Consider the following 71,126-nt stretch of genomic DNA (forward strand, 5'->3'; position numbering starts at 1 on the left):
ATTAAATGTTGATTCTGACATTGAATATAGATAGATAGATAGATAGATAGATAGATAGATAGATAGATAGATAGATAGATAGATAGATAGATAGATAGATAGATAGATAGATAGATAGATAGATAGATAGATACTTTATTTATCCCGAAGGAAATTTAGGCATCCAGCAGCAACAACACAATACAATAAGAAACAGATTCAAACATAAATTAAAACAGAAGAATAGAGAAAAAGAAGAAGAAAAGAAAAAAAAAAAAAAATATATATATATATATATAAGGCTATACAAAAACGTACTATACAAGGTAAGATACATATCTGTAAACAGAGCAGTGCAGTTGTTGCTGATGTTCATTAAATAATTAACAGAGCAAAGTGCAGTGTGCAATGACGTTGATTATGAAAGTGGCTGATGTGACATAGAAATATAATATAAATATGCAACTGTAACAAATATAGTTCTAAAAGGAGATTGTGAATATGTGAATACCCAATCATGAGTAAAGTGTACTTGAACGTAAGTGAGGTGGGGGAAGTGTTAATGTAAATAATTAAGTGGTGGAGTAATAAAGTCCATGTGGTGTGACTGAGTTAAACTCAGTCAGTAGCAGCATCCCGTCCCCGATGGGAGGAGTTAAAGAGTCTGATGGCTCTCGGAATGAAGGATTTTCTGAGTCTGTCTGTTGTGCAGCTCTGTGACAGCAGTCTGCCACTGAACACACTCCTCTGCTTCATGATGGTGGTGTGAAGTGGGTGACTATCATTGTTCATGATAGAAAGCAGTTTGTCCAAAGTCCTTCTCTCAGCTATTGTAACCAGAGAGTCCAGCTCCATTCCAACCACTGCCCCGCCCTCCTGACAGTGGTTGGAATGGAGCTGGACTCTCTGGTTACAATAGCTGAGAGAAGGACTTTGGATAAACTGCTTTCTATCATGAACAATGATAGTCACCCACTTCACATCTGACGTCCTAAAGCACAAGGACATGTTTGAAAGTTACAGATGGAATAAATGAACAAATAAAGGAATTAATGTTACATGTGGAACTGTCACGGGGGTGGTATCCCTCAAGGTTATGTCTTCAGTCCCTTTATTTTTGGACATTTATATTTATTTGCAGTTCTTTTTTTTCCCTTTCTTAAACTTCTGCAATTAGAATAGTAGAACACTTTTCTAATACTGTGGATTAGTTGTGTGGGAGGGTAAGAAGATAAACAGAGATAGAGAGATAGATAGATAGAGAAAAAGAGAGAGAGAGAGTATGCATGCCTTAAGGTTAGGTATGATTAGAATGTAGTTTTGCTGGCTCTCTTGCTTTTCTAAACCTGAGGAACAAACACCTCTTTATACTCTTAAGTTCCAACTACCTATTTGTACCAACAATCCAATTATAACCTGTTAAATCCAGTATAATATAATTATTACATGGAGTTTTAATGATTTAATAGTCCCATTTCAGGTTCTGTACATCTATAGATGTATATACAGCATATAACCTCTGACTATGCGTACAAAGGTGAGCTTCTGCAGGTGTAAACAGGTGAGCATTTGAGATATGAGTTATAAGGATTGAGATATAAATGCAATTTCCACCCCCTTGTGGATATTATTAGCAGTTGCAGGCTCTAGCACTAAAACTGCACATTCAGTATTTAAAATTAACATTTAAAATTAAAACAAATCAGAAAGCTTCTTATCTGGTCAGATCTCTGATCCCGTAAAAATATAAAATGCTATTTTCTGTCTGTAATGTACAAAAAAAGAATGGGCAGTAAAGGATATCACACTTTTTAAAATTGTATTAAACTATTGACTTTTTACCTTGACTTTAATTAAAATAATCATTTTGTAAAGAATTAGGCTTGGTGTTTAAAAAAATCAGAAGTTTTCTCTGAAGTAGAATCACAGTGTTTGGGCAGAGGGCGAAACCAAAAAGGGAAGAAGCTCTGAACACGATTGTTTCATTTACCAGATGAATAGGTACTGAAACTGCTCTTGTCCGACAGACTGTCCAACCACAAGCTTGGTGTTTTACATATTTCCCTTTTAACTTTAATAGTTTTGTTTTGTTTTCATTATAGTTCAATTTTATTCATTTTCACGTTTTCTCCTCCAGTTCAGTTAGTTTTGATTAGTTTGTACAGTGGGGTTTGCTATTTCTTTTATAAGTTTAGTTTAGCTTAGTTTTTGTAATTTTTTCTTAATTCTAGTTTTAGTTTTAGTCCTTTCATATGTAAGGGCTCACCCAGAAAGGGAATCAAACCTATTAAGGTTATTTGATCACAACACAACCACCTCACTGGGTGAGCTACCTAGTAAAGGCAGTTAATAGGACCCAAGGGCAGAGTAGACAAGACTGAGAGCAGATTAAGTTGGAGTAAAAAAATAAACCAAAGTTTAATTGGTAGAGGAGTGCGCTACCACTCTTTTAGCCAAAGCAGCTGTGGTGAGAAATGGTAGGGATTGTTTTAGAGGAGGTGGGTCCAAAAAGGAGGTAGAAAACCAAAGAACAACCCGCACCCAATGTGGGGATTTTGGCGGGAAAAAGAGAACAAAGGATGCCAGGAGGAAGCTGGCTTTCCCAGGAGTAGGGAAAAATAGTTAAACAAAACTAAATGGCTCCTCCAACAAAAGGAAAACTGAAAAACTGAGAAAAGGAAGGCACAGCCTGATTGCTACCTGAGGCTGCCCGTTGCCCCCCTCTGGTGGTCGGAGGGCGCCTAGCCCTGGAGCCAGCCCTTACATCATACCTTTGGATTATTTGAGAGATGAATTAAAAAAAAGGTGTTATGTGATAAAACCCAACAAAAGAAACCATTAAAAATAATTAGTTACTCTGAAATAACCAACAGTCCACAAAAACTGTAACAGCCCACAAGCTGCAGCCTTAAGTGCAAAATATATGTAACACTGCTGCTTAAAACAGCCAATAAAACTCAAATATACATGAAACATACATCAAATCAGAGAGCTCAACCTCAACCGAACTCAGAAACCCAATAAACTCTACAGGTTTCACTAATTTTCACCAAAATTATCAACTCAGCACTAGATACAGATACAGCTTTTTATTGTATCAGTGCAGAACTAAATATACTGTAACTATACAGAGAGAGAGAGAGAGAGAGAGATTTATCAGTTCCTCCTCCCATGTGGGGTGTTCTAGTTCTCACAGTTAGCGAAAATGTTTTTTCACTTTCATTTTAGTTATTTTGTTCATTTTTTCATTAACAATAATAAGCTCTGTGTTGGTATATTGATTAGACACATTATGGTTTATTGTTATGGTATTTTCTCTTAGATACAAAGGTGTAAATCTGACATTTTCATCAATGAATTCCATTTACCCATCACAGAATCCATGACAGAATTATTCCCTAGAACTGATGTGATTTGTACACTCCCTTAAAGAAGTATTCATACCCATTAAACGTTTCCACATTTGTCCACATTACACCTACAAAGCTAAATGTATTTTATTTGGATGTTATGTGTAAATTTATAAGTAAACCCCCTAAATAAAATCCAGTGGAGTCAATCGCCTTCATACGTATTAACTTAATGATTTAATAGAGTTAATCCAGCTGTGTGTTTAGTAATTTAGTCTCAGTAGAAATACAGCTGTTCTGTGAAGAAAACCTCACTAGTGAACAAACAGCATCATGAAGACCAAGAAGAAACTCTCCAGACAGGTCAGAGATAAAGTTGTGGAGAAGAAGTTTAAAACAGACTTTGATCATCCAAAAATGAATCTCAAAAAGTATTCCACAACTGTTTCAACAAACCTACCAATACATGGCACTGGTTCACCCAAACTGATCCAGCAAGGAGAGCACTAATCAGAGAAGCAGCCAAGAGACCAATGGTCACTCTGGAGGAGCTGCAGAGATCCACAGTTCAGGTAGATCAGGAGAATCTGTCCACAGGATAACTATAAGTCAGGCTCTCCAAAAATCTGGCCTTAATGGAAGAGTGACTAGAAGAAAACCATTGTTGAAAGAAAGATTAAAAAAGGGCTGTTTGTACAGCATGTGGAAGAAGCTGTTGTGGTCAGATGAGACCACCCTGAACACACCATCCCCACTGTGAAGCATGGTGGTGGCAGCATCATGCTGTGGGGATAAGCTTTTTTCTTTAGCAGGTACAGATTTAGAAAGCTGGTCAGAGTTGATGGATGGAAGATGGATGGAGAAAAATAAATACAGAACAATCCTGGAAGAATAAAAGCTGTTGTAATCTGAAAAAGACTTGAGGCCTTCCGACAAGACGATGACCCTCAACATAATACAGCCAGAGCTACAGTGGAGCTATAATGACTTAGATCAGAGAATATTCTATATGTGTTAGAATGATCCAGTCTTAAATCCCATTGATCTTCTGTGGAGAGACATGAAAACTGCTGTTCACAGACCAACACTCTCCATCCAACCTGACTGATCTTCAGCTGTTTTATAAAAAAGAATGGAGGAAAAATCTCTCTAAAAAATTCTAGATGATCAAAGCTGGTAGAGACAAACCCCCAAAACCAAAAGACCTGCAGCTGTAATTGCAGTGAAAGATGGCTCAACTAAGCAGTGATATGGGGGATGAATACTTATGTATGTCACACTTTTCAGATGTTTATGTATGTGGTCTATCATATTAAATCGTAATACAATACATTTAAGGTGGTGGGTATATCATGGAAAATGTGAAATAAAAATAGTAATATGTTTTTATAAACACATTATGTGTTTTCCCCTCCCAAGCTCAGCTTTTTGTTTCAGTTAATCAGGTCAGAGTTTGTAAATGAAAGTTCACAGTAAAACGCTGACTGCTGTATATGAACATTTTCATAGTCACATGTTAATGTTGATTGGCAAGATCAGGACTTTCGGTTCTGGTTTTTGAAAGACTACTGCGACTGCACGACACTTCCCTAAACCTGTTTATTTGTTCAGTCGTTTCTGACAGACAGACAGTTTACAGGTAAATTAATGTTTTAATATTCTCTACATCTTTACATTTGGATTCTGGATTTTCGCATTTCGCAGTAATTTTAATAATGAACGTTAATACTGTATGCATTTCTGCTTCTTTCAGTTTCAGTTCTGTGTTTTTTTTAATTGGACAGAAGCTTGGAGAATCAATGGCGTTCTCTCTCTCACCGCTACACCAGGACCTCTCGTGTCCCATTTGTTACGAGGTTTATAACGACCCAGTGGTTCCGTCCTGTGGTCACAGTTTCTGCAGGACGTGTCTACAGAGGAGTTGGACATTAAGTTCAGAAAGAGAATGCCCCATCTGCAGAAGATGCTCATCTAGAGAAGATCCTCCCCCTGATCTAGCTCTGAGAAAAGCCTGTGAATCTTATCTACAGCAGAAGAAAGAGGAAGGTTCTAGATCACAGGATGTTCTGTGTTTTCTTCACTCTGAGAAGCTCAGTATGTTCTGTGTGGACGATGAGAAGCTGGTCTGTGGGAAATGCGTAACCCAATATCATCAGAACCACAGTTTCTGCTCTATCAACAAAGCTGCTAAACCACACAAGGTAGGACAAAGAAATGAAACAATGGTATATAAAGTATCCCATGTCAATCCATGTCAATATTGAGTTTTCACTCATTCTTCTGAGACAGAATGAGTTGCTACTTACATCTTAAATGCCGTGGACACAAATGTTAGAGTTGTATTGGTTTCTATAAAGTTGCAGTGGAGCAAGTGGTTGATATGGTACCCAAGAAGGTTGGTGTGATGTTGCTAAGTCATTGCGATGGTACCCTATAGGTTCCAGTGTGGGCAAAGGTGGGTGCTACAGTATGGCAAGTTGATTACTAATTAACATTATTTCAGGCAGTTGATTGTGTGGCCATGTGATCACTAGGCAGTTGCTATGGTGTCCCAAATAGTTTCTATGAACAGCTTGATTCTGAGTAACATTCTGAATGAACAGAATGAATGGACACTTTTCATGAATTGATGGACCAAACAAGTTATTAGGGCCATTTCTGTCCCAAGGAAATTACATGCATAAATGTGCACACTTCATTTTATTATTAAGCATAGTGTCTTTTACATTGACCTAATTGTTAAAGTAAGATATGTAATTAAAAACATTAATAAAAAGTACTTAGCACACTGAAATAAATCTGAATAAATCCATAATATTTCAGTTAAAACACATTTTTAGTTGTATCTCAGTGCTAGTGCCAGTAACAGGAGTGAGTTCTAGTAACAGGAGTGAATGCCAGTAACAGGAGTGAGTTCCAGTAAAAGGAATTATTTCCGGTAACAGGAATAATTTTCAGCAACAGGAGTGAGTTCCAGTAACAGGAGTGAGTTCCAGTAACAGGAGTGAGTTCCAGTAACAGGAGTGAGTTCCAGTAACAGGAATAATTTTCTGTAACAGGAGTAAGTTTCAGTAACAGGAGTGAGTTCCAGTAACAGGAGTGAGTGCCAGAAACAGGAGTGAATGCCAGTAACAGGAGTGAGTTCCAGTAACAGGAGTGAGTGCCAGAAACAGGAGTGAATGCCAGTAACAGGAGTGAGTTCCAGTAAAAGGAATTCATTCCGGTAACAGGAATAATTTTCAGTAACAGGAATAAGTTCCAGTAACAGGAGTGAGTTCCAGTGACAGGAGTGAGTTCCAGTAACAGGAGTGAGTTCCAGTAACAGGAGTGAGTTCCAGTAACAGGGATGAGTTCCAGTAACAGGAGTGAGTTCCAGTAACAGGGATAAGTTCCAGTAACAGGAGTGAGTTCCATTAACAGGAGTGAGTTCCAGTAACAGGGGAAATGACATGTACAAATGTGCACACTTTGTTTTATTACTAAGCATAGTGTCTTGTACATTGACCTAATTGCTAAAGTAAGATATGTAATTAAAAAAATTAATTAAAAGTACTGAATAAATGCATTATATTTAAGTTAAAACACACATTTTAGTTGTCTCCCTGTGCCAGTAACAGGAGTGAGTTCCAGTAACAGGAAGGAGTGCCAGTAACAGGAGTGAATTTCAGTAACAAGAGTGAATTTCAGTAACAGGAGTGAGTTCCAGTAACAGGAGTGAGTTCCAGTATCAGGAATAAGTTCCAGTAACAGGAGTGAATTTCAGTAACAAGAGTGAATTTCAGTAACAGGAGTGAGTTCCAGTAACAGGAGTGAGTTCCAGTATCAGGAATAAGTTCCAGTAACAGGAATAAGTTCCAGTAACAGGAATAAGTTCCAGTAACAGGAATAAGTTCCAGTGACAGGAGTGAGTTCCAGTAACAGGAGTGAGTTCCAGTAACAGGGGAAATGACATGTACAAATGTGCACACTTTGTTTTATTACTAAGCATAGTGTCTTATTATTATTATTACTAATTGCTAAAGTAAGATATGTAATTAAAAACATGAATTAAAAGTACTGAATAAATCCATAATATTTAAGTTAAAACACACATTTTAGTTGTCTCCTCGTGCCAGTAACAGGAGTGAGTTCCAGTAACAGGAGTGAGTTTCAGTAACAGGAGTGAGTTCCAGTAACAGGAATGAGTTTCAGTAACAGGAGTGAGTTCCAGTAACAGGAATGAGTTTCAGTAACAGGAATGATTTCCACACATTTTGCTCAGATTTGCCTAAATATTCAAATGGATTTACCAAAGATGGGAGTCTCAAAATGAACTCAACCGTTTATCATTCAGGTCTAAAATACTCTTTCAGTTCTTGTTTGTGTGATTATCATCTTTTCTCCCTGCAAAACATTTCTAGTTCTGTCCTGATGCACTGTTCTTTTGATTTTTTTCTTTACCAAACTTAAACAACACTTGTCATTTTATTAGGAAACAATTCAGGCCAATCTGAGAAGTCTGGTGGAGAAACTTAAAATGTTCAAAAACGCTAAAAATATCAGAGATAAGGCAGCAGCGCATATTAAGGTGAGTTATTGAAATTTTTGTGTAAAACCAGCTGAGGACCCTTTAGAATGTATTATGTTTCTGCGTAGATTTGTCGTAAAACCTTATCACAACATGCTTCTAATTTACACCAAAAAAAAATACTTCTTATCCGTCCGATATTTAGCAAACTGTAGACGAGCACTTTCTCTTTACAACTCAGCCATGTACACCATTGTAGTTCAGTGTTCTCCTGATGGTGAACTCATGAACTCATGAATATTAACATTAGCCAGTGTGAGAGAGGCCTTCAGTTGCTTAGAAGTTACCCTGGGGTCCTTTGTGCCTTGCTCTTGGAGTGATTTTTATTCCTTATTGGTGGACCAAACCTGGGGAGAGTAAGTCATATCCGATTGTCATCCCATCGACAAATTTATGCATAAATATAGAAGGTCCTAAACAGTTTAAACACACGTTTAAGCACCATTGTATATAAAATATAAAATATACAATATCTGCTTGCTGCACTCTTTTCAGTCTCAGTTCCAGCAGACAGAGAAACAGATACAGGAGGAGTTTAAGAAGCTCCACCAGTTCCTGAAAACAGAGGAGAAGGTCAGACTCTTTGATCTGAGGCAGGAAGAAGAGGAGATGAGCCAGAACATTAAGATGGCAATTGATAAACTGGACAATCAGATAAAGGACATCAGTATTAGAATCACAGAAACACAGAATAAGCTGAATAATGATGCCTTGTTAATGCAGGTAAGGTATATTGTGACATATCTATTCTCAGTGTCAAGTTACACAGACCATGTAACTAGTATGTGATCATTTGATTTATAGGACTTTAAGATCACAAGGACAAGGTAAGACATTTTCTATATTCTTTATTCTAATCATGTTATGTAAATATTTGTATTAAATGTTTCTTTTATGTATTAAAAGTGTTGAAGATTAAAAGTGATGTAAATATACTGTATATATGTGTCTTCAGATCTCAGTACACCTTCCCCGTCCCTCAACCTAATTCAGGAGCTCTGATTGATGTGGCCAAACATTTGGGGAACCTGAGCTACAGAGTGGGGGAGATGATGAAGAACTTTTTTCCTATCTGTGAGTATTGCAGTCATGTCTGGATGGGTTAGCTACAGTCCTGTAGCCAAAGCCAGTTTATTTATATAGCACCTTTTATAAACGTCGGTCGTTCAAAGTGCTTCACAAATTAGAAAATGCAAAGAGAAAAACAAGTAAGAAAATAAGAATAAAGCATGAATGAATCATGATTCAAACATGATTAAAACAATATCTTTAACAGGAGGAAAAGTCACTAAATGAATTAGAATAAAAGTGCCGTTACAGAATAAAAGTGTGCGGAGCTGCGGTGTTTTAAACTCAAGCATGAATGTTTTCAGTCTGGATTTAATATGTCTTTTCTGGGATAAAATAACTTTTTGTCCAGGACTTTTGTTTCTATAGTTAATTTTTTAATTATTCTGTTGAACCATAATTCAAAAGCAGTGTCTGATTTTTGTCAATTAATTGTCAGATTTTTTTATTTATTTATTTATCAGTTTCAGGTTATTTCAGTGACTATTGTGGGTTTTTCATGCACAAACATGCCTCTTCAACTGTTATTTTAATATGCAGATCCGGTGGTTTTGGATCCGAACACTGCAAACTCCTCCCTCAGTATCTCAGCAGATCTGAGCAGTGTCTCAACCTCTACTGAAAACCTTCAAATTCCAGATAATCCAGGGAGGTTCAGTGTTTATAAAGGAGTTCTGGGTTCTGAAGGGTTCTCCTCAGGAACCCACAGCTGGGTGGTGGAGGTTGGAGACAGTGAGGACTGGGTTGTAGGAGTAGCTGAAGAGTCCGTCAACAGGAAAGAAGAAATTGGAGCAGTCCCAGAGAACGGGTTCTACTGTATATGGAGGAAGGACAATAACATTTTTGCTGGAATGGGAAAGATTATCATACCACTGACTGCCAAGAGGTTTTGTGTAACATTAGACTGGGGGAAAGGACGGGTGATTTTCTCAAATTATGATACCAACAAAGCTTTACACACTTTTAAATGCACATTTAAAAAGAAAATGTACCCGTACTTCTACAATACCAGCAAAAAACCATTGAAAATCCTGCCTCTCCAGGTATCAAATAGAGCTAAAATCTAAAGCTACGTTCACATTACCAGGCTGAAGTGACTCAAATCTGATTTTTAGCTCAATATGGCTCAAATCAGATTTTTTATGGCTGTGTGAACGTGCCAAATACTTTTTTTATTTTTATTTTTTATTTTTTTGTTCAAATCAGATTCGACTCACTTTCATATGTGGTCCTAAACCAAATACGTATATCTGATCCATGGACATGCAACATGAATGTAAACATTTAAATCTGAATTCATACATTTTTGCTTTTACGCATTAGCATTAGCATTAATGCTACATGCTTCTCTCTCTCGTACCCCCAACACATCTCTTGCTGCATCTGTGCAGCTATAGCTGCAAAAAAACAGCAAAAGCAAACCGCCTGTCCTTTTTTCACCTCCTGGACCTGAGCATGAACTTCAGAGCATCTGTTTCCTGTTTCTCCACTCCAGCAAAAGATGCTCCACATATGAGCTGCTAACAAACTCATCCATTTCCCTTTATAAAGCTACGAGTCTCTCCTCTCTCTAATATGAGGGTTTTTGTTGATGGTGAAGAAGGAGGCGTTTATACAGGTATCAATGTGCAGCATGTGAGACGGTGTTTCAGGAACAGATTCTGTGTTCACATTACACACAGATACAGATCACTTACATTTACAGTGAATGTGAACCATCAATATGATATGAATCTGATCTGAGCAAAAAATCTAATTTGAGCAAAGTGGTTTATAATGTGAACGTAGCCTAAAAAACAGCGAACATATACTAAAGGATTAAAATGTAAGGATTAGACAAAAGTTACCAGTTGTTAGAATGCATGCATGTCTGATATAATATGCAGATACATTTACATAAACGTACAAAAATGCAAATATCAAATGCCACTCAAAGTAAATGAAGATATGCTGAATCCTTTACAAATGCAATTAATTTTATTGGTATATTGAGCTATATACCTAAAAATCACATTTATAATAGGATCGGGGTTTTAAAATCATTAAAAATAATGTCAAACTAATTTCGATTTATTAATAAATAATCTAAGTACATTTGAAAAGATAAATGTTTAATTGAGATTCACTTGATTTTAGTGTTTAAAACGTATCTTTATTATAATGGGTAAAATCTGGTTAAAATTAATTAAGTGGGGTTTTAATATGATAACTAATGATAATAAATTGTGATTCTATAGATTTTAGTGTTTATAATTAATCTTAACAATTAATTGTAATACAGTAATTAAATATAATACAATGATATTGTTTAGATTTTTATGTCTAAAGGAGTTTAATAAGATAATAAGTGATATTTTTGTTTGAAAAATGTTTTTGTTTTAGTGTTTAAATCTTTACAGTAGGTATCATGGTAAAATAGTAATAGTCAAAGAGAGTTTGATCAGATAGTTATTGAGAAATTGATTGATTTGATTATAGTGTGTAACAATCATCTTTACGTTAGGTACAGTAGATACAGTCTTATTAAAATCAATATAATTAAACCATTTTATGTTGTAAAATAACAAATAACTGTGGAAGAGCGTCTTTAAAAAAATAGAAAGCAAAATACATAAAAGCAAACATTCAATAAAAATTTAATTACCATAGTACAATGTTTTACTTTATCTTTTTATCTGTTATGATTCTGATTATGAGCTGCAAATCATTACATTACATTACATTACATTACATTACATTTGGCAGACGCTTTTGTCCAAAGCGACTTACAATAGTCAAGTACAATGTAAAATAAGTTTAAAGGTAAAAACATCTTTGGATAGGGATAAAAGGAGGTCAAAGGGGAATAATAGGATAGAGGGGTGAAGGAGAGGAAGAAGGAAATGAGGTTAGAAGTAGTTAGTGTGTTAGAGGTGTTAGGAGAGTAAGTGCTCTTTGAAGAGCTCTGTCTTCAGGAGTTTATTAAAGATAGTGAGAGATTCTCCTGATCTGGTAGTAGAAGGTAGTTAGTTAGAGGTGTTAGGAGAGTAAGAGCTCTTTGAAGAGCTCAGTCTTCAGGAGTTTCTTAAAGATAGTGAGAGATTCTCCTGATCTGGTAGTAGAAGGTAGTGTGTTAGAGGTGTTAGGAGAGTAAGGGCTCTTTGAAGAGCTCTGTCTTCAGGAGTTTATTAAAGATAGTGAGAGATTCTCCTGATCTGGTAGTAGAAGGTAGTTAGTTAGAGGTGTTAGGAGAGTAAGAGCTCTTTGAAGAGCTCTGTCTTCAGGAGTTTATTAAAGATAGTGAGAGATTCTCCTGATCTGGTAGTAGAAGGTAGTTAGTTAGAGGTGTTAGGAGAGTAGGAGCTCTTTGAAGAGCTCTGTTTTCAGGAGTTTATTAAAGATAGCGAGAGATTCTCCTGATCTGGTAGTAGAAGGTAGTTAGTTAGAGGTGTTAGGAGAGTAAGTGCTCTTTGAAGAGCTCTGTCTTCAGGAGTTTCTTAAAGATAGTGAGAGATTCTCCTGATCTGGTAGTAGAAGGTAGTTAGTTAGAGGTGTTAGGAGAGTAAGAGCTCTTTGAAGAGCTCTGTCTTCAGGAGTTTATTAAAGATAGTGAGAGATTCTCCTGATCTGGTAGTAGAAGGTAGTTAGTTAGAGGTGTTAGGAGAGTAGGAGCTCTTTGAAGAGCTCTGTCTTCAGGAGTTTATTAAAGATAGTGAGAGACGCTCCTGATCTGGTAGTAGAAGGTAGTTAGTTAGAGGTGTTAGGAGAGTAGGAGCTCTTTGAAGAGCTCTGTCTTCAGGAGTTTATTAAAGATAGTGAGAGACGCTCCTGATCTGGTAGTAGAAGGTAGTTAGTTAGAGGTGTTAGGAGAGTAAGTGCTCTTTGAAGAGCTCTGTCTTCAGGAGTTTATTAAAGATAGTGAGAGATTCTCCTGATCTGGTAGTAGAAGGTAGTTAGTTAGAGGTGTTAGGAGAGTAGGAGCTCTTTGAAGAGCTCTGTCTTCAGGAGTTTATTAAAGATAGTGAGAGACGCTCCTGATCTGGTAGTAGAAGGTAGTTAGTTAGAGGTGTTAGGAGAGTAAGTGCTCTTTGAAGAGCTCTGTCTTCAGGAGTTTATTAAAGATAGTGAGAGATTCTCCTGATCTGGTAGTAGAAGGTAGTTAGTTAGAGGTGTTAGGAGAGTAAGAGCTCTTTGAAGAGCTCTGTCTTCAGGAGTTTATTAAAGATAGTGAGAGATTCTCCTGATCTGGTAGTAGAAGGTAGTTAGTTAGAGGTGTTAGGAGAGTAGGAGCTCTTTGAAGAGCTCTGTTTTCAGGAGTTTATTAAAGATAGCGAGAGATTCTCCTGATCTGGTAGTAGAAGGTAGTTAGTTAGAGGTGTTAGGAGAGTAAGTGCTCTTTGAAGAGCTCTGTCTTCAGGAGTTTCTTAAAGATAGTGAGAGATTCTCCTGATCTGGTAGTAGAAGGTAGTTAGTTAGAGGTGTTAGGAGAGTAAGAGCTCTTTGAAGAGCTCTGTCTTCAGGAGTTTATTAAAGATAGTGAGAGATTCTCCTGATCTGGTAGTAGAAGGTAGTTAGTTAGAGGTGTTAGGAGAGTAGGAGCTCTTTGAAGAGCTCTGTCTTCAGGAGTTTATTAAAGATAGCGAGAGATTCTCCTGATCTGGTAGTAGAAGGTAGTTAGTTAGAGGTGTTAGGAGAGTAAGTGCTCTTTGAAGAGCTCTGTTTTCAGGAGTTTATTAAAGATAGTGAGAGATTCTCCTGATCTGGTAGTAGAAGGTAGTTAGTTAGAGGTGTTAGGAGAGTAAGTGCTCTTTGAAGAGCTCTGTCTTCAGGAGTTTATTAAAGATAGCGAGAGATTCTCCTGATCTGGTAGTAGAAGGTAGTTAGTTAGAGGTGTTAGGAGAGTAAGTGCTCTTTGAAGAGCTCTGTCTTCAGGAGTTTATTAAAGATAGTGAGAGATTCTCCTGATCTGGTAGTAGAAGGTAGTTAGTTAGAGGTGTTAGGAGAGTAAGAGCTCTTTGAAGAGCTCAGTCTTCAGGAGTTTATTAAAGATAGTGAGAGATTCTCCTGATCTGGTAGTGGAAGGTAGTTAGTTAGAGGTGTTAGGAGAGTAAGTGCTCTTTGAAGAGCTCTGTCTTCAGGAGTTTATTAAAGATACTGAGAGATTCTCCTGATCTGGTAGTAGAAGGTAGTTAGTTAGAGGTGTTAGGAGAGTAAGTGCTCTTTGAAGAGCTCTGTCTTCAGGAGTTTCTTAAAGATAGTGAGAGATTCTCCTGATCTGGTAGTAGAAGGTAGTTAGAGGTGTTAGGAGAGTAAGTGTTCTTTGAAGAGCTCTGTCTTCAGGAGTTTATTAAAGATAGTGAGAGATTCTCCTGATCTGGTAGTAGAAGGTAGTTAGTTAGAGGTGTTAGGAGAGTAAGAGCTGTTTGAAGAGCTCTGTCTTCAGGAGTTTATTAAAGATAGTGAGAGATTCTCCTGATCTGGTAGTAGAAGGTAGTTAGTTAGAGGTGTTAGGAGAGTAAGTGCTCTTTGAAGAGCTCTGTCTTCAGGAGTTTATTAAAGATAGCGAGAGATTCTCCTGATCTGGTAGTAGAAGGTAGTTAGTTAGAGGTGTTAGGAGAGTAAGTGCTCTTTGAAGAGCTCAGTCTTCAGGAGTTTATTAAAGATAGCGAGAGATTCTCCTGATCTGGTAGTAGAAGGTAGTTTGTTCCACCATTGGGGAACTCTGTATGAGAACAGTCTGTATTGTTTTGTGTGAATGTTTGTTTGGTAAAGCGAGGCGACGTTCATTGGAGGAGCGCAGCGGCCGGGAGGTAGCGTAAGCCTTCAGGAGCGAGTGCAGGTAGGAAGGAGCTGTTCTGTCATCACCTTGTAGGCGATTGTAAGAGCTTTGAATTTGATGCGAGCATCAACTGGTAGCCAGTGGAGCTCAATGAGCAGCGGGGTGACATGTGCCCGTTGGTTTTGGCTGGTTGAAGACCAGACGTGCTGCTGCATTCTGGATCATCTGGAGTGGTTTTCCTACGCAGGCCGGGAGGCCAGTTAGCAGGGCATTGCAGTAGTCGAGGCGTGAGATGACGACCGCTTGCACCAGGAGTTGGGTGGCCTGTTGCGTCAGAAACGGTCTAATTTTTCAGATGTTGTAAAGCGCAAAGCGGCAGGATCGAGCAACTGAGGCCACATGGTGCGTGAAGGAGAGTTGGTCATCAACCATAACACCCAGGTTCCTAGCAACCTTTGTCGGTGAGAGAGAGAGAGAGTCGATACTTATAGAGAATTTGTGTTGAATAGAAGGTTTTGCTGGTATAACCAGAAGTTCAGTCTTTGAGAGATTTAATTGAAGGTGATGCTCCTTCATCCATGTGGATATGTCAGAGAGACACTGCGATATCCGTGCAGAGATTGAAACAGGTTAATTGTTTTTTTGATATTATTGAACTGTAGCCTGTTTCCATTTGTTTTAAATGTGTTCTTTTTTCTGTGCTTTTGCTAAAAATTGAATGTAACCAACTTTGTTCTGATGTTCACATTCTTTATAAACATGAACTTTTTTCATTTTTTCTTTGAAATAAAAATAATCAAGCTTTTTACAGGAGAACTGCCCACTATATGTATTTAAGCTAAAGATGGGACAAATAAGTCTATTCTACTTTAAAGCAGCAGTCCTTAAGATTTTTGAAAATCGTTTAAAATGCCCATCCATGCTAGCTAGTGGTTGTGATACATTGCATAGCTAAAGTAAGCTCTGTAATTTGCTGCTGTCTTGTAGTCCTTCTGGGATCTAAGCTGCCTCCATCAGCCACCAGTGTTTTCCTTATCTTCACTCATGTAGCATTTTAAAAGGATGCTGATTCTTCCATACTTGGCAACCCAGGGTGTGGAAATAGGACTGGGGAATGGGCATGATCAGAAAACCTAAACAGATTTCTGTCTAGTAACAGACACTGCAAAGAACAACACAACAGATGAAGCTCTCTGAAGGAGTTAATTGACTTTTTCATGTTATTGAACTGTAGCCTGTTTTCCTTTGTTTTAACTTTATTCTGTTTTTTTTTCTCTGCCCTTTGTTAATAAATGAATTTAACCAACTTTGTCCTGATATTCACATTCTTTATAAACATGAACCTCACATCAACTTTTTAAATAAGTTAAGGTTAAATTGTTTATTTATTTATTTATTTATTTATTTATTTTTCTACATGAGAACAGCCCACTATTAGTATGCATGCTACAGACCAAACTCTAATAAAGCTAATCTGTAATATTTTAAGTTAAAACACACATATTTTAATATACTAAAAAGAATGTATTACATGCCATTCATGTGTTGAGACAGTGAGACTTGGTCTGTTTACAAAATAAATCTTTGAGATTATGTAAATATTTGAATGTGTGTTTTAACTAAAAATATATATAAATGTCAGAAATTATAATATATGTATATATATATGTATCATACTTTTATAAAAAAAATAAATTAAGTAAAGTTTACTAAAAGAAAGGATTGATTCAGTAAAAATAAATGAAGTAAAGTTTACTAAAAGAAAGGATTGATTCAGTAAAAATAAATTGAGTAAAGTTTACTAAAAGAAAAGATTGATTCAGTAAAAAGTAAAGTTACTAAAAGAAAGGATTGATTCAGTAAAAATAAATGAAGTAAAGTTTACTAAAAGAAAAGATTGATTCAGTAAAAAGTAAAGTTACTAAAAGAAAGGATTGATTCAGTAAAATAAATGAAGTAAAGTTTACTAAAAGAAAAGATTGATTCAGTAAAAAGTAAAGTTACTAAAAGAAAGGATTGATTCAGTAAAAATAAATGAAGTAAAGTTTACTAAAAGAAAGGATTGATTCAGTAAAAATAAATGAAGTAAAGTTTACTAAAAGAAAGGATTGATTCAGTAAAAATAAATGAAGTAAAGTTTACTAAAAGAAAGGATTGATTCAGTAAAAAATAAATGAAGTAAAGTTTACTAAAAGAAAGGATTGATTCAGTAAAAATAAATGAAGTAAAGTTTACTAAAAGAAAGGATTGATTCAGTAAAAATAAATGAAGTAAAGTTTACTAAAAGAAAGGATTGATTCAGTAAAAATAAATGAAGTAAAGTTTACTAAAAGAAAGGATTGATTCAGTAAAAATAAATAAAGTAAAGTTTACTAAAAGAAAGGAGTGACTGAAGCTCAGTTCACTTATTTACTCTGTGTAACTTTATTTAAGTCTTGAAATTGAGTTGAAGTTACTTAAATTTATCTGAAATTAAATGTACTAAAAAAAGCAAATGCAGAAAGTTGCAAAAAAAGTACATTTTACTCATCATTTTTGTTCAGTGTAGTTAAAGATCCCTCTCTCAGATGAAGTCTGCTGGCTGATTCTTCTATGTACTCTGGTGGCTTTGGTGGTGGTTGACAGGTATGGGGTGGGGTGCCATGGTGATTAGTGCCATTAGTGGCGACACAATGGCTATAGTACAGGGACCAGACAAGCTTTTTTAGTGCGTACATATATATATATATATATATATATATATATATATATATATATATATATATATATATATATATGCACTTGTAGTTAATTTGCCTCCTCTGTCTGCTGTGCTGTGTGTTTAATACACGGTGTGATCAGAAGATAATCCAGGTCACTAGTTAATGTTTAGTTTGGGTTATTGTTTTATTTCGATGCTCTTTGATCAAAGGTTTCTTCCGCATGATACTGTGCTGTAGTGTGATACCTGTGCAGATATCACCGTGCAAGATTTACAATCGTTTAACAGGTAATTTAACATTTTAACTGTGATTTTATATCATTTTCATTGGTAAATAGGAAATAATATTAATAAGATGTTCTGTTTTTGCACAGATTATTTTTTTTTATTGAGATTTCGTTGGATTTCCGTTGGGTTGAACCACCAGCAACACGTTCCATGGCGGCGTCTCGCCAATCGCTACGCGAGGACCTCTCATGTCCCGTCTGTTACGATGTTTTTAACGACCCGGTGGTTCTGTCCTGCGGTCACAGCTTCTGTAAGACCTGTATAAAGAAGTGCTGGACTCAGAGTCCAGGTAGAGAATGTCCAGTATGTAGAAGACGCTCATCAAAAGAAGAACCTGCACCTGATCTGGCTCTGAGGAACACCTGTGAATCTTATCTACAGCAGAAGAAGAAAGAGGAAGGTTCTAGATCACAGGGTGCTCTGTGTTCTCTACACTCTGAGAACCTTAATCTGTTCTGTGTGGACGACGAGAAGCTGGTTTGTGGGAAATGCATCGCTGAAGATCATCAGAATCACAGTTTCTGCTCCATCGGTAAAGCTGCAGACTCTCGAAAGGTAGGACATTAAAATATATTCATCAAGTGTGGAAAGTGTGAAAAATAACAAGTGTGGAAAATCAGTACTCAGGTGAGAAAGAGCATCTCTGAGTGGCTTGCTAAAGGGGCATTTGATTGTAATATTGTAAATTGCATATGCGTGAAGTCCTCCCCTGTGAAAAATATATACTTAATTATACTTAAAACATATTGAGAAATGTCTAAGTATGCTGTAAATATACATAAACAGATTTATGTACTTACTTAAAATATATAAAATATAAAAGTACATTAATATTATGCTTTCATCAAATGTTTGAAAGTAAACTTTGTATTAAAAAATACAATATAATGTATTTTAAGTAAATAAACTACTATAAAGTACACTTTTAAGTTAACGTAATTCAATATACTTCTAAAGTACTTATTTCCAAATATATATATTTGTACATTTTTAACCAAGTGTGTTAAAAACAACTGTTACAGTAGTTCACTTAAAGTACAATGTATCATGTAACGTTTTAGAAAGTGAATTAATTTTTAATTCATTTTAACATTGATAAAATGTTTTAAAAAATACATTTACGTTTTACTGGTTATAACATTTGAAATGTATTTCAGTGCTCTGTAATTATAATTAGGAAAATGTAAATATAAGTAAATTATAGGATACAGTGTTAAATAAAACATTTAAATGTCAAATTTAAGTAACATGCTTAAAATTGTAGTTCAGTATATTAAAATATATTTTTATACCCAGCAAAGTATACTAGAAGTGTGCTTCTTACAAAAGACAGGAACAAGAAGCATGTTTGTACTCTAATGTACAGTAAATATATCACATATATTTAGCATCAATTCTTAGTACACTTCTTAGTAATATACCTGGTGTATTATAAATAGTGATACTCTATAATATTAAATGTATTATAATTTTATTGTAAGCATATTTAAAATATGAGGTTACATACATTAAGTAGTTTAAATGATTAAATGTTACTTAAGTATATTTAAAGTAGTTCCCTTTTATCACTCTTTAAATATACTGATAAATAATAATGTGGCTACAAGAACACTTTAGTGCACTATAGCATAATAATGATTAATATACTTTAATTTACTTTTATTCATTAGGGCTGGGTATTAAACTCCTGAACTTTGGGGCACATTCACCTCCCAGCACTGGGGTCTTGGGTTCAAGTCCCTATCTGGGTCGTGTTCGCATTCGTTTCCTCCAGGGATTTTTGAGAAAATTAGCAGCTTAGCATGCGTCTTGTAGTCCTTCTGGGATCTAAGCTGTCTCTATCTGTTACATAAATTCCAGTATCTACCCATTTTTTTCTATTTTTTATTTATTAAAAATAAAAATGTTGTTTTTCTTTCTTAGGAAACACTTCAGACCCATCTAACCGCTTTGGAGAAGAAGCTTCAAATGTTCAAAAATGTTCGAGAAATTAACGATGAGGTGGCTGCCCATATTAAGGTGGGTAATTGAAGTTTTAAAGTAAAACCAGATTTACAATCACTGTGCAAATATATAGACTGGGAATGACCACAATTGTGTACGTTGTGAGGTGTTATCTTGTGTGAGGTGAGGTTGAATACTGGCCAGCAACAGTGCTCATGGCTAAAAAGTTTATAAGCCAATGAAGCAATAGCTTTGCCCCGCCCACTGCCCTGGAAAAGAAAAAAAACAGCACTAGAGAGCCAAAGACGCAAGCTAAAATTTTGCAAGTATTTTTTACTAATTGTATGTGACTTTTTAATCACACTTTTAGTTTTTTATATGTTTATTTTAGTGTTTAGAGATGGATTGTGAACAAAAAGGTTAATATCAAATCTAAAATACAAGGTACCACTTTAAAATAAGACTACCTTTATAAAGGGTTTATTAATGGTTTACAATTAGTTTATTAATGGTTACTAATTAGGTTGTAAATGCCTTAAAATCATTAATAATCAGTTATAACACATATATAGAAAGGGCAACAATGACCTGTTGTTTGCCAAATAGTGAACCCACAGCCATCTATATTGTTGCCCTTTCTACGTATGTGTTATAACTGATTATTAATGATTTATAAGGCATTTACAACCTAATTAGTAACCATTAATAAACTAATTGTAAACCATTTATAAACCCTTTATAAAGGTAGTCTTATTTTAAAGTGGTACCAAATACAAAATATTAAGCACAGGTTTCCAATCCCAATTTATTAAAAAAAAAAAAAAAACAGTTACTTATTTTAGTTCATTGTATTTAATGCTATATACTGTAGATTTTATATTAGAATATTGGAGTCTTCCTTTGTGTGCATTACAGACAGAAAATAGCTTAATTATTATTTATATATTTTTCCATCACTGGCACATAATTCAGGTCTGAAAGGGTTAAATATATTTCATCCACTGCTGGAATCAATGCTACTGTTACAGTGGAGTACAGAGTTAGATTTATATATATATATATATATATATATATATAAATCTAACTCTGTACTCCACTATATATATATATATATATATATATATATATATATATATATATATATATATATATATATATATATATATATTGTTATTTTTGCACTGTGTTTAGGTGGTGCCCAAGGTGGGATTTGAACTCCCAAACTTGGGGTCTAACAAACAATATCAAAAAGCAACATTTTCCTTTTATTGAAATATTTTTTTTCTTTTATGTTGCTTTCTTTTGAGATCTTTCTCTTTTTTATATTTTCTTTTCTTCTATGTGGCTTTCTTTTTAGATCTTTTCTTCTTCTTTCTTTCTTTTTGTTCCTCTTTTCTTGTTACGCATTGTTACCGGTCACTTCTCTACAAAGGTGCGACAGAGAACTGTTGCTTGAGGGGGGTTTTAATGCTGTGTCTCACAGCTGATTCTGGTCAGTGCTGATAACCGCTGGGGATTATGGGACATGGAGTTTTTTGGGCCACATCCACCAGCTTTTCTACTACAGCAACCATGCCCTCTGCTGGTGGTTGGCAGTATAAGACTTCTTTTTACAGCAGCGTCAAGTTAATAGACTTTCCTGGGCTAGAGGGGTCCTTTGGGTTCCTACCACATTATATATTTTTTGCATTTCTGTATTTATTTATATATTTATTTATCTTCTACTCTCAGTCCCAGTACCTGCAGACAGAGGAACAGATAAAGGAGGAGTTTGAGAAGCTCCACCAGTTCCTCAGAACAGAGGAGGAGGTCCGAATCTCCGCTCTGAGAGACGAAGAAGAGGAGAAGAGCCAGAGGATGAAGAGGAGCCTCGATGAGCTGGATAAACAGATAAAAGAGATAAGAATGAGAATTAAAGAAACAGAGAATAAACTGAAGGATGATGCCTCTTTTCTGAAGGTAAAATATAATCTCAATCTACAATATATACAGTATCTAACTAGATACATGGAATTGATTTGAATTAAATAATAAATATTTTACTTATTGTTCTATATATTTATATATTTATGTATATTGATTTACAGGACTTCAAGACAACAGCTGAAAGGTACATCTCAAATCTCACATACAGATTTGATTAGTGATTAATTCTGATTTGATAAAAAATGCTAAAAACTGAATATAATTGTTTCTGTTCTGATCTTTAGAGCTCAGTACACAGCGCCAGATCCAAAACCTGATTCAGGAGCTTTAATAGATGTGGCCAAACATCTGCAGAACCTGAGATACAGAGTGTGGGAGAGAATGAAGAGCTACTGTCCATACTGTGAGTCAATACAGCTCTTACACCACACTAATATCATGAACAGTTCAGTAAAATGATTTTATTACTAGAAAAACAGAAGTTTGATCTCTTGAGATCTTCAGTCGTCTATAGATAAGCTTCCAGAACCCCTTTTACATGTAATAGATCTAGTGATTAGTGTTCTCCTGCAAGCATGTTGAGCTACAATGACTCAGTGTTAGCAAAAGCTTAAAAAGATGCAGTTGAGCTTCACTTGTATCTTCCTAGCTATCAATTTTGGTTAGTAGTATATTTTCTAAGTGTTAAAATTAACATTATTTTTATTATATTTGTTCAAATCAAAAATATTAGAATGTTGAATCATGTATATTCCCAGATATTAATTTTTGGTTAGTAGTATATTGTCTAATTTTATAAAATTAACATTCTTAGAATGCTGAATCATTTACCTTCCCAGCTATTCATTTTTGGTTTGTAAAATGTTTTGTAAGTGTTAAAATTAATATTATTTTTATTATAAAAGTGTTAAAATTAACATTCTTAGAAAGTTGAATCATGTATCTTCCCAGCTTTCAATTTTTGGTTAGTAAAATGTTTTCTAAGTTAAAATTAACGTTATTTTTTATTATAATAAGGGTTACAATTAACATTCTTAGAATATTGAATCGTGTATCTTCCCAGCTATCAATTTTTGGTTAATAGTATATTTTCTTAGTGTTAAAATTAATTTTATTTTTATTATAAGTGTTAAAATTAACATTCTTAGAATGTTGAATCATTTACCTTCTCAACAATCAATTTTTGTGTTGTAAAATGTTTTCTAAGTGTTAAAATTAACATTATTTTTATTATAATAAGTGTTAAAATTAACATTCCTAGAACGTTGAATCATGTATCTTCCCAGCTATCAATTTTTGGTTAGTAAAATGTTTTCTAAGTGTTAAAATTAATATTATTTTTATTATAAGTGTTACAATTAACATTCTTAGAATATTGAATCATGTATCTTCCCAGCTATACATTTTTGGTTAATAGTATATTTTCTAAGTGTTAAAATTTACATTATTTTTATTATATGTGTTAAAATCAAAATTATTAGAACGCTAAATCATTTACCTTACCAGCTATCAATTTTTGGTTAGTAAAATGTTTTGTAAGTGTTAAAATTAATATTATTTTTATTATAAAAGTGTTAAAATTAACATTCTTAGAACGTTGAATCATGTATCTTCCCAGCTATACATTTTTGGTTAGTAGAAGGTTTTCTAAGTGTTAAAATTAATGTTCTCAGAATGTTGAATCTGTTAAGATGTTTTTATTTCTTTATAAAACAAGAATTTTGGCACGCCACCACCCCACCCTCTTGGGAGGACTATTTAAGACTTTATTTTTATTGGTTATTCATTGAGGAAGGGTGGAGACATACAAACATAGAACAAATATGGAACTCACAAAAGAAAAAGAAAAAAATAAGGAGGAAGAAAAACAATTAAAGAAAAAGATAAAAGCAAGGGCAAAATACTAGAAATTAAAATTGTTAAGGTTAGAAAAGAAGATTAAATGTTGGTAGAGAGTGATTTTGAAAAAAAATTGACAATAAATAATCGATGAAGGAAAAAAAAATAAGATGTTCTTAAGTTCTTAAAACGTTTTAATTTTACGTTTTGGTCATACCTCAGCAACATCACTTGTTTTAACGTATCAATGTTTTAATTTTTAGTTTTGGGAATGTTACTACTTTTTATTTTGTTGAGATTTTTATTATTATTATTTTTTTTTTTTTTAACCCACTGTTACCGGTCACTTCTCTACAAAGGTGCGACAGAGAACTGTTGCTTGAGGGGGGGTTTAATGCTGTGTGTCACAGCTGATCCTGGTCAGTGCTAATTACCACTGAGGATTCTGGGACTTGGAGTTTTTTGAGCCAGATCCACCAGCTTTCCTACTGCAGCATTCACGCCCTCTGCTGGTGGTTGGTGGTATAGTCCGTCTTCTTACAACTTTGTGAAGTTGAGGGACTTGCCTGGGCTAGAGGGGTCCTTTGAGTTCCTACCATATTTTAAAAAAATATTTTCATAATGTTACTACTCATTTAGCTGGAAACATTATGTGAGAAACATTTTAATAATGTTTATTCCTGTAATGTTGCTAAATTACTATACATTCTTATATCGTTCTTCGTTAGCTGGGTTTACTGTAACCAAAAAATTAAATATATTTAAACTGACATTTTAAGCATATTTGAGTGCATTTCTACTATATATTTTTTTATTTATTAGTAAACTGTGCTTAATAGTTAATGTTGCTTAGGTATGTGTAATAAATTGTAGGTCCATATTTGTCCAATCAAATAAATATGACCCTCCAATCGTTGTTTTTTTCTCTGCAGATCCGGTGGTTTTGGATCCGAACACAGCAAACCCCTCCCTCAGTATCTCAGCAAACCTGACTAGTGTCTCAACTTCTACTGAAGAACATCAACTTCCAGATAATCCAGAGAGGATGAGCGGTTATAAAGGAGTTCTGGGTTCTGAAGGGTTCTCCTCAGGAACCCACAGCTGGGTGGTGGATGTTGGAGGAAGTGAGAACTGGATTCTAGGCGTGGCTGAAGAGTCCGTCAGCAGGAAGGAAAGTTGTCAAGCCGTCCCGGAGAACGGGTTCTACACTATATGGAGGCGGGAAAATGAAATCGTAGCTGGAATGAGTGATTCTGGAGAAAAAATCGCAACATCTCCGAATATCAGGAGAATCTGTGTGACGTTTAATTGGGATAAACGTCAGATCACGTTCTCCAACGCTGAGAATAACAGAGCTTTATACACCTTCAAACATAAATTCAAAAAGAAAATGTACCCGTACTTCTACAACAACAGCAAAAACCCACTGAAATTACAGCCTATCCAGATCTCAATCACTGCCAGAATCTAAAAAAACTCAGCAGCCAGAGTCAGAGAGAGAGAGAGAGAGAGAGAGAGAGAGAGAGAGAGAGAGAGTACAGTAGATCATGCTGCTTCTCCATCAGCAGCCGGAGTCTGAGAGAGAGAGAGAGAGAGAGAGAGAGAGAGAGAGAGTACAGTAGATCATGCTGCTTCTCCATCAGCAGCTGGAGTCTGAGAGAGAGAGAGAGAGAGAGAGAGAGAGAGAGTACAGTAGGTCATGCTGCTTCTCCATCAGCAGCCGGAGTCTGAGAGAGAGAGAGAGAGAGAGAGAGAGTACAGTAGGTCATGCTGCTTCTCCATCAGCAGCTGGAGTCTGAGAGAGAGAGAGAGAGAGAGAGAGAGAGAGAGAGAGAGTACAGTAGGTCATGCTGCTTCTCCATCAGCAGCCGGAGTCTGAGAGAGAGAGAGAGAGAGAGAGAGAGAGAGAGAGAGAGAGAGAGAGAGAGAGTACAGTAGGTCATGCTGCTTCTCCATCAGCAGCCGGAGTCTGAGAGAGAGAGAGAGAGAGAGAGAGAGAGAGAGAGAGAGAGAGAGAGTACAGTAGGTCATGCTGCTTCTCCATCAGCAGCCGGAGTCTGAGAGAGAGAGAGAGAGAGAGTACAGTAGTGAAGATTATATTACAGTTAGATTTAATTGCAAACACTAACGATATAAATAGGAATATTCAGAGTGATTAAAGTTTATGTGGGAGGGATGTTTAGATATTTTGATGTTTTAAACTGAGAGTTTTTGTGAAAATAAATAAAATGCTGGATTTCATCACATGATGTTTGTGTTTAAGAGTGTTTTGTCTGTGTACAGTACAAATGTATGTACCATATTTAATTTAACTGTGTGACAAAAGTTTTACACAAAAATATATAATCTGCAATCAAAATTGCGAACTAAATACTAAATACATGCAAAAGACTTTAGCATCAAAATCCTCAAATCAATAGAAATCCACAAAAACACAAATACAAAAGCAAAGACTGCCAAAATCCAAGCTAAAATAATTTTAATGTTACTGAACAGAATGGTGAAATAACCGAATATATTTAAAAACATATATTTGACAAATGGTTTAACACAAAAATATGAAATCTAAAATAATAAAAATTGCAGATTATATAAATACAGAAACGCGAGATTCCAGAAGCAGAAAAATGTTTAAAGTCAGTTTTTCTAATTTTGCCATTTATAGGTTTATATTTGAGTAAAATGAACATTGTTGTTTTATTCTATAAACTACAGAAAACATTAAATATAATATAAAAACATTTCTCCAAAATTCCAAATAAAAATATTTTAGTCATTTAGAGCTTTTATTTGCAGAAAATTAAAAAAGCAGAGCTTTCAGACCTCAACAGTTTTCATGCATCGTGGCATCATGTTCTCCTCCACCAGTCTTACACACTGCTTTTGGATAACTTTATGCTGCTTTACTCCTGGTGTAAAAATTCAAGCAGTTCAGTTTGGTGGTTTGATGGTTTGTGATCATCCATCTTCCTCTTGATCATATTCCAGAGGTTTATAGTTTGGTAAAATCAGAGAAAATCATAATTTTTAAGTGCTCTCTTATTTTTTTTTTACAGAGCTGTATATAAATATATATATATATATATATGCAGATTTTCTTTTCTTTTTTTTATAACCTCTTGATGACCCCTTACGTAGAAAAACCCTAAATCCATCACTTGGCTTTGATTGGTTGATTCATTGCATGGTTTATTTTAAGATATATTGACTTTAGTCTGTTAGTCTTTTGCTGAACCTGATTCTTCTATCATTGGTTTAATTCCTCTGAACTTGTTTGTGTGACAGCGTCACTGATCTGAAGCCGTTCTTGTATTAAATCAGTGGTTTGTGTGAAATGAAAGGTGAGATCTGTCAGCAGGAGAGCGTTAACGCCTGTAGGTGAGTTCAGGTAATGAGTTCTGCTGAAATGAAAGCCTGATCTTTGGATTGACGCCGTTTGGCTTCATTTCTTTTCCAGACGCCACCCTGAACAGGTTGCTCCTGCTCGGTCGCTGCTGCTGGACACAGTTCCAGAGATTTAGAGAGCAGTATCTGACTGTTTAACAGGTAATCTAATGATTTAGAGTCATGCATGTTGAGTAAATGCATCTGAGTGAATGATATTAATACTGTATGACGTTCTAATTCTTTCAGTTTTGTTTTATTGGAGGTTTTCGTTGGGAAGAAGCTGGAAGCACCAATGGCATCGCCTTTCTTGCCTCTACACCAGAACCTCCCGTGTTCTATCTGCTACTCGTTCAATGATCCAGAGAAGCTGTCCTGTGGTTGCAGTGTCTGCAGGACGTGCAGGACTAAATATCCGGGAGGAGAGTGTCCTTCCTGCAGAAGATGGGCATCTAAAGAACATCCTCTAGTGGACATGGGTCTGAGGAATCCTCGTGAATCTCTTTTAAGGCCGATGAATCAGGTGGGTTTTAGATTCTAGGTTCTCCACACTCTGAGAACCTTAATCTGCTTTTTCTAAATGATGAGTAGATGATCTGTAGGAATTGCATTAAAGCCTAGTTGCTTCGTTTTTTAGCAACCAGGGTTCATACACAGTTTAATCCAATGAATTTCCAAGATTTTTTTAATGACGTTTTCATGCCTTCAAGGCAAATTTTCACGGCCATACGATAAAAAAAAAAAAAAAATCAGAGCAGATATGGACATTAAAACCAAAAATCAAAAACTAAAACTAAAATTAAAATTGATTATAGTAGGTTTAGAACAAATCAGATCTTTAAAAATAAAAATGTGGGTCAGATCATTAGAGCTCTACTGTGTAGAGATAAATTACTGAATTAATACTGAGCTAAATCATTTGTTAGATCAAAGATTTGAAGACCAAATTTCCATGACTTTTTCAAACCTTTCCAGGTATTTTTTTCACAAAACTTGGATTTTTCCCCTGGAAATTGCTATTTTTAAATCATATGACTTTTCCAGGTTTCTCATGACCGTACTAACCCTGGCAACGATGCAGTTGTTTTGTGAAAACTATAAACTACAGCTCTGTTAGAAAATTAGAGAGCACTTAAAAATGATGAGTTTCTTTGATTTTACCAAATTAAAAACCTCTGGAATATAATCAAGAGGAAGATGGATGATCACAAACCATCAAACCACCAAACTGAACTGCTTGAATTTTTACACCAGGAGTAAAGCAGCATAAAGTTATCCAAAAGCAGTGTGTAAGACTGGTGGAGGAGAACATGATGCCAAGATGCATTAAACCTTAAAACTTTATTATATAAATTACATTTATAATTTACAATATTTTTATATTTTTATTTGGAATTTGGGAGAAATGGTGCCTGTAGTTTATAGAATAAAACAAGCATAAATATATAAATAGCAAAATCAGAGAAACTCATTCAGAAACTGAAGTGTTTCTTCATTTTTTTAGAGCTGTATATATGCAATATATATATATATATATATATATATATATATATTATCCCATATATTAGTCAGTCAGACTTACTGTTCAGGCCGTAATAATTATTGAAATAAGTTTTTCATAAATTTTATAAGCAACTGTGCTGGTTGACAACAACGTTTTCTTGGTGGCATGTTGACTCATTTGTTTTTATAATGTAAAAGTGAAAACCTGTTTTAGTTGAGACGTGACACACAGGTTTGTGGTGCAACCGGATTTTGTGAAAGGAGAGTTACTAGGAACTCATTAGTGTAACAAAGGACTTGGTAGAGGCTTAACACACAGACTTAAAGCAGAAGAGTTCATTTAGTGACAAACGTTTTACACAAAATAATAACATCTGCAATCAAGAATGCAAAGTAAATACATATAGAAGCAAAAAACGTTAGCATCAATCCTCAAAAATCCATAGAAAATCCCCAAAAACACAAATATTAAAGGAAAGACTGGCAAAATCCAAACTAATTCTTTTTTTGAATTACTGCAAAAAATAACGACATAACCAAGTAAATGTAAACATATATATTGCAACATGCAAGAGAGGGTGCGCATTTCTAGCACAGAAAAACGGGCCAAAGAGTCTAAAAGCAGAGAGGGTGCGCATTTCTAGCACAGAAAAACAAGCCAAAGAGTCTAAAAGCGGAGAGAGTGCGCAGTTGTAGTGAAGAAAAACGGGCCAAAGAGTCTAAAAGCAGAGAGGGTGCGCATTTCTAGCACAGAAAAACGGGCCAAAGAGTCTAAAAGCAGAGAGGGTGCGCATTTCTAGCACAGAAAAACAAGCCAAAGAGTCTAAAAGCGGAGAGAGTGCGCAGTTGTAGTGAAGAAAAACGGGCCAAAGAGTCTAAAAGCAGAGAGGGTGCGCATTTCTAGCACAGAAAAACGGGCCAAAGAGTCTAAAAGCAGAGAGGGTGCGCATTTCTAGCACAGAAAAACAAGCCAAAGAGTCTAAAAGCGGAGAGAGTGCGCAGTTGTAGTGAAGAAAAACGGGCCAAAGAGTCTAAAAGCAGAGAGGGTGCGCATTTCTAGCACAGAAAAACGGGCCAAAGAGTCTAAAAGCAGAGAGGGTGCGCATTTCTAGCACAGAAAAACAAGCCAAAGAGTCTAAAAGCGGAGAGAGTGCGCAGTTGTAGTGAAGAAAAACAGGCCAAAGAGTCTAAAAGCGGAGAGAGTGCGCAGTTGTAGTGAAGAAAAACGGGCCAAAGAGTCTAAAAGCAGAGAGGGTGCGCATTTCTAGCACAGAAAAACGGGCCAAAGAGTCTAAAAGCGGAGAGAGTGCGCATTTCTAGCGCAGAAAAACAGGCCAAAGAGTCTAAAAGCGGAGAGAGTGCGCATTTCTAGCGCAGAAAAACGGGGCAAAAAGTCTACAAGCGGAGAGAGTGCGCATTTCAATTTGAAAAATCTTAGTTTACACAACACTGTCAAAGATAAAGATAGTTAGTCAAGTAAAATGGTGTGTAAATGAAATAATCAGGAAAATTAGTAGTTGTAAAGACTTGATTGTTTGGTGGAACAATTTTCTTAACATGTCGGCGTTTCTTCCCCCGGGGTCATGCCTGGTTTTACATTATCATTTGACTCAATGCCTTCTTCAACAGAGTGAGGTCAGAATCTCTGCTCTGAGAAAGGAGGAGGAGGAGAGGATCCAGAGGATGAAGAGTGATTTTGAAGAGATGGACAGACAGATGAAGGAGGTGAGCACTAGTGTTAAACAGTCAGAGGAAAAGTCTAATTGTATGGAGCTGATTTTAACTAAATATTAAATATTTAATAAATTCTCTTACAGGGCTTGAGGAGAGAAACAGAAAGGTAAATATTAACTTTACTTAAAAGAAAATCATGAGGCAATTGTATAAATGTATTTCTGATGTATAAAAATGCTGAATTGAATTGTTATTAATTAATTGCTATTGTTCAGCTTTAGAGCTTTGCACACCTTTCCTCATCCACAACTCCATCCAGGAGTTCTGATTGAGAACCTGAGAGAACCGGAGAACTTCGGTCCAAACAGTCTCAGTAATTACAAATCCAATACTGACATTTCACTGTGTTCCTTATACTTCCTTACACTTCCTTACACTTCCTTATACTTCCTTACACTTCCTTACACTTCCTTATACTTCCTTACACTTCCTTACACTTCCTTATACTTCCTTATACTTCCTTACACTTCCTTACACTTCCTTACACTTCCTTATACTTTCTTACACTTCCTTATACTTCCTTACACTTCCTTATACTTCCTTACACTTCCTTACACTTCCTTACACTTACTTATACTTCTTTACACTTCCCTATACTTCCTTATACTTCCTTACACTTCCTTATACTTCCTTACACTTCCTTATACTTCCTTACACTTCCTTATACTTCCTTATACTTTCTTACACTTCCTTATAGTTTCTTACACTTACTTACACTTCCTTATACTAATTTATACTTCATTATACTTCTTTATAGTTTCTTACACTTCCTTATATTTTCTTATACTTCATTATACTTCCTTACACTTCCTTACACTTCATTAAACTTCCTTATACTTCTTTATAGTTTCTTACACTTCCTTACACTTCCTAATATTTTCTTACACTTCATTATACTTCCTTACACTTCCTTAAACTTCCTTATACTTCCTTATACTTCCTTACACTTCCTTACACTTCCTTATACTTCCTTATAGTTTCTTACACTTACTTACACTTCCTTATACTTCTTTATACTTCCTTATACTTCTTTATAGTTTCTTACACTTACTTACACTTCCTTATACTTTCTTATACTTCATTATACTTCCTTATACTTCCTTATACTTCTTTATACTTCCTTACACTTCCTTACACTAACTTATACTTCCTTATACTTCCTTATACTTCATTACACTTCCTTACACTAACTTATACTTCCTTATACTTCATTATACTTCATTATACTTCCTTACACTTCCTTATACTTCTTTATACTTCCTTACACTTCCTTACACTAACTTATACTTCATTATACTTCCTTACACTTCCTTAACTCCAGGAAACACCTGTGTTACTAACGTAGTTAACGTCGCTGTCTAATGAAAAACACTTATCTCCATTTTTGTCATGTTCTGTCCCTTACTCTGTGCCAAAATTTATTGATGAATGGACCAATAGAAACTCTTCAAAATGACCTGAAATAAACTCTTTTTTACATCGACTTCCATTTAAAGTTTACAAGGTTTGTTCTCTCTCCTGTAAATATGTTGTGTTGGAGAAAAGTGTTTTTAATTGGACAGCGACAAAATGAAATGAAATTAAATGAATACTCTAATCACAGTAGAGAAACATATGGTGTTCCACAAGGTTCAACACTGGACCCAATACTCTTTACTTTTAAAGTGTTGTCATTGAGTAAATAATCTGTAATCAGGGTATGACTAGATTAATTAGTAACAAAATAAGAATAATTAAAAAAAATCATATTTCTTTTTAAGGGCTTTGGTCAGGAAGAAAATTACCATATTTTTTAATGAAACACTCAGATTTCCTTTTTTACTGAATATTTTATTTAAAAAATAAAATCAACAACACTGTAAAAAAAACAGTAATTATTCCCATGTACTGCTGAACTCTTCTCGTGTCTCCTCGGCTTAATTTCCTGTTAGAAAGCTAAATAACAGTTTTGAGGTTTTTAAATGAATTCTGGTTCTATTGGGCGATATTTTTAAGGAGAAACAGCAGGGCTTGAGATTTGCTGTTATTATTTAACTATTTCATTGTTTAAATAATGAACCTAAACCTGGAGTTCAATGACTGAAAACATCTGTATACAGAAATGAAAAAAATCTTCTTTTTTTAAGTTTATATTTTTGTATTTCTCTTAATTACACTAATAAATGTATAACTTTCAATTTATTTTATGTTTCTCTGCAGTTCCTCTGGCTTTGGACCCGATCACTGCAGCCTCCTCCCTCAGTATCGCAGCAAACCTGAGCAATTATTCTCTCGCTACTGAAAGAGTTCAGTTTTACTCAGAAATCCACAGCAGGGAATTGAAAGTTGGATTCAGAGAGAACCAGGTTATAGTGGCTAAAAGAATCACGAAGGAGTAGCAAAGCTTTTCCAGACAAAGTAAACAGTAGAAATTCTGATAAACTGATCATCTAGAATTTATGTGACGTACAGCTCTGGATAAAAATATAAGAGAGCATTTAAAAATGATGAGTTTCTTTGATTTTACCAAATTAAAATCCTCTGGAATATAATCAAGAGGAAGATGGATGATCACAAACCATCAAACCACCAAACTGAACTGCTTGAATTTTTACACCAGGAGTAAAGCAGCATAAAGTTATCCAAAAGCAGTGTGTAAGACTGGTGGAGGAGGAGAACATGATGCCAAGATGAAAAGAAAAATGTGATTAGTTATTCCACCAAATATTGATTTCTGAACTCTTAAAACTTGAATAAGAACTTAAAATTTCTCATTTTCTGTAAATAAATGCTCTAAATGACTAAAATATTTTTATTTGGAATTTGGGAGAAATGTTGTCTGTAGTTTATAGAATAAAACAACAATGTTCATTTTACTCAAACATAAACCTATAAATAGCAAAATCAGAGAAACTGATTCAGAAACTGAAGTGCTCTCTTCATTTTTTACAGAGCTGTATGATTGTGAGAAGCGTCTGGTAACTTTATCTAATTACAATTTCCCAAACACATACCAAAAGAAAAAGTACATGTTTTTCTGCAATAACTGCAAACATTCACTAAAAATGAGAAAACTCTAAAGTAAAACTAATCGATCAATACCTGTAGGATTATTGAACAGTTTTGATATTTAAAGGGAAAGTGCTACAAAATTATGAAATGTTACCTATTAAATGCAATATAGGTTTTAGATCAACAGCAGACTCAACTGCCCCTTAATAACATAATACATAATAGAATAAGTAAGACATGAATCATTTGTGTTGATATAAAATTTATTTAAAAAATTTAATTGACATGAACGTACCTTACACCCTGTGCAAGGCTTGTTGCAATGCTCATTGCTATCTTACACCCCACTAACAGTCTATTTTCACTCCTTCCTCCTGTCTGGTTTAAACAGCAGCAGAGCTTCTGAATATATCTACACTGATGGGCATGGTGTTCTGGAAATGAGGTGTGTTCAGGTACATTTCTGGAGTTTTGCTTGTTTATCTTGGTAACAGAAAACACAGGAGCTCCACTGACTGAATACAACCTAGACAGACGCCAACAGTCAGACGCTCATCTATCTTGGCAACTTTTACATCAACAATAAACAGAATAGTAAATAAAATAACATTGCTGTTCCCGTAAATGAGCTGCTGGAGCTCCTTCACAGCGTCAACCAGCAGCTCAGTTTCCTCTGCTGAGAAGAGTTTGTTGAACACGTCCAGGTAGCTGCACCGTTACAATAGCAATCCACCAAAGTCAGAGCTCACCTGATCTACTCTTAAAGAGAATGATGAGCAAGAGACACTCTTCTTGATTGATTGGTTTATTAAATACGTAGGACACCTGTTTTGCCGAGATAGTAATGAATGTCTGACTGTTGACTGTTGTCAGGGTTTTAATCAGTCAGTGGAGCTCCTGTGTTTTCTGTTACCAAGATAAACAAGCAAAACTCCAGAAATGTACCTGAACACACCTCATTTCCAGAACACCACGCCCATCAGTGTAGATATATTCAGAAGCTCTGCTGCTGTTTAAATTATACAAGTGAAAGGAGTGAAAATAGACTGTTGATGGGGTGTGTAAGATAGGAATGAGCGTCAGGACACACCCTGTGCAGGGCGTGAAATAAGATAGCAAAACTTCAATATAATAGAGTGAGTTATGCCTGATATGCCTGATGCATATTCTTGAAGCTCATGTTTTTTTAAAACACATTTATTTTTATAATAAATTGATATTCTACAAAAATGGGTCCAGTAACAATAAATCAGATTATTTGTAGTTAATACTTAGTAATATTTGTCTAGTAGCATAATTTGCCAATATGTTGTTAAATTGGGAATAAACGAGGTTTATGTACTATGCTAAAGTTCATATATAATCACAATATAATCATTTATATCATTTAAATAATGTATAAGAGTAGGGATTTATTTCTATGGGTTTAGCTTTTGCTCTTATCAGCTGTTTAAAGGGGCAGTGATGAATATTACTTTACTTTTTTGTGTGTTATGTTTCTAAATATATTGAAATTTATTTTGTTTTGTTCCTTTAACTGTTTGTTTTATTCTGTTTTTATTCTGTGGCTATAAAATAAAACTCATTTTTCAGGAAACATTAGAAATAACCAAAAAATTGAGAGATGATTTAGGAAAAAATTAATTTAAACAAAAAAAAAATGTTTTTATATAAAAGGTGGCAGTATTGTCTACTTTTATAAAAAACCTTCTTTTTATAAAAATCTTCTTTTTTTTTTCATTGTTACAGTTAAAAATTTGTTCATGCCATTAAATCATTTGATAAATTCTTGAATATTATTGATATATTTCCTTCTCATTCAGTATCTTACTATATACTGATAGATAGATAGATATATTGATAGATAGATAGATTTTCCTTTATTTCTTGTATGAATATAATGTTAATTTCTTATTTTAATATGGTTTGAATAATATCTCTTAAAATGATTGAAGTGAAGCAAAATATAATATATAAATCAAGCTAAAAATTTACACCTATATTCCACTATTGTAACCAATATATAACCAACATGTTTTAGACTTCTTGGTTATGTTTTAACGTTTTACCTAAATCAAAAAATCTATTTTAGATTCTGTTTCTGTGGTTTTGTTAATAAACCTATTCAACCAACTTCTGTTGAGTTTTTATTTTACAAGGTAATAATATCTTTTTCTATCTTTTTTTCATGTTTTAGACTTAGTCACTAAGTCACAAGTACTTTCCTTGTTAAAATTTACTATAATCACTATATTACCATAGTTTAATGTGTAGTTTCAATGTTTTATGGTCATTTTCTCCATAAAAATCAAATTAAAATGCCTTAAAATGATTAGGAGTGTTTAAAGAAGGTGCTGTGTCTCCCCCTGGTGTTCAGTATTATTGTAATAATGTAATAATTGTATTATATTACATTATAAAGTGTTGGTATGAAGTTAGTTACCTAACTCATTCAGGCTTGAATATATATCTGAAAAAAGTATTTGCACCCTATAGATTTCTTTTGTTTTTGCTTTTTTGTTATACTAATATTTTTTCCTAATTACCAAACATACTTTGATATCAGACAAACATAACCTAAGTAAATATAAAAACCACTTTTTAAATGATAATTTTATCTTTTAAAGGAAAAACGTATATACCCAAACCAACCTAGCTCTGTGTGAAAAAGTTTGCAAAAAATTAAAGTATGAAAGAAAATGCAAAAACAAAAGAAATCTGTAAGTGGAGCAAATACATTTTTTACATCACTGTTCAGCTCTGTAAAAAATAAAGAGATCACTTCAGTTTCTGAATCAGTTTCTCTGATTTTGCTATTTATAGGTTTATGTTTGAGTAAAATGAACATTGTTGTTTTATTCTATAAACTACAGACAACATTTCTCCCAAATTACAAATAAAAATATTCTCATTTAGAGCATTTATTTACAGAAAATGAGAAAGGACTGAAATAACAAAAAAGATGCAGAGCTTTCAGACCTCAAATAATGCAAAGAAAACAAGTTCATATTCATAAAGTTTTAAGATCAGAAATCAATATTTGGTGGAATAACCCTGGTTTTAATCACAGTTTAAAAACATTTCATAATTTTGTAGCACTTTCCCTTTAAATATCAAAACTGTTCAATAATCCTACAGGTATTGATCGATTAGTTTTACTTTAGAGTTTTCTCATTTTTAGTGAATGTTTGCAGTTATTGCAGAAAAACATGTACTTTTTCTTTTGGTATGTGTTTGGGAAATTGTAATTAGAAAAAGTTACCTGACACTTCACACAATCATACAGCTCTGTAAAAAATGAAGAGAGCACTTCAGTTTCTGAATCAGTTTCTCTGATTTTGCTATTTATAGGTTTATGTTTGAGTAAAATGAACATTGTTGTTTTAGTCATTTAGAGCATTTATTTACAGAAAATGAGAAATTTTAAGTTCTTATTCAAGTTTTAAGAGTTCAGAAATCAATATTTGGTGGAATAACTAATCACATTTTTCTTTTCATCTTGGCATCATGTTCTCCTCCTCCACCAGTCTTACACACTGCTTTTGGATAACTTTATGCTGCTTTACTCCTGGTGCAAAAATTCAAGCAGTTCAGTTTGGTGGTTTGATGGTTTGTGATCATCCATCTTCCTCTTGATTATATTCCAGAGGTTTATAATTTAGTGCATTTACCAAAACACTTGTAAACTACCTATGTAAGTATAGGTTAGTATGTGGTGGTATTTTTTAGCGCATGAATGAACAGCGCCTCTTTTCCCCACTGTTTCAGCTCTACTGCTACTGTTTACCTCAGAACGAAACTAAAACCTTCACGTTTCTAATTGAACAAATGCAGCTATGGAATAAAAAGCATGAATCAAAATAATACAACAGCAGCACAGCAGGAAACAAACAGGATAACATAGATAGATAGATAGATAGATAGATAGATAGATAGATAGATAGATAGATAGATAGATAGATAGATAGATAGATAGATAGATAGATAGATAGATAGATAGATAGATAGATAGATAGATAGATAGATAGATACTTTATTGATCCCGAAGGAAATTTAGCAGCCAGTAGCAGTTACACAACACAGTAGAAACAAACAATAAGTGTATTACAATACACTTATTGAGGGATAAAATACTCTAAACTATAAAATTCTAAATTGAGACTTGAAAAATAAAAGACTAAAAGACTAAACTAAGTATAGGAGGTATTATCAGATATGACTATATTAAACATAAACATAAACATGTGCAAGTATTATATTTAAGTTAGGTGCGTAGTGTAGTGTCCAGGGGTGCAAAAGTACAGGATGTACAGTAAAGAGGCAAAAGAGTCTCAGGGTGTAGATGTGTATGGTGTTTTTCCAGTACAGATTAAAAAAAAGGCTGTGATTAAGAAAGCACATATGAGCCTTGTTTCTCATCTGTCTTCTCTCTTCCGGCTCCACTGGGAGGAGTTGAAGAGTCTGATGGCTCTCGGGACGAACGATCTTCTCAGTCTGTCCGTAGAGCAGCTCTGTGACAAGAACCTGCCACTGAAACTGCTGCTATGATCCATGATGATGGAATGTAATGGGTGACCATCATCATCCATGATGGAGAGTAGTTTGTGCAGTGTCCTCCTCTCTGCCACCGTTACCACAGAGTCTAGCTCCACACCAACCACGGACCCCGCCCGCCTGACCAGCTTGTCCAGACGCATCTCGTCCCTCTTCTTCATGCTTCCTCCCCAGCACACCACAGCATAGAAAAGACAGCTGGACACCACAGTCTGATAAAACATCAGCAGGAGCTTCCGACAGATGTTAAAAGACCCCAGCCTCCTCAGGAAGTAGAGCCGGCTCTGTCCCTTCCTGTACAGGATGTCTGTGTTGGCTGACCAGTCCAGCCTATCATCCAGATGCAGTCCGAGATACCTGTATCTCCTTGGTCTTGGAGGTGTTTAGCAGCAGGTTGTTCCTATTGCACCACGCCACAAAGTCTTCCACAAGGTGTCTGTACTCCTCCTCCTTTCCTCCCCGTATACATGCCACAATGGCAGTGTCATCCGAAAACTTCTGCATGTGGACCTTTGTTTTTTCCGCTCCGTTTGGGGTCTCTGTCCGCTCTTACGGTGGTGAAGCCGGGAATATCCACGTTAGCCTCTGGTATGTTGCTGGTTAGCCACGTTTCCGTGAAGCATAAAATGCTACACTCCCGGTACAACCGCTGGTTACTAACTAGTGCCGCTAGTTCATCCGTCTTGTTGGTCAGAGCGTTCACATTCCCCATCACCACGGAAGGAACAGATGGTTTAAACTTCCAGCGTTTCTCCATGCGCTTAGCCTTTAGCTTAGCTCCAGCTCTACACCCGCGGTAGGGTCGGCGCAGCTCTGCCGGGATGTGATGCGTCTGGCCGGCGTGTTCCTTTGTTCGCAGCGCTAGCAGCTCTTCCCTCGTGTAAACAAGGTTAGTTCCCCGCGCGCTCACGAAAGTGGATTCCATGTCCATAGGACATACAAGTAATCACTACACGAGTGATAAAAGCGTCTAAAATAAAGTAAAAGTAAGGAAAAAAGGCTAAAAAAGTTACCAAAAGACGAAGCTATTGGAAAGGCTGCCGCTCTGTACGGCGCCGGAAGTAGAAAAAAGATATAGTGGTGTAATAATTGTATTGTATTTAACATTACTGTCTGCAAGATGTTTTCACTGTTTTATTTGCTGAACCTGATTCTTCATTAGTAACTTTCACCCCTCTACACTTTCTTCTGGGAGAGAATCAGTAATCTGAAGCAGATCTTAGCGCGTGTTTAAAAGTGAAAGTTATGAACATTTCACCAATGTTAAAGTGTTTGAATGTGATCTGAAGTTATGTGTGGTTAACGCCTCTTCCACATGACTCCTTCCTAAACAGGTTTTTCTCGCTCAGTCATTGCTGTTACACACATTTCCCGGCACTTACGCTCATTTTAAAAGGTAATTTATTCTTTTACCAGTGTTTTAACCATGCTTTAACAGTCTTTTAACCATGTTTTAACAGTGTTTAACCATGTTTAAGTGTTTGAGCATGTCTTAACCATGCTTTAACAGTCTTTTAACCATGTTTTAACAGTGTTTAACCATGTTTAAGTGTTTGAGCATGTCTTAACCATGCTTTAACAGTCTTTTAACCATGTTTTAACAGTGTTTAACCATGTTTAAGTGTTTGAGCATGTCTTAACCATGCTTTAACAGTCTTTTAACCATGTTTTAACAGTGTTTAACCATGTCAACTTTATCAAACTTATATATAGAATATTAATACTGTATGATGTTCTTTCAGTTTTTTTTTGTGGAAGTTGAATTTGGGCAGAAGCTGGAAATACCAATGGCGTCGTTACGACTACGCGAGGACCTCTCATGTCCTACTTGCTTAGAGGTTTTTATTGATCCAGTGGTTCTGTCCTGTGGTCACAGTGTGTGTAGGAGATGTCTACAAGACTACTGGAAAAAGAAGCAACAAAGAGAGTGTGTTGTCTGCAGACGAAGATCATCAAAAGAATATCCTCCCCCCAACCTGTCTCTGAGAAACACCTGTGAATCTTACATGAAGGTGGGTTCTGGATCACAGTGTATTTTCTGTTCTCTACTCTCAGAGAACCTTATCTGTTTTGTAAGGGCGTGAATTATATAATGGTAATAAAATCTAAATTTTCCTTATAAATATTCTACAAAAAATTAACTTTTTGTACATCAACTAACTAATTAACTAGTTGGATAATTAGCTAACTATTTAGCTAACTAACTAACTAACAGTGTTGGGCACGTTACTTTGAAAAAGTAATAAGTTATAGTTAGTAGTTACTTCTCCAAAAAAGTAACTGAGTTACTAACTGAGTTACTCCACTATAAAAGTAACTAGTTAAAAGTAAAAGTAACTATTGCGCTACTTTTGTGTTATTTGCCCCGTATAGAAAAATAACAAAAGAAAATAAATTATGTAATTACTATTATTATAAGAAAAATAACAAACGAAAATGAACCCAAAATGTTGACAAAAATATAATCTAACGAATTTCAAAAACTGGAAACCACAACCAGAGAAAATTACTAAGACTTGTAATACTGAAAAAAAAAAACGAAAAAAACAAATACGCATCCGGGGATGAAATTAAACAAACCAAACTACACTCAAAGGAAAAATTTACATATAAACAAAACAAAAGAAAAGACAAAAACAACAATCTAATGATTGTTAAAATGGTATTATTATATCAGTTTAACAGCTGGATCAAACACAGGCCCAGCGACCAGAAGGTCAAGTTCACCGGAAAGAGGAGGGGTTAACCAGGGCAAATGACTTCCTAAACCCTCCCACTACCCCTTCATATAGGGTTAGAGCGACCATCCCACCATCAATCCATCCTTCCATCCCTTGTGAATCACACACACTTGCGCCTTTGTCTTTATGTGCAAAGTTAAAAAAAAATAGTTAATTGAGCGGCTAAAGTAACGTGCAGTAACGGGGTGTGATGGGGAAATGGTAACGGCGTTATAGTTACAGTCAGAGTAATTAGTTAGATTACTCCTTACTGAAAAAAGTAACGCCGTTAGTAACGCCGTTACTCCCATCACTGCTAACTAAATAGTTAGCTAACTGACTAACTAGCTAACTAGTTAGCTAATGGACTAACTACCTAACTAACTAACTTGTTAGCTAACTAGCTAACTGACTAACTAGCTAACTAGTTAGCTAATGGACTAACTAGCTAACTAGTTAGCTAATGGACTAACTACCTAACTAACTAACTTGTTAGCTAACTAGCTAACTGACTAACTAGCTAACTAGTTAGCTAATGGACTAACTACCTAACTAGCTAACTAACTAGTTTTAGAATTAGCTTACTAGCTAAGTAGCTACATAACTAACTAATTAGCTAACTTACTAGCTAAATAACAAATTAGCTAATCAGATAAGTAACTAGCTAACTAACTAATTAGCTAACTAACAAAGTAGCTAACAAATTAGCTAACTAATGAATTAGCTAACTAATTAAACTAGCTAAGTAACTAGCTATCTAACTATCTAATTAGCTAACTAGTTAAGCAACTAACTAGCAAGCTAACTAACTAACAAACTAATTTACTCACTAACTTCTTTACTGCTGTTATATTAATATTAACACTTTTGTGTTTGTTTTTTTGTCTTGGTTTTGTTAGGAAACATTTAATCTACAAATCTTGGAGAAGAGGCTTCAAACCTTACAAAATGTTAAAGATAACAGTGTTAATGTGACTGCACACATTAAGGTGGGTCAAAAAGGTTGAGTGTGCATTCCTTTAAACATAAATAAATAAATAAATAAATAAATAGGTGAACTAGTAAGTAAACTATGCTTTTTCTATACTCTGGTCTCAGTGCCAGCAGGCTGAGAGACAGATAAAGCAGGAGTTTGAGAAGCTCCACGAGTTCCTGAGAACAGAGGAGCAGAACAGAATCTCTGCTCTGAGGAAAGAAGAGGAGGAGAAGATGAGTTGGATTAATAAAGAACTGGACAGACAGATAAAGGAGATAAGTTTGAACATCAAAGAGTTGGAAGGGAACCTAAAGGATGATCCGGTTATGCAGGTAAGCTAAATTCCAGCTTCTGTAAGAGAAATCTACTTGTGTAGAACTGAACTGAACTTTATAATAAACGTTTATGTTTATACATTGATTTACAGAGATTTAAGAGGATGGATCATAGGTAAACATTCATTTTTCATTACAAATTAATAGAAACAATTAATAGAAATGGTAAAAAGTTTATGCAGAAATTTAAATGGTGTAAATGTTGATGTTTATCTCCAGCAATCCACAACCTGATTCAGGAGCTCTGATAGATGTGGCCAAACATCTGGGGAACCTGAGACACAGAGTGTGGGAGATGATGAAGAGCATCTGTCCCTGCTGTGAGTAATATTTCATTTTCAGTGAAGCTACAGCTTCTGCTGAAGTCCTGTGGACTGTTCCGATGTTTGTAGATAAGATGATAATCAAAATAATAAAATATAACTGCATGTTCCACTAAATATAACTAGATGTTACATTATATATATATATATATATATATATATGTTCTTCTCCTCTTTCTTCTTCTTCTTCTTCTCCTCTTTCTTCTCCTCTTTCTTCTTCTTCTTCTTCTCCTCTTTCTTCTTCTTCTCCTCTTTCTTCTTCTTCTTCTTCTTCTCCTCTTTCTTCTTCTTCTTCGTCTTCTTCTCCTCTTTCTTCTTCTTCTCTTTCTTCTACTCTTTCTTCTTCTTCTCCTCTTTCTTTTCCTCTTTCTTCTTCTTTTCCTCTTTCTTCTTCTTCTCCTCTTTCTTCTCCTTCTTCTCATTTTTGTTCTCCTCTTTCTTCTTCTCCACTTTCTACTTTCCCCCCTCTTTCTTCTCATTCTCCTCTTTCTTCTTCTTTCTCTTCCTCTTCTTTCTTCTTCTTCTTCACTCCCTCTTTTTTTCTTCTTTTTCTATTTCCTTTTCTTTCGTTTTTTTCCCTCTTTCTTCTTCTTCTTTTTTTCCTCTTTCTTCTTCTTATTCTCCTCTTTCTTCTCCTTCTCATTTTTGTTCTCCTCTTTCTTCTTCTTCTTTTTTCCTCTTTCTTCTTCTTATTCTCCTCTTTCTTCTCCTTCTTCTCATTTTTGCTCTCCTATTTCTTCTTCTTCTTTTTTCCTCTTTCTTCTTCTTACTCTCCTCTTTCTTCTCATTTTTGTTCTCCTCTTTCTTCTTCTCCACTTTCTACTTTCCCCCCTCTTTCTTCTCATTCTCCTCTTTCTTCTCCTTCTTTTTCTTATTCTTTCTCTTCTTCTTCTCTTTCTTCTTCTTCTTCTTCACTCCCTCTTTCTTTTTCTTCTTTTTCTATTTCCTTTTCTTTCTTTATTTTTCCTCGTTCTTTTTCTTCTTTTACTTCTCCACTTAGATTTTCACCTTACAGTGGCTTGCAAAAATGTTCATACCCTTTGTACATTCTATCACCTTACAACCACAAACTTAAATGCATTTTGCATATTGAGTTTTTAAGTGATGGACCAAAACAAAGTATTGCATGATTGTGAAGTGTAAAGAACTGTGTACGTGGTTTGCAAACTTCTTATCAAATGAAAATCTGAGAAGGGTTACGTGCAAAAGTATTCAGCCCCCTTTACTCCGAAACCCCTAAATAAAATCCAAGGCAGTCAATTGCCTTCAGAAGTCTGTTAACTTAATTATTTAATAGAGTTAATCCAGCTTTGTGTAATTTATTCTCAGTATAAATACAGCTGTTCTGTGAAGAAAGCCTCAGTGGTTTGTTAGTGAACACTAGTGAACAAACAGCATCATAGAGACCAAGAAGGAATTCACCAGACAGATCAGAGATAAAGTTGTGGAGAAGAAGTTTAAAGCAGCATTAGGTTATAAAAACACATCCCAATGTTTTGACTTAAGCATCCCAAGGAGCCCAGGTCCATCAATCCTTCATCATCCAAAAATAAACCTGAAAAAGTATTCTACACCTGTTTCTACAAACCTACCAAGCCATGGCCATGACTTACCCAAATTGACAGATCCAGCAAGGAGAAGGGTGGCTCTATTTTTGCACATCTCACTTTTTAGATTGTTATTTGAAATCAAATTAAATGTTGATAATCATGTTTCATTTTCGTTCCACTTTACAATTATGTGCTACTTTTTGTTGATCTTCCACCTAAAATCTCAATAAAACACTTTTAAGTTTGTGGTTGTAAGATGACAAAATGTATTTTTTAAATACAGCTGAAAAAAAGTATGTGAACCCTTTGGGATTATACTTGGATTTCTGTATAAATTAATCATTAAATGTGCTCTGATCTTCATCTACGTCACAACAGTAGACAAACACAGTCTGCTTAAACTATTACCACACAAACCAAATATATGTTTGCATGGTTTTACTGAACACACCATGTTAACATTCACAGTGTGGAGAGAAAATATGTGAATCTTTGTATTTAATAACTGGTTGATCCTCTTTTAGCAACAAAGACCTCAACCAATCCAGACTGTTCTCATACAGAGTTCCCCAATGTGGAACAAACTACCTTCCACTACCAGATCAGGAGAATCTCTCACTATCTTTAATAAACTCCTGAAGACAGAGCTCTTCAAAGAGCTCTTACTTTCCTAACACCTCTAACTAACTACCTTCTACTACCAGATCAGGAGAATCTCTCACTATCTTTAATAAACTCCTGAAGACAGAGCTCTTCAAAGAGCTCTTACTCTCCTAACACCTCTAACTAACTACCTTCCACTACCAGATCAGGAGAATCTCTCACTATCTTTAATAAACTCCTGAAGACAGAGCTCTTCAAAGAGCTCTTACTCTCCTAACACCTCTAACTAACTACCTTCCACTACCAGATCAGGAGAATCTCTGACTATCTTTAATAAACTCCTGAAGACTGAGCTCTTCAAAGAGCTCTTACTCTCCTAACACCTCTAACTAACTACCTTCTACTACCAGATCAGGAGAATCTCTCACTATCTTTAATAAACTCCTGAAGACAGAGCTCTTCAAAGAGCACCTACTCTCCTAACACCTCCAACAAACTACCTTCCACTACCAGATCAGGAGAATCTCTAACTATCTTTAATAAACTCCTGAAGACAGAGCTCTTCAAAGAGCTCTTACTCTCCTAACACCTCCAACAAACTACCTTCCACTACCAGATCAGGAGAATCTCTCACTATCTTTAATAGACTCCTGAAGACTGAGCTCTTCAAAGAGCACTTACTCTCTTAACACCTCTAACTAACTACCTTCCACTACCAGATCAGGAGAATCTCTCACTGTCTTTAATAAACTCCTGAAGACAGAGCTCTTCAAAGAGCACTTACTCTCTTAACACCTCTAACTAACTACCTTCTACTACCAGATCAGGAGAATCTCACTATCTTTAATAAACTCCTGAAGACAGAGCTCTTCAAAGAGCACTTACTCTCCCAACACCTCTAACACACTAACTACTTCTAACCCCATTTCCTTCTTCTCCTCCTTCACTTCTCTATCCCTTTATTTCCCTTTGACCTCCTTTAGGCCCTATCTAAAAATGTTTTACCTTTAACTTCTATTACTTTTGTACTTCACTATTGTAAGTCGCTTTGGACAAAAGCATCTGCCAAATGTAATGTAATGTGATGTAATGTAAATACATCTTGCCTCCAATTAGCTCTTAGAAAAGTCATTAGCTCTAGGCATTATTAGCTCTGTGAATGTTAACGTGTTGTGTTCAATAAAATCATGCAAACATATATTTTTTTGGTGTGGTATTAGTTTAAGCAGACTATGTTCGTCCATGACCAATTCATGCAGTTCACATACTTTTTCTTGCAACTGTATACTTTGCCTAGTTTTTGCCAATGCATTTCCGGCAGTGTAAAATTTTTGTGTTTCTTCTGCAGATCCGGTGGTTTTGGATCCGAACACTGTAAACTCCTCCCTCAGTATCTCAGCAGATCTGAGCAGTGTTTCAGTCTCTACTGAAAACCCTCAAATTCCAGATAATCCAGGGAGGTTCAGTGTTTATAAAGGAGTTCTGGGTTCTGAAGGGTTCTCCAAAGGAACCTACAGCTGGGTGGTGGAGGTTGGAAGAAGTGAGAACTGGGCTGTAGGAGTAGCTGAAGAGTCCGTCATCAGGAAGAAAAATATCATAGCAACCCCAGAGAACGGGTTCTGCTGTATATGGAGGAAGAACAATAAAACTGTTGCTGGAGTAAATTCTAATGAAAAGCCTATAGCACTAACAACTGTAAAGACAGTTTGTGTGATTCTTAACTGCGAGACAGGTCAGGTGACTTTCTCCAACTTTGACACTAACACAACCCTACACACCTTCACACAACCATTCAAAAAGAAAATTTACCCGTATTTCAACAATAACAGCAAACATGCGCTAGAAATTCTACCTTTACAGACCACAATCTCATCTAAAATCTAAAGAGCCACCATCAAACAATCAATATCTCTGTAATTTCACTGAACAGTTTTGAGATTTAAAGGGAAAGGGTTATGAAATGATGAAATGTAAACACAAGACAAAGGTTACCTATTAAGGCAATGCATATCTTAAGATGCCCTCATAGCATAACGCTTGACATAAAAGTTGTAGGTTTTCTAGTCCCTGAACATTCTAATTTAGTAAAATACCAGAACTTTGATTTTGGTGCAGTAAAATATGAAAAAAGTACTTACCTTTGTTGAATACTGCTCCTCCACTCTCCTACAGCTTTCTGAGATGCAGTAATTGTGTGCTTTTTGCCCAGCACTCTGTACAACGTCCACTTCAGGGCATATTTTGCCCCAATAAATCACTTTTTACATCGTTATCCAGCTCAAAGTAGCTCCACACCTCCTTACTAGAATCCGGAGAGCCCTGACATTTAAAACAAGGCTTTAGCTGCAGCAGGCGGCACCTGGAGCCAGGCTATGTGGAGTCTATGTATGTATATATATGTCTATGTTATTATCAGTACAGTGATGGCCGTGCTCGGAGCTGAAGCTAGTGTTATAGGATGTAAACAGTGTTTTTAATGAGCTTCTTCTGCACTTTTTAAGTTATTAATGCCTCGTTTTAAATGTCAGGGCTCTCTGGATTCTAGTAAGGAGGTGTGGAGCTACTTTGAGCTGGATAACAGTGTGAAAAAAGTGATTTATCAGGGTAAATTATGCCCCGAAGCAACCGTTGTAAAGAGTGCTGAGCAAAAAGCACAAAGTTTCTGTATCTCAGAAAGCTGCAGGAGAGCGGAGATGAGCTATTCATCATCAATGTTTTACTATAACAAAAGTCCTTTAAGATGAGTGCTGAGAGGAGCCATTGCTCAGCTTATAATTGTTGTGGAGGTGCTGTGTCTCCCCCTGGTGGCTAACGCTGCCCTAGCAGATGGCTCAGTTTTTTTCACGCTGTATTAATGTTTTTATTGAGGTTTCGATTATGAAATAATTAATGAAAGAATGAATGAAGTTACACTTATACAGCGCCATTCTAGACACCTAAGAGTGGTGTTCAATCAAGTTTTTACATGAAACCATTTATACTCAGCCCTCATTAACAAACACAGTAAGGAGCAGCAGCCAATCATGCACAGCGAACTCTCAACCGGAAACCGTCCACCAGGAGGACTGCATTCAGCACTGAGGTGTTGATCCAGCACAATCTGCATACATATACATAAACACCTGGACAATGTAGAGTATCAAATGTACCTGATCTCCATGTTTTTGAACTGTGGGAGGAAACCAGAGAACATGCAAACTCCACCCAGGGAGGGACTTGAACCCAAGACCCCAGATTGTCAGTTCGAATCCTGTTCATGCAGCTTGCCCCAAGAGAGCACAACTGGTCTTACTCTCTCAAGGCTGCGTCTGTGGGCTGATGTATCAGAACCGAGTTGCTGCGCTTTCCTCCGAGTGTTAGCGCTGTGATGCTTCTCGGCAATGCTGCATCAGCAGCAGCTCAAAAAGAGGCGGAGTCTGACTTCACATGTGACTTCACTCCTGGTGTTGGAGCATCATGGGGGAATCCTAATGAGTGTGTTTGATAATTGGCTGTGTAAGTTTGGGAAAAAAAGGGAAAAAAAAAATCTGCAAAAAAAAAAAAATACGAAGCTAATAAGCTTTAAATATATTGCATTTATTTTCTTCAACATGAAGAACCTGATTCTCATTTCATTAGATTTATTCACTCGACACCTCTATACTTCGTTCTGTTAGAGTGTCAGTGATCTAAAGCAGCTCTTAATTTGTTGTTGATGATGATTTTTTTTTACTACCTTTGGGGGAGCTTTGATTTAGGTTGTGTAGCATTTTCAAAATGTTCTATCCATGTTACTGTGGAAATTTTTTCTCCCACCATTTTTGGATGAGGCTGTGTAAAGCTTTCAGGATGTTCTATCCATGTTACTGTGGAATTTTTTTCTTCTGACATTGGGGGAACTTTGAATGAGTTTGGATAACCATTGTAGAACATTGTATCCATGTTACTGTGGGAAAGATTTTTCCTAACGTTGGGAGAACACTGAACGATACTGTGTAAAGTTTTCAGAACATTTTATCTACGTTACTGTGGGAACATTTTCTTCTAACATTGGGGGAAAATTTAAAGGAGGCAACATTTTTTAAATGTTCTATCTACGTTACTGTTTGAAAGTTTCTTTTATTATTGGGGACATTTTAGACCATGTACATTTTTTTAGAATGTTTTATGTACGTTTTTTTCTCCTACCATTGGTGGAACTTTGAACAAGTCTGCGTTTTCAGGATATTCTATCCACATTTCTCCGTGAAACATTTTCAGGACGTTCTATCTATGTTACTGTGGGAAAGTTTTCTCTTAACTCTCCTGTTATGTTCCGCGTGAATTTGACCCGTTTTAAAGTTTGAATATCCAGGAAAAATAGTTAAAAGTATTTTGTCCGTATTAAACTTCTTCTACTTGCTTAAATTAGTGTAATCAACATATAATATGAAAATAGTTCATCTCACATATTTGCAACAACCCCATAAAAACTAAAACTTAAACAAAATTGCAATGTTATGTTTCGATGTTATGTAGAACTATTGTTTTATATGTTTGTCTTTTAAAAGTAATAAAGTCCTGAAACATGAACAAAAGTTTGAACATTGTATTTTTATGAAAAACGAGTGAATTATCCTAATTGAACCATTACCTGTTAGGAACTCAATTGCACTAAATATTGATAGAATAATTAGCAATAGACTTAGTAATGAAATATTCACACTGCTTGTAAGGATTTTTTTGGGGTTTGAGACATCTTTTGGATAAATAAACATGACTAAGGAAACTCCACTCAGGTAAGGACTTGAACCCAAGACCCCAGTGCTGCAAGGCAAAAACACAGTAACTTGCTTTTACAGCCTACAACACTGAGACCAGGCTATAGTTAACTATTATATAAAAACATAAATCAGGGTTCGGCGATTAAGTTTGGACGTGAGCCACAAAAAAAAATGTGTTTTGGAAAATGCAGTGTAATGGGATGGAGTGCTGCTACAGACTAGTAGCTCTCCAGCCCAGAGGGTTGTTGAACCCAATTGCAGAACAGTTGATCTCAAAGCAGGAAAACCCAAGAAGAAAGGAAAAAATAAATAAACACACCGCTCCTCACGCTGGATCAAACCTGTTGTCAGGGTCGCGGTGCAATACACTACCACTGCCCCGCTAGTAAATTAGGACACAGCCGGGAAAAGACCTTATTAGAAGATAGGGAGCCCAAGAACTGGTGGAAGAATGAAAACGGGCGGAAATTAAAGATGGTAAAAAATTAAAGATGGTGAGTGAGAGATGGAAGGACACGCCCAATATGCGAATAGCATGACCAACATCAGGTAAAACCCCTGCAGAATTGCCCAGTAGACCCCGTTTAAGTGAAGAGTCCAACTGAGCATGTGCAGTATCGCAGAGTAGTTGGCATGGCCTCAACTAGGGTTCAACTACAACTAAATATTATTTAGTAAGACCAACTTTTAAAAGGAACTTTAATAATATTAGTTGAGGCGGCGGTTAGTTTGCTATAGTTTACAGCGCAATTCAGTATTTCTTTTTCATCTGATTTAAAAATTACATTAAGCAGAGAAATTTTAAGTTTTGAAGCAGAGTGTGTTTGAAAATGAAAGGAATATTCTGGAGTAAATCACTGACTGGTGTGATCTCATGTTTGTATAGTTACTGTGCCCTGAAGGAAAGTTTAGAACACAAGTTATGTTGACAATCAAGTTTTTGACTTTAATAACGCCTTTTACAAGAATCTTCTTTCACATGACTTCCACATACATTGCTTTCTCGTTATCAGTTGTTTATCAGGTCTTCCAGAGACTTGTTGTCCTTTTACAGGTAATTCAATGTTTTATTTGTGTTGTTTTATCTATAACTTTCTGTAACTAAGGACCACTAACACTGTATGATCTTCTGTTTCTTTCAGTTTAATTTCAGTGGACGAAAGTTGTGATCATCAACGGCGATGTCTGTCCCCTCCCTACAAATCGACGAATCTCCTGTACAGCAGCAGATCGATGAAGGTTCTAGATCACAGGGTGTTTGGTGTTCTCTACACTCTGAGAACTTTAATCTGTTCTGTGTGGACGATGAGAAGCTGGTCTGTGCTCAGTGTGTAGCTCAAGATCATGAGAACCACAGTCTCTGCTCAATCAGAAAAGCTGCAGGCTCTCGCAGGGTAGGTGCACTGCAAAATAAATAAATAAATCATTGGCAAAAACTAGACAGACATGATTATATTAAGTAAAAAAAATCTGAAAGTTCCAAAATTATTATTAAGCTTAAATTGTGGACATAAGAATCATAATAACTTGACTTTCTCTGTAAGACTGACTAAAACCTTTATTACAAAAAATTATTTTACAAATACACAGGGCTTAATAAGACAAAAAGTCTATTATAGTCTATTCTTAAAGAAACGGTTATTTCAGAGAAATAAATTAAAAAAGACATGGAATAAAAAAAAATGTTTATGTCCTTTTAATTTAGTGGTAAAAAGAGAGGGCTACAGTTTGCAACAGACTTTCTGAGTTGTGTCAACTTCTTGTAGAATATGGTAAATTAGTTTTTTTCAGTTATAATTGAAGGCATTTTTAAATATTTGCCTTTATTTATATAATAAAGTACAATAACAATAACATTAAATTTTAATGTAACTTGGAAATCAATCTACACCCAGAAAAAAACAAAGTTAATAATTAATTAGGCTCTGTAAACTTGGCGTGGGATTTATTTGTTAAATAAGTTTTGGCTTAGAAGACAAATCAATCAAAATCCACCACAAAATGAAGCATTGTAAAGAACGCTTAAGATATACATATTTATCTCACTCAGCAGTGCCATCTAGCTTCTGAATGACACGTAGGTTTAAAGTAGTAATTATCCTCATTGCCACGTATTTTTATTTGTTCTACCTTTTTTTTTAAAATTAATACAGGTTTTCAATAATTTAAAATAACAATGTCTGTTTTATTAGGGAACACTAAAGACTCATCTACAAACATTGAGAAGGAAACTTCAAATTTTCAAAAATGTAAAAGATATCAGCAATAGGTTGGCTGCCCACATTACGGTGTGTATTAGAGTAATTTTGAACAAATAAATATATACATATGTTAATAAAAAATGTTATAAATACATTTATATTTTGTATACTCAGTCTCAGTTCCAGCAGACTGAGAGACAGATACAGCAGGAGTTTGAGAAGCTCCACGAGTTCCTCAATGCAGAGGAATGGAACAGAATCTCTGCTCTGACAGAAGAAGAGGCTGAGAGGAGCCAGAGAATAAACAGGAACATTTCAGAGCTGGACATACAGATAACTGAGATCAGCACTCGAATCGCAGAGACAGAGGATAAGCTAAGGAATGAAGTTTTGCTTCTGCAGGTAAGGTTAATTGTGGTATCTGGATTTGGGATCTAATTGTATGGAGCTGAATTAAACTAAATAATAATACTTTATAAATCCATTAACAGGACTTCAGGAAAGCAATTGCCAGGTAAATATTAATTGTAATAATATTAATGTATTTGTGATGTAATAGAAAGTGCTGCAGGATTAAAGTGGTGTAAATGTTGGTGTTTATCTTCAGAGCTCAGTACACTGTTCCAGATCCAACACCTGATTCAGTGCCTCTGGCTGATGTGGCCAAACATCTGCAGAACCTGAGCTTTAATGTGTGGAGTACAATGAAGCAGATTTTTCTGTACTGTGAGTATTACTCAGTTAACACAAGTCTAATATTCACGTTTCACCAGGGCCGTGCAGAGACCTTTGGAGGGGCAGGTGCTCCAAGTCAAAAGGAGGCACATTGAGCACAAATTTAAAACACTATACAGAAACACACCTTACAATATAACCGGTTAATTTGTGGTCTGACTGTAGTGTTACTGTAAACTACAAATGAACAGAAGTCAGGTTAGATCAGTGTTTCTCAACCCTGTCCCTGCATATCCCCACTGTTCCGGCATATTCTACAGCTTCCTCTGCTTTAAATGCACTTAATAAAGTAAGTGATGGTATGATGTGTTTAATACTGTTACAGAAGTGGGAGACGGAGGGATGGACGTAAGTGCAAATATTTTATTTAAACAAACAAGATAAAATAAAACAGTAAACAAAACACGGGTAACGCAAACAACTACAAAAAAAAACAAGGCAGGGAGAATATAAAACTAGAACAAAGACTAAGAAACACAGACTACTAAACTAAGACTAGGATACATACGGATAGCAAGGATACGAGGATACAAAAGATACAAAGGTACAAGGATACAAAAGACTCGACACTGAACATTCAAACAGAGGGGCTTAAATACAAGAGGAGAGTGAGAAACACCTGGGCTTGGATGACGAGGGGGCGGGGTTACAAACAGGACACAGGTGAGAACACTAATAGCTAGGGCAGGGCTGGGGCGGAGCTATGGTGGAGACAGGTACAAAAACAACAACACAAGCACACGGCTGGGAAACATGACAGGTAAACAGAGGGGCAGGAGCACAAGAGACAAAATAAGGGAGAAACAGAAGACAGACATGGGCTAAAGTGTTACAAATACACTGCTGATTATACATAATGAGTGATTTATGGTCCAAAGGGGGCTAAAGGATTTGAACAGGTAAACTCAATAAATGATTGTTTACTAGCTGATTAGTTTTATGGCAGTGATCAGGGTTACGAAACTGCTTTTCTTAACCCTGATCACTGCCATAAAACTAATCAGTTAAGAAACTTTCAGTTAAGAAACTGCTTTTCTTAACTGAAAGTCCTTTATCTCAGGACTTCATAGAAACCTACATACTACTCAGTGTAACTGTAATGCTTACCGTGTGCAATATCCATCTCACTACGAGTACTGTGATCATCATTTGTGCAATTTATTTAATGTGCAATATTTTTTTCTCACTTTTGTTTTTATCTATTATTTATTTGATATTTATTCACTGTTACTCTTGTGCAATAATACTGGTCCACCCTACCATAATCATATCTCTATGCACTAGATGTATATATTTTTTCTTTTACTATATATAATTTTTTAAAGTATCTTTATATATTTTCCTGCAATGTTTTTTTTTTTTTTGTATATATAGATTTATCATTATTTGTATTTACCTTTTCCTGACCTGTTTCTCTGTCCTTTACTCTGCACTGCTGTAACATGGTAAATTTCCCCATTGTGGGATTAATAAAGGATTATCTTATCTTATCTTATCTTATCTTAAACTACCAACATAAAGTACTGTACTATATTCTGAATATCCTCTACATCCGGCTTCTAGATAACTAGTTATCTAAATGAATTGTCATTCATTATAGCTTACAGTAAGTCCTGCAATCCTAAATGAATGAACAATAGTTGAATTAAATAGTTATTAGATGTTCAGGTAAATCAGGGCAGGTTAAACATTACATGTACATATTTTTGTCAAACCTTGACTACCTATCTAATTCCAAAGTTAATCTGACTCAATAGCTGTATTTTATTAATCACACAGTGAGTTTAATCTGTGTGTTTTGATTTGTGTATTTTTAACCAGCTATCAGAAACAATCTCATCACAGTTTACATGGTCAGCTCCGTTACCTTTCTTTTAGAAAAATCCCTGTATGTCCATATTTCACTTCACTTCCTGTATGCGTCGCGAGCAGTCGCAGCGGTTTTTTGTTTGTGTTTTTTGTAAATAATCTGATCTGAACTCGCAACCATGCAAGAGTTCGCTATGAGAACAACTGGCACCCACATCTACGACCGACAGACCCTCCTAGACCTGCAAAATCAACCAAAAACTGTACTTACAGACGGTCTACAAGCTGAGCTACACGCGCTGGGCCTGCTAAGATCCGCGGCGTATCCTGAGCCTGCTAGCCGGAAGAGGGCTCCCCGCAAGTGGTGCGCGAGAAACCGGAATCACGGTAAGAGAGCCGGAGTCCAGCCGGCCAGCGGTGCCATCTCTCCTTCTTGCAAACGTTTGCTCCCTGCCGAACAAGCTCGACCACCTCCGGCTCCAGCGGACATCCCAGCGCGAGTTCAGAGACTGCTGTGTGTTCGTTTTCACGGAGATGTGGCTAACTGACTCCATCCCGGACTCCGCGATTGAGGTGAGCGGCATGCTAAGCTACCGCGCGGACCGCGACGCCGGCCTCTCGGGCAAGGTTCGTGGGGGTGGGGTGTGTGTTTACATCAACACAGCATGGTCTAACAACGCTGCGCTGATCTCCAGCTACTGCTCGCCGCTGGTGGAGTTTGCTGTAGTCAGAGCCAGGCCATTCTACCTGCCCAGAGAGCTTAGCAGCGTCTACATAATAGCAGTGTATGTAGCACCCAGTGCTAATGCTAATGCTAACGGAGCTAATGCTAACGCTCTGCAAGAACTGTACACTGTTATCTCCAAACTCCAGAACTCACACCCCGACGGACTGTTTATTGTTGCTGGTGATTTCAGTCACAGTAATCTGAAGGCTCTGCTGCCCAGCTGTCACCAACATGTGGATTTTCCAACCCGTGGAGCTAACCTGCTCGATTGTGTGTACACTAACCTTCCCGGTGCGTACAGAGCAGAGCCCCGCCCCCACTACGGCTACTCTGATCATATCTCTGTGATGCTCATCCCAGCATACAGACAGCTCATCAGACGTGCCAAATCAGAGAAGAAGCAAGTTACAACCTGGCCTCCAGGAGCCATCTCTGCTCTTCAGGACTGTTTTGAGCACACTGACTGGGACATGTTCAGAGAAGCTGCTACCTCTGATGACTCCATCAACCTGGAGGAGTACACAGACTCAGTGACTGGCTACATCAGCAAGTGCATTGAGGATGTTACTGTCTCCAAAACCATCACATCCCGCCCCAACCAGAAGCCGTGGATGACTGCAGAGGTGCGTGTGCTGCTGAGATCCCGAGACAAGGCCTTTAAGTCAGGGGACAGGGCTGGCCTCCGAACAGCTAGAGCCAAGCTCTCCCGGGGGATCAGAGAGGCAAAGCGCACCTACGCAAAGAAAATCCACGCCCACTTCCAGGACACTACTGACACTCGGCGCATGTGGCAGGGCATCCAGACCATCACCAACTACAAGTCACCTCCCCCTGCTTGTAACAGTGATGCCTCCCTTCCAGATGCACTGAACTCCTTCTACGCAAGGTTCGAAGCACAGAACTACACGACAGCAAGGAAGACTACACCTCCTCCAAATGACCAGGTACTGTGCCTGTCCTCAGCTGATGTGCGGAAAACTCTACACAGAGTCAACCCACGGAAAGCCCCCGGACCAGACAGCATACCTGGCAGAGTGCTCAGAGGATGTGCAGACCAACTCACGGATGTTCTCACCTGATCGGAAAACTGAGCTTGCTGGGCCTGAACTCCTCCCTCTGCAACTGGGTTTTAGACTCCCTGACTGAGAGACCACAATCAGTCAGGATTGGAAACAACACCTCCAGCACCACCATACTGAGCACCGGCGCCCCCCAGGGCTGTGTGCTCAGTCCACTGCTGTTCACTCTGCTGACTCATGACTGTACTGCAAAGTACAGCTCAAACCACATCATCAAGTTCGCTGATGACACAACTGTAGTTGGCCTCATCAGCAAGAACGACGAGTCAGCATACAGAGAGGAGGTGCAGTGGCTGACGGACTGGTGCAGAACCAACAACCTATCTCTTAACATGGATAAAACCAAGGAGATGGTTGTTGACTTCAGGAGAGCTCCAGGTGTCCACCACCCGCTGAACATCAACGGTTCTGCTGTGGAAATTGTGAAGAACACCAAGTTCCTCGGTGTTCACATTGCAGAGAACCTCGTCCCTCAACACCAGCTCCATAACCAAGAAAGCCCAGAGAAAGCTCTACTTCTTGCGGAGACTGAGGAAAGCACATCTCCCACCCCCCATCCTCACCATGTTCTACAGAGGGACTGTAGAAAGCATCCTGAGCACCTGCATTACCGTCTGGTTTGGGAACTGCAACACCTCAGACCGCAAGACCCTACAGCGGATAGTGCGGACAGCTGAGAAAATCATCGGAGTCTCTCTTCCCTCCATCACCGAGATCTACACCACACGCTGCATCTGCAAAGCCACCAGCATTGTGGACGAACCCACCCATCCCTCACACGGACTCTTCGCTCTGATGCCGTCCGGCAGAAGATACAGGAGCATCCGAGCCTCCACTACTAGACTCTGCAACAGCTTCATCCACCAGGCAGTCAGACTCCTCAACGCACAGAGACAGAACTGAACTCCCACCCCACCCACCACTGACCCAACACACTCACACAAAACTAAACTGAACCCCCCACCCCCCCTTACACACAAAGACTGAACTTCACCCCCCCACACACACACACACACACTCAGCACACAGAGGCTGACATGTCTTTATTTGCTGCCACTCTCAAAAAACTATAAACTCTACCTCAGTAACTGCTGTGATTATATATGTTCTATATGTTACAGTATGTTACACATCTCTGCACCTTATCCCCACTATACACTTTATTATACCGTATCGGTACTGCACTGTCCTGTCTTTAAATTGTCTCGTCTTTTGTATTTATTGTTATTTAGTGTTATAATTTTATAATTTTTTGTTGCACTGTCGTCACTCCTGCACTTTATGTTGTCTATTGCTTGTTGTTCTATGTTGCACCATGGTTCCGGAGGAATGTAATTTTACTACACTGTGTACCTGTAGTCAGTTGTACTGACAATAAAAGCCTCTTGACTCTTGACTTGACTCTTGACATTGGCGTAGGAACCGGGGGGGATGTCCCACCCAATATTAGAAACAGGTGGATTTGTCCCCCCAAAATGATATCAGTTTGCTCAGATCAGCTGTCCTATTAATGAGGAGACAGACCGGATCAATCACGGTGCCGGTTCAGGTATTAAGTCCCGCCTCTCCGCAGAAACAGCCAATCAGCTTGCTGGATTTGCGGCGCACGGAAGAGAGGCAGTTTGCTGGTGGGGGAAGCCCCGCCCCCTCACTGTGAGATTTAGCAGTGGGACCGGGCTGCAGCAGCTTCAGCTGATTTTAAAACAGAACTGGATATATGGAGATTTTTCTAAAAGAAAGGTAATGGTGTCTAATCATGTAAACTGTGATGATATGTTTCTGATAGCTGGTGAAAAATACACGTCTCTGAATCAAAACACACAGTTTAAACCCACTGTGATTAATAAACTGCAGCTGTGTGAGTGAGTTAGATTAACGTTGGAATTAGCTAGATAGGGAGTCAAGTTTAAAGGAAAAATAAACTTTATATATAATGTTCAACTTGCCCTGTACCTGATCAGCTAATTACTGTTTCATTTTTAAACTGTGTTTATTAATTTAGGATTACAGGACTTACTGTGAGCTATAATGAACGAAAATTGATTTAGCTAACTAGTTATCTAGAAGCTGCATGTAGTAGATAGTCAGAATTTAGTACAGTACTTTATGTTTGTAGTTTAAAGCAGTTTCTTAACCCTGATCATCACTGCCCTAAAATTGTGTATTTCACCTGATCCAGCTGATCAGCTAATAAACAGTCACTTACTGAGTTTACCTGTTAAAATCCTTTAGCCCCCTATGGACCATAAATCAATCATTATATATATCAGCAGTGTAACACATCATACCACCACTTACTTTATTACGTGCATTTAAAGCAGAGGAAGCTCAAGAACATGCAGAACAGTGTTAATATGCAGTAGAATATGTAAGAACAGGGTTGAGAAACACTGCTGTAACGTGACTTCTGTTCATTTGTATTTCACAGTAAGACCACATGTCCTGATGTTTATGAAAATCTCTATGAAACGTAAAGTTACATTCTTTTACATAAAAGGACACCATCTTAAGAAGAGCTCTCCGTAGAAAAAAAATAAAAGCGCAGGACACAAAGCTTTTGTAAGATCACCTTTACTTGGATGTTAACTAATAATAAACAAAATACAGAAAAATGGATTATTTGTGATTAAAAGTAATTTCCACAAATGTTCTAGGAAACTATAGGGTGGGCTTGGGTTCATATTGGCAAATGCGTCCCCCCCAATATCAAGCCCACTCCAACGCCCTTGACTCTTGATATTAGTTTTACCGTCTGCTGCTGCACCCACTGTTTCTCCTGAAAGGCGGGACTTTATCACCATGATTGGCATTAAGAGATTTATCTCACACAGCGGTCTTTGTCCTGTCTCTTCTTTATTACAGTTTTCTTTATATATAATATGGGAAATGTATGGGGGTGTCACGTGACCCACTGGAAGATGGCGGCTTGAGATTTTGCGCCGCTCCATTTAACTTTTATTTTTAGTGCTACTTTCTTTAAATTAGTTTGGAACACCACTTTTTTGACCCTGAATGTGGAATAAGATGTCTGAGAGTCAGGAGGCACGAGACTTTCCGCTATTTTCGTCTGCCCGGCCGGCCAGAGGGACCAAGCAGAAACTAGCTAAGCACGAGGTACCTCAGGCGCCATTAGCACCAGCAACTCAAGACGACTTGCTGTCTGAGATTCGCGCACTCGGCTCTCGGCTATACACGCCTGGAAACTATTGACAGACGCCTGGACACTTTAACTTCAAGTCTTTCCTCACTTTGTGCAGCTCTCTCTGATTTAACGGAGAGAGTTGCTTCAAACGAGACCAGGCTGTCCGGAGCGGAGAACCGTGTCTCTGATATGGAGGATCGTTCAAACTCTCAGAGCAGCCAACTGGCCGCGCTGGAGAAGAGGGCTCAGCTGCTTCAGTCTAAGGTTGATGACCTGGAGAACCGCGGGCGGCGAAAGAATATCAAGATAATCAATAGTCTTCCTGAGCAAGCGGAGGGCTCTACGCCTCTCGCGGAATTCCTACGCGTAATGCTGCCGAAATGGCTCGGCCTTCCATCGGGCTTTGCTTCTGAAATAGAGCGTGCTCACAGATCCCTCGCACCGGTGCCTCCTGAGCGCGGTCCGCCGCGGTCGGTGCTGGTGCGCTTTCTCCGATACCCAGATAAGGAGACAGTCCTGCGAGCCGCGCTACAGAAACGCGAGGTAACACACGATGGGGGGCAGCTTCGATTTTACCAAGATCTCTCTGCTGAGGTCCTCCGGAGACGCCGCGAGTTCGGTCAGCTGAGACAGGAGTTTACGGCTCAGCAGATGTTTAGAGGATTTGCTTACCCTGCGAAGCTCCGGTGTCTTTACGGCGGTAAGATCCGCCTGTTCTCGACAGTAGAGGAGGCTAAAAGCCTTCTGTCCGGTATCGAACGTGACAAGTGATTCTGCTGAAAATGTACACACTATGGTGTTCTTTCTATTTTCTTTATAGACATTATTAGAGGTAGCCTTTTGTCTGGATCTCATATTTATCGTTAAGGTGACAGGAATTGCGCTGTCTGATATTTAAACAAAGGAGAAAAAGTTTTGGTTATTTCTTATTATATTCTTGATATATTTTCTGCTCTAATTCAGCTGATAATTCTTTACTTTTTCTTCGAGACCTGGACAAACTTTACTGTTTACTGTAAAACTCTGGAGCGATGTTTGGTTCCACTTCACGGTTTATGCGGATGGAGTTTTTTTTTATTTTTATTTTTTGCTCTTTTTTTCTGCGGTCGCCGTTTTACGGGCCTGGTGACCTACAAGTCTTTGATCTGCCCCGTCGTTTGGGGACGGGGCTTGGGGCGGGTGGAATGGGTTGTTTGGGGTTTTTTTTGTTTCTTAAATTTAAAAAGGTTGCACATAAGATTCTTTGTTTAATTAAGTCGGCGCTCTACGCATCTGCGGTCACATTCTGGTTTCTTATTTTTCAAACTGAAAATGAAGGATTCGTTTAAATATATAACTTGGAACGTGAAAGGCTTGGGACATGTTATTAAAAGAAAGAAAATTTTGACTTTTCTTAAAAAGGAGGGAGCATCAGTTGCCATGATTCAAGAAACGAATCTATCAGACCTTGAGCATTTAAAACTTAAAAGAGATTGGGTGGGACAAGTGTATTTTGCATCTTACAACTCTAATACGAAGAAACGAGGTGTGGCTATATTAATTAATAAACATTTACCATTTATTCTTGAGCAACAAATAAACGATCCTGAAGGTAGATACGTTCTAATCTCGGGCTTGTTGTACGGACAGCATATCACTATGTTCAATATTTATGCCCCAAATGAGGACTGCCCTAAATTTATGTCTGATGTAATCCTGTTGTTTAATAATAGCTGCAAAAATTTAGGGATTATGGCCGGCGATTTTAATTGTGTCATGGATCAAAACTTAGATAAGTCTTCCTCTCTTTCAACCAATTCAAAATCGGCAGCGGTGCTCAATCAGATGTGCGCGGAATCTGGGCTAGTAGATATTTGGAGGGAATTAAATCCTAGTGTCCAAGATTATACCTTTTATTCTAATCCTCATCGTTCATATTCACGAATTGATTACATACTCATACCTAATTTTTCGATCCACCTTGTATCTCATAGCAAAATTGGCCCTATTGTTCTGTCTGATCACGCTCCAGTCTACATGGAAATGAAACTGGGCATCCCAGTATCTAGCAGTCGGACTTGGCGGTTTAACTCTTCTTTGCTTACAAACAAGGAATTCTGTGATTTTATGCGCCTACGTATCCGTTATTTTTGGGAGGATAACAAGCACTCCCCTGTGTCATCAGCCACTTTATGGGATGCAGCTAAAGCCACAATCAGAGGTGACATTATCTCATATTCTTCTTCAGTAAAAAAGACTCAGGCTCAGGAACGCTTGGATTTGGAAGCAGAAGTTATTCGTTTAGAAAGATTACATAAATCCTCCCCCACTCAGTCAAATTTTGTGAAATTATGTCAGATGAGAGCTAAGCTTAACTTTAATCATACGAACCATATTAAAAAACTACTTCATTTTTCGAGACAGAAGTTTTATGAATTTGGTAACAAATCTAGTCGGCTGCTTGCTCATCAACTTAAGAAGGAACAGAGTGACAGAGCTATTAAATCTTTGAAAAACTCAGACGGTTCTATTACATATGATCCTTCCGTTATAAACAGGTCTTTTAAAAGTTTTTATCAGTCTCTTTATAAATCAGAGAATACTATGTCAGAGACAGATGTTTTGGCTTCTCTTGACACATTATCCCTTCCTGTCATATCAGAGGAGGACAGGGAAACTCTAAATGCTGAGTTTTCTGTTGAGGAAATTTTTCAAGCACTGCAAGTCATGCCTTCCAATAAATCTCCCGGTCCAGACGGCTTTCCACCTGAGTTTTTTAAAGTTTTCTGGCCTGAGCTTCACCCAATTCTGCTACCTGTTTTTCATGATCTGCTTGAGTCTGGTTCGGTACCTGACACTTGGAAAATGGCAACAATCTGCTTAATCTTGAAAAAGGGTAAGGACCCTCAGGATTGTGCATCTTATAGACCAATAAGTTTACTAAATACTGATTGCAAAATTTTAGCTAAGGTACTTGCTCGCAGGTTGGAGGCTGTACTACCAAAGGTAATTAAACCCGATCAAACTGGCTTTGTGACAATGCGATATTCCTCTGATAACATACGCCGGCTACTAAATATTGTGGATTTTCTTTATAAATCTAAACACCCCGCACTTATAGTTTCACTTGACGCCGAAAAAGCCTTCGACCGCGTCGAATGGTCTTTTCTTTTTGCTACACTTGAGAAATTTAATTTAGGGCCAAATTTTATTAAATTAGTTAAACTTTTATATTCCGATCCCCGAGCTACAGTTCTTACAGTTATACATATTAAAAGAGGAACAAGACAAGGATGTCCTCTGTCACCCCTATTATTTGCTCTGGTGATTGAGCCATTAGCCGAGTTGATTAGAACAGATGCCAATATTTTGGGTATTGACGTGGGAAATGAGGACCATAGAATCTCTCTTTATGCTGATGATGTTTTATTGTTTATTTCTAATCCTGTCCATTCACTTCCCAAAATATTGGAAAATATTGCTCAATATAGTACACTTTCTGGTTATAAAATAAATTTTCCAAAATCCATGGCACTGCCATTCAATGTCCCTACTTGCTCCTCTCAATCCTTGTCTACTTTTTTGGGGGATGACTTTCCATTCCATTTGGTTGTTGATGGATTTAATTATTTGGGAATTTTTTAACACCAAAACTTAATAATCTTTTTTCTAAAAACTATTTGCCCCTGGTGAATAAAATTAAGGCGGACTTGGTTATCTGGTGCTCCCTCCCATTATCTTTTTTTGGAAGGATAAATGTTCTGAGAATGAACATTCTTCCTCATTTTCTTTATGTATTCCAGTCCCTTCCTTGTTATCTATCCAACTCTTTTTTTTAAGGATTTAAACACTTACTTTTCAAAGTTCGTCTGGAACAATAAAAAACCTAGACTTAAATTTACCAACTTAATGAAACCTAAAGAAAATGGGGGTGCTGGTGTACCAAACATGCAACTGTACTATTGTTCAGCTCGGGTTAAACACATCATTAGCTGGTGTACCAACAGAACTGACTCATTGTGGGTTAATATGGAATCTAAAACATGCTTCCCTCTTTCACTATCTCATTTACCTTTTATTCATAATGTGGAAATGTTGAAAGATGTATCTGATTCTTTTGCTATATCCAATACTCTGCTGACCTGGAAAGATGTTAAAAAGTATTTAAAAATACCTGTTTGTCTCTCTGTGTCTTCCCCATTCGCACTCAACCCAGACATTCCCTCTCAGTTGCATAACACAGCATAGCACTGTACAGCACTGTACAGTGCATAGCACTGTATTTGCTGAATGCTCAGTTGGATGACATGTTTGATGCCCAGTTGAGACAAGTTTTCATTTTGTTGTTTTTTATAGCCAAAAAATGTATTTTGTTGCTTTGGTCTTCCAAACAAGCCCCATCATTGACCTTATGGCTCTCTCAGTTGACATCTCTCCTTCCTCTTGAGAAACTGACTTATGACCTCCGCCAGAGGTCTGAGAGCTTCTGGCGGGTATGGTCCCCTCTTTGGAACTATCTGGGAGATCTTGGGTAGAGCCTATGAGAGACTACCTTCTGTTGTTTTGTATCCTATGTGTGTGATCGCTAATGTATGAGGGTATGGCGCTATCAGTGTAATTTTTTTTTTTGTGTGCAACCACTAAAAATGAAAAAATTTTAAAAAATATGGGAAATGTATAGGAAAATACGTGAAGAGGGCATAAAATATGGTAGGTTTCAGGCCAAAACGGGTATGACTTTCACACAAAGGGCATTTTGGGCAGTAAGAGCCAAAGGGGCAGGTGCTCCAGCCCCCTCCGCACCCCATCAGGTCCTGTTGGCTGTCTCAAAGTGTAAATAAAAATGATGCTAACAGCATTATCAATAAAATATTAAGTAACCCCATTCTACTATACGGTCATACTATAAAAAACATTAGTTTAAACTGTCCAAATATCTATGCCCCTAACTGTAATAAGTATAGGGTTTTACCCTGTTTACCACCCTGACATTTAGCTTAACATTACTTAACACTCTGATTTTGTTTTAAAACCAGGCTTATTAAAAGAAAATTAATTGTAAAAACAAACAAAAAACCATTATTTATTCCCACATCCTGATGTCTTCTTATTGTGTCCTTTCAACTCGATTTCCTGTTGGCAAGCTGGAGACAACTGGTTAGCTTTAAGCCCTGCTCGGCTAAATAAGAGTGATAAGGCCAGTATACATTTTTTTTTTTGCTTTATTGTTTTTTTTACTGCATGACATCTTTTTATAATTGTAATGTGGACTATATCTGGTTTGTATTAAGAGCAGCAATCACTTCAGGGATCAGGTCAGGATATCAATTATAATGTTCAGGTGAGGTGAGAAGAAAGAACTTTCAGATCCAGCTCCAGAATGCAACTTGACTTTATTAATGCATGAGCATTATCCTGACTGTACATGTGTGTATTTGTGTGTGGTTTATCTATAAAAAGAAATATAAGAAAAGCTTGAAATAGTAGAGAATACACTTAACGAACAGCTTACACAATGCTAAACCTAGCAATTCACAGGTATAAAATGTACAACCTAAATATATAGAAACTAAACATTAATAATACCAGTATTTTACTCAACAAAATATACATAACTAATAAGAAGGCATTTTAGTAAAAAATATAAGCCACAGACTATGTATTATGTCACATACAAGCCTAGAGGCCTCGATTAGCTAATGCTAATTGGCTAGTTGCTCAATCTTCAAAAATAACTCAAATACACATTATACTTGACAACGAATCATTGTACTTGACAACCTTAATAATAATATAGCTTTAGATCTTAGATTAAACAAACAAAACAGGCAAAAACAATCTTACTCACTTTAAATGGACGCACAAAGTAAGAAGCACACGGTGAGACTGATTAAATGAAAGGCTGTGTCATACTAATACCTCTCTAAACCACATTGTGTAGGATTGTACACTAGTGCAACAGGATCCACCTAGTGGCGGAAATAAGAACTACATGCAAAACACTAAACAGTAAACTACAGACCTACTGATCTAGAGGGATGCAACCTGGTCAAATAACAATCTTTTGTACAATAATCCTTGCATTTACACCACTGTTTAATGTATTACCTTCAGATTATTGTGTTTCTCTGCAGATCCGGTGGTTTTGGATCCGAACACTGCAAACTCCTCCCTCAGTATCTCAGCAGATCTGAGCAGTGTCTCAATCTCTACTGAAAACCTTCAAATTCCAGATAATCCAGGGAGGTTCAGTGCTTATAAAGGAGTTCTGGGTTCTGAAGGGTTCTCCTCAGGAACCCACAGCTGGGTGGTGGAGGTTGGAGACAGTGAGAACTGGGTTGTAGGAGTAGCTGAAGAATCCGTCATCAGGAAGAAAACTATTGGGGCAATCCCAGAGAACGGCTTCTACTGTATATGGAGGAAGGATAATATAATTGTTGCTGGACTAAATTATGAGCAAAAGTTTATATCACCATCAACTGTCAGAATAATTCTTGTGAAAATAAGTAAGAAGAAAGGTAAGGTGAAGTTCACAGACTTTGACTCCAATAAAATCCTATACACCTTCACAAACACATTCAGAAATACACTGTACCCGTACTTCTACAATAACAGCGAAAAACCACTGAAGATCCTGCCTTACACGATTTCTGTCACAGCTACAACCAAATGAAACTCTGCCAGAGAAAAGCTATGAAAGAACGAAATGTATGAAATGTGAGGATTAGACGTATTATACCTGTTAATTAATTGTATGTTTCGAGTTGGTGCCTGCTCCCTGCTTTCAGCAGAGTTGAAAATGTTTCCATTCGTAAGTGCCTTGGTGAAAAAACATATATATACTTAATTGTACTTAAAACAGATTTATGTACTTAATGTAATTAAATATACGTCTAAAATACTTATTTCCCAATATACTTTTGTGCATTTTTAGCAGTGTTAAAAAAGTAGTTCACTTGAAGAACAATGTATCATATAACTTTTTAGAAACTACTTTAAATTACTTTAAATAATTTTTTTAAATTAATTTGTTACACGATAAAAACTGTAGTTTATTATATTAAAATGTATATTTTTATACCCAGCAAAGTATACTAGAAGTGTGCTGCTTACAAAAGACAGGAACAATAAGCATATTTGTGCTCTAACAAGGGCGTAGGAGCAGGTTTGATATTGGGGGGGACACATTTGCCAATATGAACCCAAGCCCACCCAATAGTTTCTTAGAACAACATTTGTGGAAATTACTTTTAATCACAAATAATAATTATTTTTCTGTATTTTGTTTTTTATTAGTTAACAAGGTGATTTTACAACCTAAACATGTTACTTCACATTACATTTACTGTTGTAAGAAACAATTATGCATATACATATACATATGACAAAAATGATCACCTAATATTATCACCTAATATTTAAAATAATATAACAGATTTGGTTATTATTATTATTATTATTATTATAATCATGTATTGGCATGTCAATTCTGTTGTATATTTACATTTTCTCCACTCTTTAAAAAAAATCCTACGCTTTTATTTTTCTATTAAGAGCTCTTCTTAAGATGGTGTCCTTTTATGTAAAAGAATGTAACTTTACGTTTCATAAAGATTTTAATTATAAACGTCAGGACATGTGGCCTTACTGTGAACCCTGTTCTTACATATTCTACTGAATATTAACACTGTTCTACATATTCTAGAGCTTTCTCTGCTTTAAAGACATTTAATAAAGTAAGTGGTGGTATGATGTGTCTAATACACTGCTGGATATACATGATTAAACTCAGTAAATTACTGTTTATTAGCTGATCAGCTGGATCAGGTGGAAAACACAATTTTGGGGCAGTGATCAGGGTTAAGAAACTGCTTTAAACTACAAACATAAAGTACTGTACTAAATTCTGACTATCCACTACATCTGGCTTCTAGATAACTAGTTAACTAAATGAATTTTTGTTCATTATTGCTCACAGTAAATCCTGTAATCCTAAATTAATAAACACAGTTTGAAAATGAAACAGTAATTATCTGATCAGGTACAGGGCAAGTTGAACATTACATATAGTTTATTTTTTCTTTAACGTTGACTTCCAATCTATCTAATTCCAAAGTTAAGCTAACTCACTAACACAGCTGGAGTTTATTAATCACAGTGGGTTTAAACTGTGTGCTGATTCAGAGACGTGTATTTTTAACCAGCTATCAGAAACATATCATCACAGTTGAAGTGGTTAGCCTATCGTTACCTTTCTTTTAGTAAAATCTCCGTATATCCAGTTCTGTTTTAAAATCAGCTGAAGCTGCTGCAGCCCGATCCCGCTGCTAAATCTCACAGCGAGGGGGCGGGGCTTCCCCCACTAGCACACCGCGGGCCGCAAAACCAGCAAGCTGATTGGCTGTTTGTGCTGAGAGGCGGGACTTAATACCTGAACCGGCTCCGTGATTGGTCCGGTCTGTCTCCTCATTAATTGTACAGCTGATCTGAGCGAAACGATATAATTTTTGGGGGGGACAAATCCACCTGTTTCCAATATTCCCCCCGGTTCCTACGCCAATGTGCTCTAATGTAAATATAGATCATATATATTTAACATCAATTCTTAGTACATTTCTAATATACCTGGTGTATAATAAATAGTGATACAGTTGTAATACTCTACATTAAAAGTATTATAATTTAATTGTAAGTATATTTAAAATATAGGGTTACATACATGAAGTAGTTTAAATGATGAAATGTTACTTAAGTATATTTAAAATAGTTCCATTTTAGTACAGTTAAGTACACTTAGCACAATTTAAGTAATAATAAATATAAAAAAGTTGTTTCATTGTATCACTCTTTAAATATATTGATGAATAATGAGGCTACAAGAACACTTTAGTGCACTATAATATAATAATGCTTAGTATACTTTAATCTACTTTATTTTGTCACTAGGGTGCAGTGTTTGTGCTGATAATGTTATTGGGTCAGGAGAATTAGAGATGCTGAATATGTCTCCTCGTGTGTGTCTCCACTTTGACATTTATCAGTAATATCTTGAGTTTTTTTTTTTGTTGTGTTTTGCTCCTGAATCGCCCGGATTAAATAAATTCCCGCTTCCGCCAATAACAATTAAATTTGGTCAAGCACCACAACATATTCTGAGGGGTCTCTCGACTCCGACGGGAGTGCATACCTCTATATTATAGAGTGGAATTTTGATAGAGTGTTCATAAAAACAAAAAACACAATTTTTGGGTGCCTTTATGCCTCTAGGATGCCCTTTTTCTGTAAGGTAAAGCAGAGTAAGGCAAAGGCAGAATAAATTGTCAGCAGTGGCACAAACCAAAATAATAAAAAAAGAACTCATTTCCAGTTTTAAACATGAACTTTTACCATCAATTTATTATGTTTTCAGTTTTAGACAGACCCCCTGTCCTTTAAACAGCCTGAGTCTGCCTCTGTCTCTGTACTGTAAATAGAGTAGAGTAGTCTGTAGCTGTTTAGAATATATCAAATGTCCTTCGGAGAAAAATCGCCAGTATAAGTTTACTAAACGCATCCTTGGAAATTCCTTTACATTGGAAATGTGTTTAAATACATGGATTCTTCAGTAAAAAAAATGGATTAATCAGATTTTCAGTGTTTAAATTCCATCTATACAGTAGGAACACAAACATTTTAAACAAGGTAAAGAAATGTTACAAATTGATGTAAAATTAGTAAACGACAAAGAAAAAAAAAACTCTACTTCTACAGTTATGTTCATATTTTCCCAATTTTAATCTCTTTAATTCATTATTTAATCTGCTGTGATTCAAACACCTGCCACTAGAGGTCCCTTCATGTGTACTAATTTATTTCTATGGGTTCACCTTTCCTCATTAATTCATGTTTAAAAGGGGCGGCGATTTTTGTGTGCACCACAGCATGTTTTACTTTATTTTATCTACAGGATTGCGGTTCTGAATATATAGATGTTATTCTAGTTATTTTCATTAAAACCTTTTTTTTATCTGTTGCTTTTGGTGTATGATAGCAACAAATTCATAGAATTATCACCTATAAAATAAAACTCCTTTTTTCGGAAAACAGAAAATAAATTACCAAACATTTATGAAGAGATGATTTAGGGAAAACAGTTAATTTTAACAAAAAAATCCTTAATGTCATGTATTATATTTAGCTGATCAGATTCTATTTTTATTAACTTTTGTTAAAAAATCCATTTTTAAAATTTTTCATTGTTACAGTTAAAAATATTTCATGCTAATAAATGATTTGATGTAGTATTGATTATATATGTATATTCATTTTCATTATTTTCATTCAGTATCTTACTATTAATTGATCGATTGATTGATTGATTGATTTTTCTTAAAGTCTTGTATGAATGCAATATAATTTTTTTATTTTATTATGATATATCTCTTGAAATGATTGAGCAACCAAAGCAGTACATCATGAATTAAAAATCAACATCTATGCTCCACCAATATATAATCAATGTTTCTTGACTTCTTGATTATGTTTCAATGTTTTAACAGAAAATCAGAAAAAGAAAAATCTTTAAGATTCTGTTTCTGTGGTTTTGTTAATAAACATATTCAACCAACTTTTGTCAGAGTTTTTATTGTTACAGGGTAATAATCCCCTGTCCAAGTGCTTCTGTTAGCTACTGAATGTTGAATGATAGTTCTTGATGCAGTCAAGAACTGATGCAGTGAGGGATCAGAGATCATGGGTGTTCAGAAAGTCAGTAAGTCATTTTTATTTATATAGTGCTTTTCTGGAGCTTGTCACAAAATGCTTTACAATGCAGACTAAAGTGAAATAGATGATAAACTCTTTTTAATAAAAAATAAATAAAATTTGGGGTAATTTACTTCCCAATTACGGGGCGATAACGTATTTACGAGAGGGTTGGCAACCCTACTTAGTTTTTTCCCTGGTAGTGTTAGCTAGCTCGCCGCTAAATTTAGTATGTTAGCTAACTTACCACTAATGCTAGCTCTCAGCTAACCTTAGTTCTCCCTCGGTAGTGTAGCTAGCTTGCAGCTAATGTTAGCTAACTCTCCACTTACCTTAGTTCTCCCTCTGTAACTAGCAAGCTACAGCACATGAGCTACATTTTCAGGCTCATTCTTAAACACGTATGTTTTGGCGCCAAAACGGCTGTACCTCAGAGCTGATAACCCGACCGGAGCAGAAATAATTAATTATTAGGCAAAATATGCTTCAATATCCACTAAAAATGCACAGAAGTGTGACTAGAACTGATATAAATCCTCAATTTGCCATTAACTTGTCTTACAAACACTTACATTTGCTTAAAACACAATTTTTCTTTCCAAATAAGAAAAATAATAACCTTTTCGCTGTTACAACACACCAACCAACATCTAACAGGAGTATAAAACATTAAAAAATCCCTTTTGTTCACTAAAGCTTAATATAATTATAATAATTTTGTGAGAATTCATATTATTTTATGTAATTGTTTTTTAATTATTTTTTTGTCTTTAGGAATGGAAGAATAAAAAAAAAAGCTAATTTCAGCTCCCCATCACATAGGAATCAAGAAATGGGCAATAATATTTAATTTACAACAATTCTACAACACCTGCCCCCTTTTTTTGGAGACATATGATAAAGCCCTAAAATAGTGCTGGGTGATTATTGCCTAAAAAATAATCGTACATTTTTTCGATTACAATTTTTTCCCCTCCCTACTGAAAATCAAATTACAGACAACAAAGTAATGGTTCAAAACTAGGTTTACGTGTTAAAAAAAAATAAAATAAAATAAAATAAAAATATATATATATAGTTCTTGGTTTGTATAGCTAATGCTAGCAGTTAGCATTAAAGCACTGACTTCTGCGCACCAATGTTTTCACATTCAGTGTGATCAGAGGGTAATTCAGGTCAGGTTATGTTTACAGTCAAGTTTGATATTCAGGTCAACGCCCTTAGTCAAGCTGTTTTCTTCCACATGACTCCTCCCTAAACCGGATTCTCTCGCTCAGCTGTAGCAGTAACTAGAGCACGTCTAGAGATCTGCTCTCATTTTACAGGTAATTCAAGATTTGAATCGTGTTATTTTATCTAAAACTTTCTCTAACTGAAAGACCTTCAGTTTCTTTCAGTTTAATTTCAGTTGAGGTTTTCATTGGACGAAAGTTGTGATCTTCAATGGCGGCGGCGCTCGTCCCCCTTCACCAGGACCTCTCCTGCCCTATTTGCTTGGAAATTTTTAGCGATCCGGTGATGCTGACCTGTGGGCACAGTTTCTGCAGGACGTGTCTACAGAAGAGCTGGACTCAGAATCCTGAAAGAGAGTGTCCCGTATGCAGAAGACGCTCATCAAGAGAAAATCCTCCAGCTGATCTGACTCTGAGGAACACCTGTGAATCTTATCTACAGCAGCAGAAGAAAGAGGAAGGTTCTAGATCACAGGGTGCTCTGTGTTCTCTGCACTTTGAGAAGCTTAATCTGTTCTGTGTGGACGACGAGAAGCTGGTCTGTGGTCAGTGTGTAACTCAAGACCATCAGAACCACAGTTTTTGCTCCATCAGCAAAGCTGCCCACTCCCACCAGCTTCACAAGGTAATAAATAAATAAAATT

The 71,126-nt window shown here is 36.4% G+C and overlaps 5 protein-coding genes across 8 annotated transcripts in view; all 5 read left to right on the forward strand.

The window, feature by feature from the left end:
* The first annotated feature begins 5,100 nt into the window (after positions 1-5,100).
* LOC103027333 (zinc-binding protein A33-like) lies at positions 5,101-10,031 on the forward strand. Its single transcript, XM_049469510.1, has 6 exons — positions 5,101-5,530; positions 7,801-7,896; positions 8,392-8,619; positions 8,701-8,723; positions 8,852-8,970; positions 9,505-10,031. Exons 1-6 carry the CDS (start codon positions 5,129-5,131, stop codon positions 10,029-10,031), a joined length of 1,395 nt encoding a protein of 464 aa, XP_049325467.1. The 5' UTR covers positions 5,101-5,128.
* Positions 10,032-17,637: 7,606 nt separating this feature from the next.
* On the forward strand, positions 17,638-25,669 carry LOC103027641 (E3 ubiquitin-protein ligase TRIM35). 3 transcript variants are annotated; one of them, XR_007428007.1, is made up of 8 exons: positions 17,638-17,711; positions 17,798-18,266; positions 19,635-19,730; positions 21,387-21,614; positions 21,743-21,765; positions 21,866-21,984; positions 24,353-25,446; positions 25,509-25,669. XR_007428007.1 is itself a non-coding variant. In XM_007234256.3 (7 exons), exons 2-7 carry the CDS (start codon positions 17,862-17,864, stop codon positions 24,889-24,891), a joined length of 1,410 nt encoding a protein of 469 aa, XP_007234318.3. In that variant the 5' UTR covers positions 17,638-17,711; positions 17,798-17,861; the 3' UTR covers positions 24,892-25,669. The 3 variants fall into 3 exon arrangements, 1 of the variants encoding a protein (XP_007234318.3); XR_007428008.1 differs by having other exon boundaries at positions 24,353-25,358; XM_007234256.3 differs by having other exon boundaries at positions 24,353-25,669.
* A 1,165-nt stretch (positions 25,670-26,834) lies between these two features.
* On the forward strand, positions 26,835-34,875 carry LOC125785684 (uncharacterized). Of its 2 annotated transcripts, none has more exons than XM_049469731.1 (6): positions 26,835-26,966; positions 27,054-27,327; positions 29,937-30,032; positions 30,125-30,147; positions 30,257-30,354; positions 32,241-34,875. In XM_049469731.1, exons 2-6 carry the CDS (start codon positions 27,100-27,102, stop codon positions 32,417-32,419), a joined length of 624 nt encoding a protein of 207 aa, XP_049325688.1. In that variant the 5' UTR covers positions 26,835-26,966; positions 27,054-27,099; the 3' UTR covers positions 32,420-34,875. The 2 variants fall into 2 exon arrangements, with proteins under 2 accessions (XP_049325688.1, XP_049325687.1); XM_049469730.1 differs by having other exon boundaries at positions 26,836-26,966; positions 27,070-27,327; positions 32,241-34,874.
* Positions 34,876-41,403: 6,528 nt separating this feature from the next.
* Positions 41,404-46,363, forward strand: LOC125785682 (zinc-binding protein A33-like). Its single transcript, XM_049469726.1, has 4 exons — positions 41,404-41,614; positions 41,710-41,732; positions 41,837-41,937; positions 45,442-46,363. The coding sequence occupies exons 1-4, from the start codon at positions 41,516-41,518 to the stop codon at positions 45,975-45,977; spliced, it is 759 nt and encodes a 252-aa protein (XP_049325683.1). The 5' UTR covers positions 41,404-41,515; the 3' UTR covers positions 45,978-46,363.
* A 24,154-nt stretch (positions 46,364-70,517) lies between these two features.
* LOC125785680 (nuclear factor 7, ovary-like) overlaps positions 70,518-71,126 on the forward strand; it is a 4,136-nt gene continuing 3,527 nt past the window's right edge. Inside the window, exon 1 of the mRNA XM_049469719.1 lies at positions 70,518-71,107. Within this exon, the coding sequence (XP_049325676.1) occupies positions 70,694-71,107 (414 nt within the window). The 5' untranslated portion in view covers positions 70,518-70,693. The remainder of the gene's footprint in view (positions 71,108-71,126) is intronic.

This window comes from Astyanax mexicanus, chromosome 21 (assembly GCF_023375975.1).
Source record: "Astyanax mexicanus isolate ESR-SI-001 chromosome 21, AstMex3_surface, whole genome shotgun sequence".
Taxonomy (NCBI): domain Eukaryota; kingdom Metazoa; phylum Chordata; class Actinopteri; order Characiformes; family Acestrorhamphidae; genus Astyanax; species Astyanax mexicanus.

Excerpts from the sequence above, each read along its gene's own strand:
- LOC103027333 (XM_049469510.1), top strand. The coding sequence starts at position 5,129 with ATGGCGTTCTCTCTCTCACCGCTACACCAGGACCTCTCGTGTCCCATT. Across the intron at positions 8,620-8,700 it reads ATGATGCCTTGTTAATGCAG|GACTTTAAGATCACAAGGAC; the intron begins GTAAGGTATATT and ends TTTGATTTATAG. Across the intron at positions 8,971-9,504 it reads GAAGAACTTTTTTCCTATCT|ATCCGGTGGTTTTGGATCCG; the intron begins GTGAGTATTGCA and ends TTTAATATGCAG.
- LOC103027641 (XM_007234256.3), top strand. The coding sequence starts at position 17,862 with ATGGCGGCGTCTCGCCAATCGCTACGCGAGGACCTCTCATGTCCCGTC. Across the intron at positions 21,615-21,742 it reads ATGATGCCTCTTTTCTGAAG|GACTTCAAGACAACAGCTGA; the intron begins GTAAAATATAAT and ends ATTGATTTACAG. Across the intron at positions 21,985-24,352 it reads GAAGAGCTACTGTCCATACT|ATCCGGTGGTTTTGGATCCG; the intron begins GTGAGTCAATAC and ends TTTTCTCTGCAG.
- LOC125785684 (XM_049469731.1), top strand. The coding sequence starts at position 27,100 with ATGGCATCGCCTTTCTTGCCTCTACACCAGAACCTCCCGTGTTCTATC. Across the intron at positions 30,148-30,256 it reads TTGAGGAGAGAAACAGAAAG|CTTTAGAGCTTTGCACACCT; the intron begins GTAAATATTAAC and ends GCTATTGTTCAG. Across the intron at positions 30,355-32,240 it reads CTTCGGTCCAAACAGTCTCA|TTCCTCTGGCTTTGGACCCG; the intron begins GTAATTACAAAT and ends GTTTCTCTGCAG.
- LOC125785682 (XM_049469726.1), top strand. The coding sequence starts at position 41,516 with ATGAGTTGGATTAATAAAGAACTGGACAGACAGATAAAGGAGATAAGT. Across the intron at positions 41,615-41,709 it reads AGGATGATCCGGTTATGCAG|AGATTTAAGAGGATGGATCA; the intron begins GTAAGCTAAATT and ends ATTGATTTACAG. Across the intron at positions 41,733-41,836 it reads TTTAAGAGGATGGATCATAG|CAATCCACAACCTGATTCAG; the intron begins GTAAACATTCAT and ends GTTTATCTCCAG.